This window comes from Tinamus guttatus, unplaced genomic scaffold, assembly GCF_059628265.1.
Source record: "Tinamus guttatus ecotype Peru unplaced genomic scaffold, ASM5962826v1 Tinamus_guttatus_pri_ptg000928l, whole genome shotgun sequence".
NCBI lineage: Eukaryota > Metazoa > Chordata > Aves > Tinamiformes > Tinamidae > Tinamus > Tinamus guttatus.
The window spans coordinates 1-71,488 of record NW_028289462.1 but is presented as its reverse complement, the minus strand read 5'-3'; the positions used below and the strand labels follow the sequence as shown (position 1 = coordinate 71,488).

Sequence of the window (71,488 nt, the reverse complement as noted above, 5' to 3'; positions counted from 1 at the left end):
CACCATTTTCCCTGTTTTTCCCATTTCTCCCCATTTTTCCTGGTGTTTCCGGATGTTTTCCCGGGTGTTTTCCCCGGTGTTTCCGGGTGTTTTCCCTGTTTTTTCCGGGTGTTTCCGGGTGTGTTTCTGGGTGTTTTCTGGGTGTTTTTCCTGGTTTTCCGGGTGTTTTTCCCACGTGTTTCCTGGTTGTTCTGGGTGTTTTCCCGGGTGTTTCCGGGTGTTTTCCCGGTGTGTTTTTGGGTGTTTCTGGTTTTGTTTCCTGCTGTTTCCGGGTGTGTTTCCGGGTGTTTCCCGGTGTTTTCCCGGGTGTTTTTCCCGGTGTTTCCGGCTGTGTTTCCCGGTGTGTTTCCGGGTGTGTTTCTGGGTGTTTTTCCGGGTGTTTTCCCTGGTGTTTTCCCCGGTGTTTCCGGCTGTGTTTCTGGGTGTTTCCGGGTGTTTTTCTGGGTGTTTTCCCCGGTGTTTCCCGGTGTTTTTCCGGCTGTTTCCGGCTGTGTTTCCGGCTGTGTTTCCGGGTGTTTTTCCCGGTGTTTCCGGGTGTTTTCCCGGGTGTTTTCCCCGGTGTTTCCCGGTGTTTCCCGGTGTTTTTCCGGGTGTGTTTCCGGGTGTTTTCCCCGGTGTTTCCGGGTGTTTTCCCGGGTGTTTTCCCCGGTGTTTTTCCGGCTGTATCTCCGGCTGTGTTTCCGGCTGTGTTTCCGGCTGTGTTTCCGGTTGTTTCCCCGGTGTTTCCGGCTGTATCTCCGGCCGTTTCCGGCCGCTCCTTTCCCATCATGCAGCGCTCCCCGGCTCCGCCTACGCTCTGGCCTCGTCCCAGCGGCTCCTCCTGGCGGCCGGAGACGGCGTCGTGCGGGGGTGGGCGTGGCCTGACCTGGGAAAGAGGGTGCGAAGGGGTGACCCGGGGTGACCCGGGATGACCTGGGATAACCCGGGATAACCCACGGGATGACCCACGGGATGACCTGGGATAATGGGGGTGGGCGTGGCCGGACCTGGGCAAGAGGGTGCGAAGGGGTGACCCGGGATGACCCGGGATGACCTGGGATGACCCGGGATAACCCGGGATAACCCGGGATAACCCACGGGATGACCCGGGATAACCCATGGGATAACAGGATAACCCAGGATAACCCCCAGGATGACCTGGGATAACCTGGGATAACCCGGGATAACCCCTGGGATGACCCCGGATAACCCATGGGATAATGGGATAACCTGGGATAACCCGGGATAACCTGGGATAACCCCTGGGATGACCTGCGATAACGGGGGTGGGCGTGGCCTGACCTGGGCAAGAGGGTGAGGGGTGACCCGGGATGACCCGGGATAACCCCTGGGATGACCCGGGATAACCTGGGATAACCCATGGGATAACCCCTGGGATGACCCGGGATGACCCGGGATAACCTGGGATAACCCACGGGATAACCCACGGGATGACCCGGGATAACGGAATAACGGGATAACCTGGGATAACCCATGGGATGACCCGGGATAACCCACGGGATAACCTGGGATAACCTGGGATAACAGGGGTGGGCGTGGCCGGACCTGGGCAAGAGGGTGAGGGGTGACCCGGGATAACCCATGGGATGACCCGGGATAACCCATGGGATGACCCGGGATAACGGGGGTGGGCGTGGCCGGACCTGGGCAAGAGAGTGAGGGGATGACCCGGGATGACCCGGGATAACCCACGGGATAACCTGGGATAACCCCTGGGATAACGGGATAACCCGGGATAACCCCTGGGATGACCCGGGATGACCCGGGATAACCCACGGAATGACCCGGGATAACCCGGGATAACCCACAGGATGACCCGGGATAACCTGGGATAACCCGGGATAACCCACAGGATGACCTGAGATAACCCATGGGATAACGGGATAACCCGGGATAACCCCTGGGATAACCCCTGGGATGACCCAGGATAACCCCTGGGATGACCCGGGATAACGGGATAACCCGGGATAACCCATGGGATAACCTGGGATAACAGGGGTGGGCGTGGCCTGACCTGGGCAAGAGGGTGCGGGGGGGGGGCACCCCCGGGGACCCCCCCCAACCGGGGACCCCCCCCAGAACCGGAACCAGGAGCTCCCCCCACCCCAGGACACCGGGACCCCCCCCCGGGGACTCCCCCCCCCCACAACCAGGACCCCCCCCAGGGACCCTCCCCAAAACCGCCCCCCCCCAGACACAGGGACCCCCCCCCCAACCGGGACCCCCCCCAACCGGGACCCCCCCCGGGGACATCAGGATCCCCCCCCCCCCCCCCCCCCACAACCAGGGACCCCCCCCAAACCCCGGGACCCCCCCCAGGACACCGGGACCCCCCCCCCCCACACCAAGACCCGCCCCCCCCCGGACCCCCCCCAAACACGGGGACCCCCCCCAGGGACCCCCCCACAACCAGGACCCCCCCCCCCCACCGGGACCCCCCCAGGGACCCTCCCCAAAACCGCCCCTCCCCCCCGAGACAGGGACCCCCCCCCCACAACCAGGGACCCCCCCCAAACCCCGGGACCCCCCCCAGGATACCGGGACCCCCCCCCGGGGACTCCCCCCCCCCCGCCACAACCAGGACCCCCCCCCCGGGACACCGGGAGCCCCCCCCCCCACCGGGACCCCCCCAGGACCCCCCCCCCGGACCCCCGCCCAAACACGGGGACCCCCCCCTGACACCGGGACCCCCCCCCAGGGACCCTCCCCAAAACCGCCCCCCCCCCCAGAGACAGGGACCCCCCCCCCCACAACCAGGGACCCCCCCCAACTGGGGACCCCCCCCCAGGACACCGGGACCCCCCCCCCCCACACCAAGACCCGCCCCCCCCGGACCCCCCCCCCAAACACGGGGACCCCCCCCAGGGACCCCCCCACAACCAGGACCCCCCCCCCGGGACACCGGGAGCCCCCCCCCACCGGGACCCCCCCCCAGGGACCCTCCCCAAAACCGCCCCCCCCCCCGAGACAGGGACCCCCCCCCACAACCCCGGGACCCCCCCCAACCGGGACCCCCCTAGAACCGGGACCCCCCCCCAGGACACCGGGACCCCCCCCCACACCAAGACCCGCCCCCCCGGGCCCCCCCCCAAACACGGGGACCCCCCCCAGGGACCCCCCCCCCCGGGATCTCCCCCCCCCACAGGGACCCCCCCAGGGACCCTCCCCAAAACCGCCCCCCCCCGAGACAGGGACCCCCCCCCAACCGGGACCCCCCCCCAGAACTGGGACCCCCCGGGACCCCCCCCCCACAACCAGGGATGCCCCCCAAACCCCGGGACCCCCCCCAGGACACCGGGACCCCCCCCGACACCAAGACCCGGCCCCCCCGGGCCCCCCCCCCAAACACGGGGACCCCCCCCGGGGACCCCCCCCCAACCAGGACCCCCCCCGGGACACCGGGAGCCCCCCCACACACCAAGACCCGCCCCCCCCGGACCCCTCCCAAACACGGGGACCCCCCCCGACACCGGGACCCCCCCCAGGGACCCTCCCCAAAACCGCCCCCCCCCAGAGACAGGGACCCCCCCCAACTGGGGACCCCCCCCCACCAAGACCCGCCCCCTGGGCCCCCCCCCCCAAACACGCCCCCCCCCCCCACCGGGACCCCCCCCCCCGGACACCCCCCCACTCACCCCCCCCTCCCCCCCCAGGGCTGCCGGGAGCTCTGGACCCGCCGCCCCCCCTGCACGTGAGTGTCCCCTCCCCCCCCGGTGTCACCCGGTGTCACCCGGTGACGTCACCCCCCCCCCCCCCCCGGTGTCACCCGGTGTCACCCAGTGTCACCCGGTGCCGGGGCTGACGTCACCCCCCCCCGGTGGCACCTTCCAGTGTCACCCGATGCCGGGGGTGACGTCACCCCTCCCAGTGGCACTTGTCACCCCCCCAGTGTCACCCAGTGTCACCCGGTGCTGGGGGTGATGTCAACCCCCCCCGGTGGCACCTGTCACCCCCTGGTGTCGGCCAGTGCTGGGGGTGACGTCACCTCTGTCCCCCTGATGTCACCCCCCGGTGTCACCCGGTGTCACCCAGTGTCACCCGGTGCTGGGGGTGACGTCACCATTAGCCCCCGGTGGTACCTGTCACCTCCCGGTGTCACCCGGTGCTGGGGGTGACGTCACTGCGCCCCCCCCGGTGGTACCTGTCACCCCCTAGTGTCACCCAGTGCCGGGGGTGACGTCACCGCTGTCCCCCCGATGTCACCCCCTGGTGTCACCCGGTGTCACCCGGTGCTGGGGTGACGTCACCGCTCCCCCCCGGTGTCACCCCCCGGTGTCACCCGATGCCAGTGGTGACGTCGCCCCCCGGTGGCACCTGTCACCTCCTGGTGTCACCCCCCTGGTGTCACCCGGTGTCACCCGGTGCCAGGGGTGATGTCACCGATCCTCCCTGGTGTCACCCCCCGGTGTCACCCGGTGTCACCCGGTGTCCCCCCCAGGAGCAGCCTGGAGGTCCCCGAGATCAACTGTCTGCAGCTGAACCCGCGGGTACAGGGACACCGCGTCACCGTGTCACCAATGTGTCACCGTGTCACCAATGTGTCACCAATGTGTCACCAACGTGTCCCCAATGTGTCACCGGTGTCACCGTGTCCCCAATGTGTCTTTAATGTCCCCAACGTGTCCCCAATGTCGCCATCGTGTCAGCAATGTGTCCCGCATGTCCCCAATGTGTCCCCAATGTGTCCCCAATGTGTCCCCAATGTCCCCAACTTGTCACCAGTGTAACCCCAATGTCACCAGTGTGTCCCCAATGTGTCCCCAAGGTGTCACCAGTGTCACCAACTTGTCCCCAACTTGTCACCAATGTGTCCCCAATGTCACCAGTGTGTCCCCAATGTGTCCCCAGTGTGCCCCAATGTGTCACCAATGTCCCCAACGTGGCCCCAATATCCCCAACTTGTCACCAATGTGTCCCCAATGTCACCAGTGTGTCACTAATGTGTCCCCAATGTCCCCAACGTGGCCCCAATGTCCCCAATGTGTCCCCAATGTGTCCCCATGTCCCCAGTTTGTCTCTATGTCCCCAATGTGTCGCCTATGTCACTGTGTCCCCAACGTGTCCCCAATGTCCCCAACGTGTCCCCAGTGTCCCCAACATGTCCCCAACGTGTCCCCAATGTCACCAATGTCTTCCCATGTCCCCAATGTGTCCCCAAAGTGTCCCCAATGTCCCTCCATGTCCCCCCATGTCCCCAACGTATCCCCAATGTCCTCATTTGTCCTCAATGTGTCCAGTGCCACCATGTCCCCAATGTGTCCCCATGTGCCCAAAATGTGTCCTTATCTGTCCCCAATGTTTCCGCAATGTGCTCATGTCCCCAATGTGTCCCCAATGTCACCAGGTCCACAGTGTCACTGTGTCCCCGTGTCCCCAATGTGTCCTCAATGTGTCCCCAACGTGTCCCCAACGTGTCCCCAATGTGTCCTCAATGTCTCCGTGTGTCCCCAATGTGTCCCCAATGTCAACGTGTCCGCACTGTCACTGTGTCCTCATGTCCCCAGCGTGTCCTGAATGTCCCCAATATGTCCCTTATGTGGCCCCATGTGTCCACAAGGTGTCCCCAATGTCCCCAAATTGTCCCGTGTGTCCACACGTGTCCCCCATGTGTCCCTATGTCCCCAATGTCCCCAATGTCCCCATGTGTCCCCATGTATGTTCATGTGTCCCTATGTGTCCCCATGTCCCCCTTGTTCCCATGTCCCGCCATGTCCCCCAATGTCCCCCATGTCCCCCCATGTCCCCAATGTCCCCGCATGTCCCCCATTGTCCCCAATGTCCCCCCATGTCCCCCCATGTCCCCAATGTCCCCAATGTCCCCAATGTCCCCCCAGGACAACTCGCTCATCATGGGGGGCGGTGACTGCGCCGTGAGGGTCATGGACCTGGAGACGGGGACGTTCACGGTGAGAGGGGACAATGGGGACAATGGGGACATTGGGGACAATGGGGACATGGGGGGACATGGGGACATTGGGGATAGGGGGACATTGGGGACGGGGGGGACATGGAGGGACATGGGGACATTGGGGGTCATTGGGGACATGGGGACATGGGGGGACTTGGAGACATTGGGGACATAGAGGGGCATGGGACATTGGGAGACAGGGGGACATGGAGGGACATTGGGGACATGAGAGGACATTGGGGACATTGGGGACATGGAGGGACATTGGGAACACAGGGACATGGGGAGATATTGGGGACATTGGGGATGTGGAGGGACATGGGGGACGTGACATGGGGGGACATGGGGACATAGAGGGACATTGGGGGACATGGAGGGACATGGGGGAATATTGGGGGACGGGGGGGACGTTGGGGACATGTGGGGACATTGGGGGACATTGGGGACATGGGGGGACACTGGGGACATGTGGGGACATTGGGAACATTGGGGACATGGGGGGACCTGGTGGATATGGAGGGACATGGGGACATTGGGGACATGGGGGGATTTTGGGGACAAGGGAGGACATGGGGGGACATGGAGGCACGGGGGGACAGGGACATATGGGGACACGAGGGGACATCGGGACATTGGGGGACATGGGGGGACATTGGGGACCATGGAGACATGGGGACATGGGGGGACATTAGGGACATGGGGGGACAATGGGGGACATGGAGGGACATGAGGGGACAATGGGGGACCTGGGGGACATGGGGGGACATGGAGACACCGGGGGACATTGGGGACATGGGGGGACATTGGGGGACATGGAGGGACATGAGGGGACAATGGGGGACCTGGGGGACATGGGGGGACATGGAGACACCGGGGGACATTGGGGACATGGGGGGACATGGGGACATTGGGGACATGGGGGGACATTGGGGACATGGGGGGACATGGGGGACCCCCCCCCGTGTCCCCGCGGTGTCACCCGTCCCCGTGTCCCCAGCTGGAGCTCCGGGGTCACCGCGACTACGTCCACTGCGTGTCCCTGCGCGAGGCGGCCGCGCACTGCCTGTCCGGGGGCGAGGACGGCACCGTGCGCCTGTGGGGTGCGTGTGACAACGGGTGACACCGGGTGACACCCGCGGGTGACAACGGGTGACACCGGGTGACACCCGCGGGTGACACCGGGTGACCCTGCGTGACACTGGGTGACACCGCCTGACAACGGGTGACACCTGCGGGTGACTCTGGGTGACACCGGGTGACAACAGGTGACACCTCCGGGTGACAACGGGTGACACTGGGTGACACCTGCATGTGACACTGGGTGACACTGGGTGACACCGCCTGACAACGGGTGACACCTGCGGGTGACTCTGGGTGACAGCGGGTGACACCGGGTGACACCCCCGGGTGACACCGGGTGACACTGGGTGACACCTGCATGTGACACCGGGGGACACTGGGTGACCTCATGGGGCACCGGGTGACACTGCGGGATGCCGGGTGACACTGGGTGACACCGGGTGACACCTCCGGGTGACACCGCGTGTCCCTGCGCGAGGCAATGGGTGACACTGGGTGACACTGGGTGACACTGTGTGATACTGGGTGACACCTGCATGTGACACTGCGGGATACTGGGTGACTCTGTGTGACACCGGGTGACACCCACGGGTGACACCGGGTGACACCTGCGTGTGACACCGCGGGACATTGGGTGACATCATGGGGCACCCGGTGACACTGCGGGATGCCGGGTGACAGCGGGTGACACCTACGGGTGACACCGGGTGACACCGAGTGACACCCACCCCGGTGTCACCCCCAGATCTGCGTGCGGGAACCCAGGTGCAGGTCATCGAGGTCCACAAGTACCAGGTGGGTTGGGGACACGGTGACAACGCGGGGACACGGTGACAACGTGACACTGTGATAGATACTGGGACAACGTGACACCGCAACAACGTGACAGTGCGATAATATGACAATGAGACAATCTGATAATATGACACTGCAGCAACGTGACAATGTGACAACGTGGCAACGTGACAACGTGACAATGTAACACTGAAACAATGTGATACTGTGATAATGTGATACAGCAAAAAGACAATAATGTAACAATATAACAACATGACAATGTGGCATTGACGCTATAACAATGTGACAGCGTGGCGCTAACAATGTGACAGTGGGACAATGTGACGCTGTGACAATGGGGTAGTGCGACACTGGGACAATGTAACAACATGATAACGTGACAAGGTGACACTGAGCCAATGTGACACAGTGGGATAAGGTGACACTGGCACTGTGATGGTGTGACAATGTGTCAATGTGACAGGGGGACAATGTGACACTGGGGTGATGGGATACCGGGACAATGTGACACGGGGACAATGTGACACAGAGACAGTGTGACACTGGGACAATGTGACATGGGGACAATGTGACACGGGGACAATGTGACACAGAGACAGTGTTACACTGGGACAATGTGACACTAACACTGTGACATTGGGACAATGTAACACTGACGTGACAATGGGACAACAGGACGATGTGACACTGTGACAATGTGACACTGAGACAATGTGACACAGAGACAGTGTGACACTGGGACAATGTGACACGGGGACAATGTGACACTGGGACAATGTGACACAGGGACAATGTGACACAGACAATGTGACACTGAGACAATGTGACACTAACACTGTGACACTGGGACAATGTAACACTAACACTGTGACATTGGGACAACGTAACACTGGCGTGACAATGGGACAACAGGACAATGTGACACGGGGACAATGTGACACTGAGACAATGTGACACTGAGACAATGTGACACTGTGACAATGTGACACCGAGACAATGTGACACTGGGACAATGTGACACTAACACTGTGACATTGGGACAACGTGAAACTGACGTGACAACGGGACAACGGGACAATGGGACAATGTGACACCGGGACAATGTGACACGGTGACAATGTGACACGGTGACAATGTGACGACGTCCCCCGCGCCGCGGGTGTCACCGTGTCCCCGCACAGGAGTGCAGCCGGCCCCAGATCGGGAAGTGGATCCGGTGCCTGGCGACGGATTCTGATTGGATGGTGACGAGGGGGGACACGGGGACACGAGGGGACATTGGGGACATCGGGGACATTGGGGACATCGGGGACATGGGGGATATTGGGGATATTGGGGACATGGGGGGGGACGTGGAGCCATGGGGGGACATTGGGGGACATGGGGGGACCTTGGGGGACATGGGGGACATTGGGGACATTGGGGACATGGGGGGTCACAGGGGGATATTGGGACCCATTGGGGGACATGGAGGGACACGGGGGGGACATGGGGACATTGGGGACATTGGGGGACATGGAGAGACTTGTGGGGTCGTGGAGGGACATGAGGGGACACAGGGGGACACATTGAGGGACATGGGGGGACATTGGGGGGACATTGGGGACACAGAGGGACATTGGGGGACATGGGGGGCATAGGGGACATAGATATGGGGGGGACATGGGGACATGGGGGGACAAGGGGGGACATTGGGGGGACATTGGGGACATGGGGGGACTTTTGGGACATTGGGGGACAGGGAGGGACATGGGGACATGGAGGGACAAGAGGGGACATTGGGGACATGGGGGGGACATTGGGAACATGGGGACAATGGAGGGACATTGGGGGACAATGGGGCGCCATGGGGGGACCTTGGGGACATGGGGGGACACGGGGTGACAATGGGGACAATGGGGGAACATGGGGGGACCTTGGGGACGTGGGGGGACATGGGTTGACATTGGGGACAATGGGGGGGCCGTGGAGGGACATTGGGGACATTGGGGGACATTGGGGCCATGGGGGGGACATTCAGGACACATTGGGGACATTGGGGGACATTGGGGACATGGGGGGACACGCGGTGACAATGAGGGGGACATTGGGGGATATTGGGGGACATTGGGGACATTGGGGACACATAGGGTGACAATGGTGACCCTGTTGTGGCGCTGTCCCCAGGTGTGCGGGGGTGGCCCCGCGCTGGCCCTGTGGCACCTGCGCTCGGTGACACCGGCGACGGTGTTTGCGGAGCCACCGTGTCCCCAGGACGTCCTGTTCCACCAGGAGCTGGTGAGGGTGGCACCGCGTCCCCAGTGTCCCCAATGTGTCCCCAATGTCCCCAATGTGTCCCCAGTGTCCCCAATGTCCCCAGTGTGTCCTCAATGTGTCCCCAATGTCCCCAATGTCCCCAAGACGTCCTGTTCCACCAGGAGCTGGTGAGGGTGGCACCGCGTCCCCAGTGTCCCCAATGTGTCCTCAATGTCCCCAATGTCTCCTCAATGTCCCCAATGTGTCCCAATGTCCCCAATGTGTCCCCAATGTGTCCCCAATGCCCCCCATATCCCCCCATGTCCCCAAAGTGTCCCTTACGTGTCCCCAACATGTCCCCATCCCCCCTTTGTCCCCATTGTCCCCATGGTCCCCAACGTCCCCAACCCCCCCATTGTCCCCAACCCCCCCAATGTCCCCAAAGTCCCCAACGTCCCCAATGTCCCCAACCCCCCCAACCCCCCCCATGTCCCCAATGTCCCCAATGTCCCCATTGTCCCCAATCCCCCCACTCCCCCCAACCCCCCCAACCCCCCCATCCCCCCATTGTCCCCAATGTCCCCAACTCCCCCATCGTCCCCAATGTCCCCTCATTGTCCCCATGTCCCCAGGTGCTGGCGGGGGGGGCGGGGGCGCTCCACCAGCTCCAGCTGGGGGGGGAGCTCCATGTCCCCAACCCCCCCATTGTCCCCATTGTCCCCAATGTCCCCAATGTCCCCAATCCCCCCACCCCCCCCAGCCCCCCCAACCCCCCATTGTCCCCAATGTCCCCATCCCCCCCAATGTCCCCAACCCCCCCATCCCCCCCATTGTCCCCAATGTCCCCCCGTTGTCCCCAGGTGCTGGCGGGGGGGGCGGGGGCGCTCCACCAGCTCCAGCTGGGGGGGGAGCTCCATGTCCCCAATGTCCCCAATGTCCCCAACCCCCCCATTGTCCCCAATGTCCCCAATGTCCCCATTATCCCCAACCCCCCCAACCCCCCCAACGTCCCCATCCCCCCCATTGTCCCCAATGTCCCCCCATGTCCCCAGGTGCTGGCGGGGGGGGCGGGGGCGCTCCACCAGCTCCAGTTGGGGGGGGAGCTCCATGTCCCCAACGTCCCCAACGTCCCCATTGTCCCCAATGTCCCCATTGTCCCCAACCCCCCCATTGTCCCCAATGTCCCCATCCCCCCCATTGTCCCCAACCCCCCCATTGTCCCCAATGTCCCCAACCCCCCCATTGTCCCCAATGTCCCCATTGTCCCCAATGTCCCCCCGTTGTCCCCAGGTGCTGGCGGGGGGGGCGGGGGCGCTCCACCAGCTCCAGCTGGGGGGGGAGCTCCGCGCCCGCATCCCCTGCTCCCCCCCCGCCCCCCTCAGCCTCTGCCTGCACCAGCGCTCGCCCGAGCACCAGGTGGGCGGGGCTTGGGAAAGGGGGCGGGGCCTGCAGAATGGGCGGGGCCTGGAGAGGGGGCGGGGCCTGGGAAAGGGGGTGGAGCGTGGAATGGGACGGGAGGTCCAATGGGGTGGGGGGGCTCTGGCTGCACCAGCGCTCGCCCGAGCACCAGGTGGGCGGGGCCTGGAAAAGGGGCGGGCCTGCAAAGGGGCGGGGTCTGGGAGAGGGGGCGGGGCCTGGAATGGGGGTGGGGGCTGCAGGGGGGGCCCTGCCTGCACCAGCGCTCGCCCGAGCACCAGGTGGGCGGGGCTTGGGAAGGGGGCGGGGCCTGGGAAAGGGGCGGGGGCTGGGAGAGGGGGCGGGGCTACAGGGGCTGTCCAGTTTGGGGGGGCTCTGGCTGCACCAGCGCTTGCCCGAGCACCAGGTGGGCGGGGCCGAAGGAAGGGGGTGGGGCCTGGGAGAGGGGGCGGGGCTTCAGGGGTGGGGCCTGCAAGGGGGTGGAGAGTGGGACGGGGGGGGCTCTGCCTGCAGCAGGGCTCGCCCGAGCACCAGGTGGGCGGGGCTTGGGAAGGGGGCGGGGCTTGGGAGAGGGGGCGGGCATGAGACGGGGCGGGACCTGAGAATGGGGGTGGGGGCTGCAGGGGGGGCTCTGGCTGCACCAGCGCTCGCCCGAGCACCAGGTGGGCGGGGCTTGGGAAGGGGGCGGGGCTTGGGAGAGGGGGCGGGGCATGAGACGGGGGCGGGACCTGAGAATGGGGGTGGGGGCTGCAGGGGGGGCTCTGGCTGCACCAGCGCTCGCCCGAGCACCAGGTGGGCGGGGCCTGCGACAGGGGGCGGGGCCTGGGAGAGGGGGCGGGGCCTGCAAAAGGGGCGGGGCCTGGGAGAGGGGGTGGAGCCTGGAATGGGACAGGAGGTCCAATGGGGGTGGGGGGGGCTCTGCCTGCAGCAGGGCTCGCCCGAGCACCAGGTGGGCGGGGCCTGCCACAAGGGGGCGGGGCCTGGGAGAGGGGGCGGGGCCTCCCATGGGGTGGGGGCTGCGGGGGGGGGGGACTGCCTGCACCAGCGCTCCCCTGAGCACCAGGTGGGCGGGGCCTGCCAAAGGGGGCGGGGCCTGCAAAAGGGGCGGGGCCTGGGAGAAGGGGCGGGGCCTGGGAAAGGGGGTGGAGCCTGGAATGGGACGGGAGGTCCAATGGGGGTGGGGGGCTCTGGCTGCACCAGCGCTCGCCCGAGCACCAGGTGGGCGGGGCCGAACGAAGGGGCGGGGCTTGGGAGAGGGGGCGGGGTCTGGGAGAGGGGGCGGGGCCTCCCATGGGGGTGGGGGCTGCAGGGGGGGCTCTGGCTGCACCAGCGCTCGCCCGAGCACCAGGTGGGCGGGGCCTGGGAAAGGGGCGGGGCCTGGGAGAGGGGGCGGGGCCTCCATGGGGGTGGGGGCTGCAGGGGGGTGGAGAGTGGGACGGGGGGGGCTCTGCCTGCAGCAGCGCTCGCCCGAGCACCAGGTGGGCGGGGCCGAACGAAGGGGCGGGGCTTGGGAGAGGGGGCGGGGTCTGGGAGAGGGGGCGGGGCCTGGGAATGGGGGTGGGGCTTCGGGAGACTGGGGCCCGCAATGGGGGGGGGAGGGTCTGCACCAGTGCCTGCCCGGGTACCAGGTGGGCGGGGCCTCCGAAAGGGGGCGGGGTCTCGGAAAGGGGCGGGGGCTGCAATGGGGGCGGGGCCTCCAATGATGGGGGGGGCTCTGCGCCAGCACCAGGTGGGGGCGGGGCCTCCAGAGGGGAGGGGCCTCCCGCAGGGCAGGGCCTCGGGGGGGGCGGGGTCTTGGGGGCGGGGCTTCCGATGGGGGTGGGGCCTATGCGGAGGAGGGGCCTTTTGCACCAGGGCTGGGCCAAGCAGCAGGTGGGCGGGGCTAGAGGCGGGGGGCGGGGGCTCACAATGGGGCGGGGCTAATGACGGGGGCGGGGCCAGTGGGCGGCCTTACAGCCAGGGGGCGGGGCTACAACATGGAGGGGGCAGAGGGCGGGGCTAAGCGCTAAGGGGCGGGGCTAAACCGGGGGAGGGGCCAAGGGGGAGGGGCCTGAGAAGTGGGAGGAGCCAAAGGGGGGAGGGCTGAGCAATGGGGGGGGGCATAAGGAGCAGGTGGGCGGGGCTTGGGGTGGGTGGGAGGGGCTTGCAGGGAGGGGGCGGGGCCTGATGGCTCCGCCCCCCTCCCCAGGTGCTGACGGTGGCCGGAAACAGCCCCAAAATCGACGTGTTCACGAACCTGGGGTACCGGGCGTTCAGCCTGGCCTTCGTGTGACCGGTACCACCGGAACCGGTACCATCGGAACCGGTACCACCGGAACCGGTACCGGTACCATCGGAACCACCGGGACCGGGACCGACCAACCTGGGGTACCGGGCGTTCAGCCTGGCCTTTGTGTGACCGGTACCGGTACCATCGGAACCACCGGAACCACCGGAACCACCGGAACCACCGGTACCGACCAACCTGGGGTACCGGGCGTTCAGCCTGGCCTTTGTGTGACCGGTACCACCGGAACTGGTACCACCGGAACCACCGGTACCACCGGAACCACCGGTACCACCGGTACCACCGGAACCACCGGGACCGGGACCAGCGGAACCATCGGAACCACCGGGACCGACCAACCTGGGGTACCGGGCGTTCAGCCTGGCCTTTGTGTGACCGGTACCGGTACCATCGGAACCGGTACCATCGGAACCACCGGGACCGGGACCGGAACCACCGGAACCACCGGGACCGGGACCGGTACCGGGACCGACCAACCTGGGGTACCGGGCGTTCAGCCTGGCCTTCGTGTGACCGGTACCACCGGACCCGGTACCACCGGAACCGGTACCATCGGAACCACCGGTACCATCGGAACCACCGGGACCGGGACCGGAACCGGGACCGACCAACCTGGGGTACCGGGCGTTCAGCCTGGCCTTTGTGTGACCGGTACCACCGGAACCACCGGTACCACCGGAACCGGTACCACCGGAACCACCGGGACCGGGACCGGAACCGGGACCGACCAACCTGGGGTACCGGGCGTTCAGCCTGGCCTTTGTGTGACCGGTACCACCGGAACCGGTACCACCGGAACCGGTACCACCGGAACCACCGGAACCACCGGAACCGGGAACGGAACTGGTACCGACCAACCTGGGGTACCGGGCGTTCAGCCTGGCCTTCGTGTGACCGGTACCACCGGAACCACCGGTACCATCGGAACCACCGGTACCACCGGAACCGGTACCACCGGAACCACCGGAACCGGTACCGGTACCGCAGGAACCGGTACCGGAACCGGGACCGACCAACCTGGGGTACCGGGCGTTCAGCCTGGCCTTTGTGTGACCGGTACCGCCGGAACCACCGGTACCACCGGAACCACCGGGACCGGGACCGGAACCGGGACCGACCAACCTGGGGTACCGGGCGTTCAGCCTGGCCTTTGTGTGACCGGTACCACCGGAACCGGTACCATCGGAACCACCGGTACCATCGGAACCGGTACCATCGGAACCATCGGGACCGGGACTGGAACCACCGGGACCGGGACCGGAACCGGGACCGACCAACCTGGGGTACCGGGCGTTCAGCCTGGCCTTTATGTGACCGGAACCGGTACCACCGGAACCGGAATTGGGACCGGTACCACCGGAACTGGTACCTACTGGAACCAACCGGAACCACCCCTGGTACCGACTGGATCCCCCTGGTACCGACCGGAACCAACCGGAACCACCCCCGGAACCAACCGGAACCATCCCCGGTACCGACCGGAACCACCCCCGGTACCGCCTGGATCCCCCCAGTACCAACCGGAACCAACCGGAACCAACCAGAACCAAACCCAGAACCACCCGGTACCGACTGGAACCACCCGCGGTACCAACCAGGTCCCCCCGGTACCAACCGGAACCAACCGGAACCAACCGGTACCGACTGGAACCGCCCCCGGTATCATGTGGATCCCCCCGGTACCAACCAGGTCCCCCTGGTACCGACCGGAACCAACCAGAACCAACCCCGGTACCAACCGGAACCAACCGGTACCGACTGGAACCGCCCCCGGTACCAACCAGGTCCCCCCCGGTACCGACCGGTACCAACCGGAACCAACCAGAACCAACCCCGGTACCAACCGGAACCAACCGGTACTGACCGGAACCGACCGGAACCGACCGGAACCAACCCCAGAACCAACCAGTACCAACCGGAACCACCCCCGGTACCACCTGGATCCCCCCGGTACCAACCAGGTCCAACCGGTACCAACCGGAACCAACCGGTACTGACCGGAACCACCCCCGGTACCAACCAGGTCCCCCCCGGTACCGACCGGTACCAACCGGAACCAACCGGAACCAACCGGAACCAACCCCGGAAACAACCGGAACCGCCCCCGGTACCAACCAGGTCCCCCCGCTACCGACCGGTACCAACCGGTACCGACCGGAACCAACCAGAACCAACCCCGGAACCAACCGGTACCGACCGGAACCACCCCCGGTACCAACCGGGTCCCCCCCGGTACCGACCGGTACCAACCGGTACCAACCGGAACCAACCGGAACCGCCCCCGGTCCATAAAGGCTGTTGTTTTTTCCCGGTGTCACCTGGTGTCACTGGGGGGGGTTGGGGACACCGGAGGGACCCAAAACGGGCAGAAACGGCCCCAAAAACGGCGGCGAGGGGGGGGGGGAGCGGCTGCGGGAGCCCCAAAATCCCCTGAAATGGCCCCAAAAAGGGGGACCCCCCCCCAAGGAGAGACCACATGGAGACGGGGGGGGTTTATTGGGGACATTGGGGACAATGAGGGGTCATTGGGGACAATGAGGGGACATTGGGGACAATGGGGGGATATTGGGGACAATGGGGACAATGGGGGACATTGGGGACACATTGGGACACATTGGGGACATTGGGGGGACATTGGGGACACAGGGGGACAATGGGGGGATATTGGGGACAATGAGGGGACATTAGGGACATTGGGGGGGACATTGGGGGGACATTGGGGTCATTGGGGACATTGGGGACACATTGGGGACAATGGGGACACATTGGGGACATTGGGGGGATATTGGGGACAATGGGGGACATTGGGGGGACATTGAGGGACATTGGGGACATTGGGGGGACATTGGGGACAATGGGGACACATTGGGGACATTGGGGACCATGGGGGTCATTGGGGACACATTGGGGACAATGGGGGACATGGGGACATTGGGGACATTGGGGACAATGGGGGGATATTGGGGACAATGGGGGACATTGGGGACAATGGGAGGACATGGGGGGACATTGGGGGGACATTGGGATCATTGGGGGACATTGGGGACAATGGGAGGACATGGGGGGACATTGGGGGACATCGGGGGGACATTGGGGACATTGGGGACAATGGGGGGACATTGAGGGGACATTGGGGACATTGAGGGGACATTGGGGACAATGGGGGACATTGGGGGACATTGGGGACATTGGAGGGGACATTAGGGATAATGGGGGGACATGGGGACACGTTGGGGACATTTTGGGGACACATTGGGGACATCGGGGGGGTCAGGTCGGTGTCTCGGTCCCCGTCGTCACCTCCATGTTCTCGTAGGAGGCGGCGTCTGGGGGGACAAGAGGAGGGTCCCCAAATGTCCCCAATGTCCCCCCATTGTCTCCATTGTCCCCAATGTCCCCCCCATTGTCCCCATTGTCCCCCATGTCCCCCCATGTCCCCATTGTCCCCAATGTCCCTCCAATGTCCCCCCTTGTCCCTACTGTCCCAATGTCCCCCCATTGTCCACCCAGATCCCCCCCATGTCCCCAATGTCCCCATGTCCCCATTCCCCCCATTGTCCCCCCATTGTCCCCATTGTCCCCAATGTCCCCATGTCCCCCCATTCCTCCTATTCCCCCCATGTCCCCTCATTGTCCCCATTGTCCCCATTGTCCCCATTCCCCCCCATGTCCCCCCGTTGTCCCCATTGTCCCCAATGACCCCCCCATTATCCCCAATGTCCCCCCAGGTCCCCCCATTGTCCCCATTGTCCCCCATTGTCCCCCCATTCCCCCCATTGTCCCCAATGTCCCCCATTGTCCCCATTGTCCCCAATGTCCCCCCATGTCCCCAATGTCCCCCCATGTCCCCCCATTGTCCCCCCATTGTCCCCATTGTCCCCCATTGTCCCCCCATTCCCCCCATTCTCCCCTCATTGTCCCCATTGTTCCCAATGTCCCCCCATTGTCCCCAATGTCCCCCCATTGTCCCCAACGTCCCCATTGTCCCCAATGTCCCCCCCATTATCTCCAATGTCCCCCCACGTCCCCACTGTCCCCATTCCCCCCATTCCCCCCAATGTCCCCAATGTCCCCCATGTCCCCATTGTCCCCATTATCCCCATTGTCCCCATTGTTCCTATTGTCCCCCCATTGTCCCCATTGTCCCCACCCCCCCTCACCGTCCTCCTTTGTCCCTTTGGCTCCTCCTCTCCGGGGGGTGGCGTAGAGCGCCCCTCCCCCGCCCATGTCCTCGTAGGGCTGCGACCCTGGGGGGGGAGGGGACGTTGGGGACACCGGGTGACACCGGGTGACACCGGGTGACAACCACGGGGGGGACCGGGTGACACCGGGTGACACCGGGTGACAATGGGTGACAATGGGTGACACCAGGTGACAACCGCGGGGGGGGAGAAACCGGGTGACACCGGGTGACAACGGGGGGGGGGACCGGGTGACACTGGGTGACACCGGGTGACAATGGGTGACAACCGCGGGGGGGACCGGGTGACACCGGCTGACAACGGGGGGGGGACCAGGTGACACCGGGTGACACCGGGTGACAATGGGTGACAATGGGGACAATGGGTGACACCGGGTGACAACCGGGGGGGGGGACCGGGTGACACCGGGTGACACCGGGTGACAATGGGTGACAATGGGTGACAACCGCGGGGGGGACCGGGTGACACCGGGTGGCACCGAGTGACATTGGGTGACATCGGGGGGGACACCGGGTGACACCGGGTGACAACGGGGGGGACGACAAGGTGACACCGGGGGACACTCGGGGACACCAGGGGGGTGTCCGGGTGTCCTCATTGTCCCCCATGTCCCCCCATTGTCCCCCCATTGTCCCCAATGTCCCCCAATGTCCCCAATGTCCCCCCATTGTCCCCATTGTCCCCCCATTGTCCCCCCATTGTCCCCAATGTCCCCCATTATCCCCAATGTCCCCCATTGTCCCCATTGTCCCCATTGTCCCCCCATTGTCCCCATTGTCCCCAATGTCCCCCCATTGTCCCCCATGTCTCCCCATTGTCCCCATTGTCCCCATTGTCCGCCCATTGTCCCCATTGTCCCCAATGTCCCCCAATGTCCCCAATGTCCCCCCATTGTCCCCATTGTCCCCAATGTCCCCCCCACCTGCGGAGCCTTCGCTGCGCCCGTCACCGCGTTGTCCCTGCAGGACCCGCTGCAGCCCTGGGGACAATGGGGACAATGGGGACAATGGGGACAATGGGGGGACATGGGGACATTGGGGACAATGAGGGGACAATGGGGGGACATGGGGGACATTGGGGACAATGGGGGATATTGGGGACATTGGGGACAATGGGGGGACAATGGGGACAATGGGGGGAATGGGGGACAATGGGGGCAATCGGGACAATGGGGACAATGGGGACAATGGGGGGAATGGGGGACAATGGGGACAATGGGGACATTGGGGGCAATGGGGGACATGGGGGACAAAGGGGGACAATGGGGACATTGGGGGGAATGGGGGGAATGGGGGACATTGGGGACAATGGGGACAATGGGGACAATGGGGGACATGGGGGGCAATGGGGGGACATTGGGGACATGGGGACAATGGGATATTGGGACAATGGGGACAAGGGACAATGGGGGGACAATGGGGACAATGGGGACAATGGGGGGACAATGGGGGACATGGGACATGGGGGGACAATGGGGACAATAGGGGACAATGGGGGGACATGGGGGACAATGGGGGCAATGGGGGGACATTGGGGACAATGGGGACAATGGGGACAATGGAGGGACAATGGGGGGACATTGGGGACATTGGGGACACGGGGGTGTCACCTGCCACCAGCAGGGCCATCGCGGGGGTCATGGGGGTCAGCTCCGGCGGGGGGGGGGCACCTGGAGGGGGCAACAGTCGGACGGGGGGAACAGTCGGACCCCGGGGTTGGGGGGTCTATGGGGCCCTATGGGCTCTATGGGGTCTATGGGGTCTATGGGGTCTATGGGGTCTATGGGCTCTATGGGGTCTATGGGGTCTCTATGGGGTCTATGGGGTCTATGGGGTCTATGGGGCCCTATGGGCTCTATGGGGTCTATGGGGCTCTATGGGGTCTATGGGGCCCTATGGGGTCTATGGGGTCTATGGGCTCTATGGGGTCTATGGGGTCTATGGGGTCTATGGGGTCTATGGGGCTCTATGGGGTCTATGGGGCCTATGGGGTCTATGGGGTCTATGGGGTCTATGGGGTCTATGGGGTCTATGGGGCTCTATGGGGTCTATGGGGTCTATGGGGCTCTATGGGGCCCTATGGGGTCTATGGGGTCTATGGGCTCTATGGGGTCTATGGGGCTCTATGGGGTCTATGGGGTCTATGGGGTCTATGGGGCCCTATGGGGTCTATGGGGTCTATGGGGTCTATGGGGTCTATGGGGCCCTATGGGGTCTATGGGGCCCTATGGGGTCTATGGGGTCTATGGGGCCCTATGGGGTCTATGGGGTCTATGGGATCTATGGGGCTCTATGGGGCTCTATGGGGTCTATGGGGTCTATGGGGTCTATGGGGCCCTATGGGGTCTATGGGTCCCTATGGGTTCTATGGGTCTCTATGGGCTCTATGGGGTCTATGGGGTCTATGGGTCCCCATGGGGTCTATGGGGTCTATGGGGCCCTATGGGGTCTATGGGGTCTATGGGGCCTATGGGGTCTATGGGGTCTATGGGTCCCCATGGGGTCTATGGGGTCTATGGGGTCTATGGGGTCTATGGGGCTCTATGGGGTCTATGGGGTCTATGGGGTCTATGGGGTCTATGGGGCCTATGGGGTCTATGGGCTCTATGGGGTCTATGGGGTCTCTATGGGGTCTATGGGGTCTATGGGGTCTATGGGGCCCTATGGGCTCTATGGGGTCTATGGGGCTCTATGGGGTCTATGGGGCCCTATGGGGTCTATGGGGTCTATGGGCTCTATGGGGTCTATGGGGTCTATGGGGTCTATGGGGTCTATGGGGCTCTATGGGGTCTATGGGGCCTATGGGGTCTATGGGGTCTATGGGGTCTATGGGGTCTATGGGGCTCTATGGGGTCTATGGGGTCTATGGGGCTCTATGGGGCCCTATGGGGTCTATGGGGTCTATGGGCTCTATGGGGTCTATGGGGCTCTATGGGGTCTATGGGGTCTATGGGGTCTATGGGGCCCTATGGGGTCTATGGGGTCTATGGGGTCTATGGGGTCTATGGGACCCTATGGGGTCTATGGGGCCCTATGGGGTCTATGGGGTCTATGGGGCCCTATGGGGTCTATGGGGTCTATGGGATCTATGGGGCTCTATGGGGCTCTATGGGGTCTATGGGGTCTATGGGGTCTATGGGGCCCTATGGGGTCTATGGGTCCCTATGGGTTCTATGGGTCTCTATGGGCTCTATGGGGTCTATGGGCTCTATGGGGTCTATGGGGTCTCTATGGGGTCTATGGGGCCCTATGGGGTCTATGGGGTCTATGGGGCCTATGGGGTCTATGGGGTCTATGGGTCCCCATGGGGTCTATGGGGTCTATGGGGTCTATGGGGTCTATGGGGCTCTATGGGGTCTATGGGGTCTATGGGGTCTATGGGGTCTATGGGGCCTATGGGGTCTATGGGGCCCTATGGGGTCTATGGGGTCTATGGGGTCTATGGGGTCTATGGGGCCCTATGGGGTCTATGGGGTCTATGGGGCTCTATGGGGTCTATGGGGCCCTATGGGGTCTATGGGGTCTATGGGGTCTATGGGGTCTATGGGGCCCTATGGGGTCTATGGGGTCTATGGGGCCCTATGGGGTCTATGGGGCCTATGGGGTCTATGGGGTCTATGGGATCTATGGGGTCTATGGGGTCTATGGGGTCTATGGGGCCCTATGGGGTCTATGGGGTCTATGGGGTCTATGGGGTCTATGGGGCCCTATGGGGTCTATGGGGTCTATGGGGCCCTATGGGGTCTATGGGGCCTATGGGGTCTATGGGGTCTATGGGATCTATGGGGTCTATGGGGTCTATGGGGTCTATGGGGCCCTATGGGGTCTATGGGGTCTATGGGGCTCTATGGGGTCTATGGGGTCTATGGGGCCCTATGGGGTCTATGGGGCTCTATGGGGTCTATGGGGCCTATGGGGTCTATGGGGTCTATGGGGTCTATGGGGTCTATGGGGGTCTATGGGCTCTATGGGGTCTATGGGGTCTATGGGGCTCTATGGGGTCTATGGGGTCTATGGGCTCTATGGGGTCTATGGGGTCTATGGGGTCTCTATGGGGTCTATGGGGTCTATGGGGTCTATGGGGCCCTATGGGCTCTATGGGGTCTATGGGGCTCTATGGGGTCTATGGGGCCCTATGGGGTCTATGGGGTCTATGGGCTCTATGGGGTCTATGGGGTCTATGGGGCTCTATGGGGTCTATGGGGCCCTATGGGGTCTATGGGGTCTATGGGGTCTATGGGGTCTATGGGGTCTATGGGGTCTATGGGGTCTATGGGGCTCTATGGGGTCTATGGGGCCTATGGGGTCTATGGGGTCTATGGGGTCTATGGGGTCTATGGGGTCTATGGGGCTCTATGGGGTCTATGGGGTCTATGGGGCTCTATGGGGCCCTATGGGGTCTATGGGGTCTATGGGCTCTATGGGGTCTATGGGGCTCTATGGGGTCTATGGGGTCTATGGGGTCTATGGGGCCCTATGGGGTCTATGGGGTCTATGGGGTCTATGGGGTCTATGGGGCCCTATGGGGTCTATGGGGCCCTATGGGGTCTATGGGGTCTATGGGGCCCTATGGGGTCTATGGGGTCTATGGGATCTATGGGGCTCTATGGGGCTCTATGGGGTCTATGGGGTCTATGGGGTCTATGGGGCCCTATGGGGTCTATGGGTCCCTATGGGTTCTATGGGTCTCTATGGGCTCTATGGGGTCTATGGGGTCTATGGGTCCCCATGGGGTCTATGGGGTCTATGGGGCCCTATGGGGTCTATGGGGTCTATGGGGCCTATGGGGTCTATGGGGTCTATGGGGTCTATGGGGTCTATGGGGCCTATGGGGTCTATGGGGCCCTATGGGGTCTATGGGGTCTATGGGGTCTATGGGGTCTATGGGGCCCTATGGGGTCTATGGGGTCTATGGGGCTCTATGGGGTCTATGGGGCCCTATGGGGTCTATGGGGTCTATGGGGTCTATGGGGTCTATGGGGCCCTATGGGGTCTATGGGGTCTATGGGGCCCTATGGGGTCTATGGGGCCTATGGGGTCTATGGGGTCTATGGGATCTATGGGGTCTATGGGGTCTATGGGGTCTATGGGGCCCTATGGGGTCTATGGGGTCTATGGGGTCTATGGGGTCTATGGGGCCCTATGGGGTCTATGGGGTCTATGGGGCCCTATGGGGTCTATGGGGCCTATGGGGTCTATGGGGTCTATGGGATCTATGGGGTCTATGGGGTCTATGGGGTCTATGGGGCCCTATGGGGTCTATGGGGTCTATGGGGTCTATGGGGTCTATGGGGTCTATGGGGCCCTATGGGGTCTATGGGTCCCTATGGGTTCTATGGGTCTCTATGGGCTCTATGGGGTCTATGGGGTCTATGGGTCCCCATGGGGTCTATGGGGTCTATGGGGCCCTATGGGGTCTATGGGGTCTATGGGGCCTATGGGGTCTATGGGGTCTATGGGGTCTATGGGGTCTATGGGGCCTATGGGGTCTATGGGGCCCTATGGGGTCTATGGGGTCTATGGGGTCTATGGGGTCTATGGGGCCCTATGGGGTCTATGGGGTCTATGGGGCTCTATGGGGTCTATGGGGCCCTATGGGGTCTATGGGGTCTATGGGGTCTATGGGGTCTATGGGGCCCTATGGGGTCTATGGGGTCTATGGGGCCCTATGGGGTCTATGGGGCCTATGGGGTCTATGGGGTCTATGGGATCTATGGGGTCTATGGGGTCTATGGGGTCTATGGGGCCCTATGGGGTCTATGGGGTCTATGGGGTCTATGGGGTCTATGGGGCCCTATGGGGTCTATGGGGTCTATGGGGCCCTATGGGGTCTATGGGGCCTATGGGGTCTATGGGGTCTATGGGATCTATGGGGTCTATGGGGTCTATGGGGTCTATGGGGCCCTATGGGGTCTATGGGGTCTATGGGGCTCTATGGGGTCTATGGGGTCTATGGGGCCCTATGGGGTCTATGGGGCTCTATGGGGTCTATGGGGCCTATGGGGTCTATGGGGTCTATGGGGTCTATGGGGTCTATGGGGGTCTATGGGCTCTATGGGGTCTATGGGGTCTATGGGGCTCTATGGGGTCTATGGGGTCTATGGGCTCTATGGGGTCTATGGGGTCTATGGGGCTCTATGGGGTCTATGGGGCTCTATGGGGTCTATGGGTCCCTATGGGCTCTATGGGCTCTATGGGGTCTATGGGTCCCTATGGGCTCTATGGGGCCGTCACCTCCGCAGGCTCCGCCCCCCAGCTCCGCCCCCTCGTTCTCGTAGCTGCCTGGGGGGGGGAAGGGAGGGTCAGCGCTGGCCCCGCCCCCCAAGTGCCCCCCAAGTGCCCCCATTGCCCCCCAACTGCCCCACATATCCCCCCAAGTGCCCCCCAAGTGCCCCCTTCACCCCCATTACCCCCAGCCCCCCAAGTGCCCTCATTGCCCCCCATCGCCCCCCAAGTGCCCCCAGCCCCCCAACTGCCCCCATTACCCTCCAAGTGCCCCCCAAGTGCCCCCTTTGACCCCCAAGTGCCCCCCAAGTTGCCCCCCAACTGCCCCACATCTCCCCCCAAGTTGCCCCCCAAGTCGCCCCCGCCCTCCAAGTTGCCCCCATTACCCTCCAAGTGCCCCCCCAGGCCCCCAAGTGCCCCCATTACCCCCCACGTTGCCCCCCAAGTTGCCCCGTGCCCCCCAAGTGCCCCCTGAGCCCCCCATTGCCCCCCAAGTGCCCCCATTACCCTCCAAGTACCCCCCAAGTGCCCCCTTTGACCCCCCAAGTGGCCCCCCAAGTTGCCCCCCAAGTGCCCCACATCTCCCCCCATCTCCCCCCACGTTGCTCCCCAAGTTGCCCCCAGCCCCCCAAGTGCCCCCATCAACCCCCAAGTGCCCCCCAAGTGCCCCCCAAGTTGCCCCCCAAGTTGCCCCCCGCCCCCCTAAGTTGCCCCCGCCCCCCCAAGTGCCCCCATCGCCCCCCAAGTGCCCCCAGCCCCCCAACTGCCCCCATTGCCCCCCATTACCCCCAAAGTGCCCCCATTGCCCCCTTTGAACCCCCAACTGCCCCCCAAGTGCCCCCCAAGTTGCCCCCCCAACTGCCCCACATCTCCCCGCAAGTTGCCCCCCAAGTCACCCCCGCCCCTCAAGTGCCCCCCAAGTGTCCCCCAAGTGTCCCCATTACCCCCCCATCTCCCCCCATCTCCCCCCAAGCGCCCCCCAAGTCGCCCCCCCCGCCCCCCAAGTGCCCCCCCCACCTCCGGGGCCGTCGCTGTCGGGGCTCTCGTAGCCCCCCCCCTCCTCCTCCTCCTCCGGGGGGGGGGCGAGCGGCGCGGGGGGGCCTGGGGAGAGAGCGACTTGGGGGGCGCTATGGGGCGGGGGGGGGGTCGCTATGGGGCGGGATGGGGGAATTGGGGGGGCGCTATGGGGCACAGCAGGGTCACTATGGGGCAGGATGGGGGGCGCTATGGGGCAGGATGGGGGGGCTATGGGGCAGGATGGGGGTGTTGGGGGTCGCTATGGGGCAGGACAGGGGTCGCAGTGGGGCAGGATGGGGATGTTGGGGGGGTCGCAGTGGGGCAGGATGGGGGTCGCTATGGGGCAGGGTTTCGCTATGGGGCAGGATGGGGCATTGGGGGAGTTGCGATGGGGGTGCTGTGGGGCAGGATGGGGGTCGCTATGGGGCAGGATGGGGGTGTTGGGGGGGTCGCTATGGGGCAGGGTTTCGCTATGGGGCAGGATGGGGGTCGCTGTGGGGCAGGATGGGGGTCGCTATGGGGCAGGACGGGGGTGTTGGGGGGGTCGCTATGGGGCAGGACGGGGGTCGCTATGGGGCAGGGTGGGGTCGCTATGGGGCTCACGGGCGGTCGCCGTGGGGCAGAGCACGTTCCCATAGGGGCTCTGGGGATCGGGCGCCGCCACCCGGAAAAACCTGGGGGGGGACATGGGGGGAGGGGGGTGGGGCTCTGCCCCATAGAGACCCATAGAGACCCCCCCCCCGCCCCATAGAGACCTCCCCAGCCCCATAGAGACCCATGGAGACCTCCCTGCCCCATAGAACAACCTGCCCCATAGAGACCCCCCTGCCCCATAGAGACCCATAGAGACCCATAGAGATCCCCCAGCCCCATAGAGAGCCATAGAGACCCCCCTGCCCCATAGAGACCTCCCCAGCCCCATAGAGACCCTCCCCTGCCCCATAGAGACCTCCCTGCCCCATAGAACAACCTGCCCCATAGAGACCTCCCCAGCCCCATAGAGACCCATAGAGACCCCCCCCTGCCCCATAGAGACCTCCCCAGCCCCATAGAGACCCATAGAGACCCCCCCTGCCCCATAGAGACCCCCCTGCCCCATAGAGACCCCCCCGCCCCATAGAGACCCATAGAGACCCCCCTGCCCCATAGAACAACCTGCCCCATAGAGACCCCCCCTGCCCCATAGAGACCTCCCCCGCCCCATAGAGACCTCCCTCACCCATAGAGACCCATAGAGACCTCTCTGCCCCATAGAGACCCTCCCCTGCCCCATAGAGACCCCCCTAACCCCATATAGACCCCCCCAGCCCCATAGAACAAGCTGCCCCATAGAGACCCCCCCTGCCCCATAGAGACCTCCCCAGCCCCATAGAGACCCATAGAGACCCCCCTGCCCCATAGAACAACCTGCCCCATAGAGACCCCCCCTGCCCCATAGAGACCCCTGCTGCCCCATAGAAAACCAGGCCCCATGGGGACCTCCCCCGAGCCCCATAGAGCCCCTCAGGGAGCCTCTGCCCCACAGACCCTCCCGTATCCCCTGCCCCATAGCGCCCCACAGCCCCCCCTGCCCCATAGCGCCCCATAGCCCCCCTGCCCCATAGCGGCCCCGACCCCTGCCCCATAGCACCCCCCGCCCCATAGCGCCCCCATAGCCCCCCCCGCCCCATAGCGCTCCATAGCGGCCCCGACCCCTGCCCCATAGCGCCCCATAGCGCCCTCCCCGCCCCATAGCCCCTCCTGCCCCATAGCCCCCCCCCACCCCATAGCCCCCCCGACCCATAGCACCCCATAGCGCCCCATAGTGCTCCCCGCCCCATAGCGCCCCGTAGCGGCCCCTGACCCCTGCCCCATAGCGCCCCATAGCGCCCCTGCCCCATAGCGCCCCATAGCGCCCCCCCCCACCTCCGCGCCGGGTCCTGCAGCCGCCGCCGGCGCCTCCGGCTCTGCAGGGCTGGGGGGGGGGAGGGACGTGGGACCCCCCGAGCGCTATGGGGCGCCCCACATCTCCCCATAGAGCCCTATGGGGCACCCCACATCCCACCCCATAGCGCTATGGGGCACCCCACATCCCCCCATAGACCCTTATGGGGCGCCCCACATCTCCCCATAGCCCTATGGGGCGCCCCACATCTCCCCATAGACCCCTATGGGGCGCCCCACATCTCCCCATAGACCCCTATGGGGCGCCCCACATCTCCCCATAGCCCTATGGGGCGCCCCACATCTCCCCATAGACCCCTATGGGGCACCCCACACCCCCCCAATGCAGCCCTATGGGGCGCCCCACATCTCCCCATAGAGCCCTATGGGGCACCCCACATCCCACCCCATAGCCCTATGGGGCGCCCCACATCTCCCCATAGAGCCCTATGGGGCACCCCACATCCCACCCCATAGCGCTATGGGGCACCCCACATCTCCCCATAGAGCCCTATGGGGCGCCCCCCCCCCCCCCGGATTCCACAGGGCGGCCCCGCCCCCCGCCTCGCCCCCTCCCCACGTGACCCCCAGGCCCCGCCCCCGGCTCCCCCCGCCACACGTGACCCCCCCCCAGGCTCCGCCCCCGGCTCCCCCCGCCCCACGTGACCCTCCCCAGGCCCCGCCCCCCCCGCTCACCGCGGTGACGTCGCCAGAGCCCCCCCAGCACCAGAGCCCCGAGGGTGACGTAAGCGGCGGAGGCGGCGACGACCGGAAGGGGGCGGGGCCAGGAGGCTGCGGGAGGGGGCGGGGCCAAACGAGTCCCCCCCCCGAGCCCCGCCCCCCGTGTCCCCATTGTCCCCATTGACCCCAATATCCCCCATTGTCCCCCCATGTCCCCCATTGTCCCCAATGTCCCCAATGTCCCCCCATTGTCCCCATTGTCCCCATTGTCCCCATTGTCCCTCCATTGTCCCCAATGTCCCCATTGTCTCCCCATGTCCCCAATGTCCCCCCATGTCCCCCTATTGTCCCCATTGTCCCCTATTGTCCCCATGGTCCCCAATGTCCCCCATTGTCCCCATTGTCCCCATTGTCCCCCCATTGTCCCCATTGTCCCCATTGTCCCCAATGTCCCCCTATTGTCCCCATTGTCCCCTATTGTCCCCATGGTCCCCAATGTCCCCCATTGTCCCCATTGTCCCCATTGTCCCCCCATTGTCCCCATTGTCCCCAATGTCCCCCCATTGTCCCCAATGTCCCCCCAATGTCCCCATTGTCCCCCCATGTCCCCATTGTCCCCATGTCCCCCCATTGTCCCCAATGTCCCCCCAATGTCCCCCATTGTCCCCATTGTCCCCATTGTCCCAATTGTCCCCAATGTCCCCATTGTCCCCATTGTCTCCCATTGTCCCCATTGTCCCCAATATCCCCCCATTGTCCCCATTGTCCCCCCATGTCCCCCCATTGTCCCCAATATCCCCCATTGTCCCCCCATGTCCCCAATGTCCCCATTGTCCCCATTGTCCCCATTCCCCCCATTGTCCCCCATGTCCCCCTATTGTCCCCATTGTCCCCAATGTCCCCCATTGTCCCCATTGTCCCCATTGTCCCCAATATCCCCCCATTCCCCCCATTGTCCCCATTGTCTCCATTGTCCCCATTGTCCCCATTGTCCCCATTGTCCCCTCCTACCGGTCACGTTGCTCCTGGGGGGGCTCCCGGTGGCCGCCGTCCCCCCCCCCCCCGGTGGCCGCCAGCGCCAGCAGCAACAACAGGGGGGGGACAATGGGGACAATGGGGACAATGGGGACAATGGGGACAATGGGGACGATGGGGACGGGCCCCGGCGCCGCCATCTTCCCGTTGGGGACAGGAAGTTGTCACCAAAGGGGGGGGCCCTGGAGCGTGACGGGGTCCCCAGGGGACACAGGTGGCCCTGGGGGGGGCGGGGGGGGACACCGGGACCGCCCCTTTGGGGACAATGGGGACAATGGGGACAATGGGGGACAATGGGGGGACATGGGGGGACATTGGGGGACAATGGGGGGACATGGGGACATTGGGGACATTGGGACATTGGGGACAATGGGGACAATGGGGGACATTGGGGACAATGGGGGGGACATTGGGGGACATGGGGGGACATTGGGGACAATGGGGATAATGGGGACAATGGGGGACATTGGGGACAATGGGGGGATAATGGGGACATTGGGGACAATGGGGGGACATGGGGGGACATTGGGGGACATTGGGGGACATTGGGACATTGGGGACAATGGGGACAATAGGGGGATATTGGGGACAATAGGGGGACATGGGGACATGGGGGGACAATGGGGACAATAGGGGCAATGGGGACAATGGGAACATTGGGGACAATGGGGACATTGGGGACAATAGGGGGACATGGGGGACATGGGGGGACATTGGGGACAATGGGGGGACATTGGGGGACATTGGGGACAATGGGGACAATAGGGGGACATGGGGGACAATGGGGACAATGGGGGACATGGAGGGACATGGGGGGACATTGGGGGGACATTGGGGACAATGGGGGGACATGGGGGGACATGGGGGGACATTGGGGGACATGGGGGGACATTGGGGACAATGGGGACAATGGGGACAATGGGGGACAATGGGGGGACATTGGGGACAATGGGGGGACATTGGGGACAATGGGGACAATAGGGGGACATGGGGGACTTGGGGGGGACATTGGGGACATTGGGGACATTGGGGGGACAATGGGGACAATGGGGACAATGGGGGACATGGAGGGACATTGGGGACAATGGGGACAATGGGGGGACATTGGGGACAATAGGGGGACATTGGGGACATGGGGGGACACGGGGACATTGGGGACATGGGGGTTTTGGGGGGGATTTGCCCTCTTTTGGGGCCCATTTTGGGCTCTTTTGGGGCTGGAGGAGGTTTGGGGCTTTTTCAGGGTCTTTTTTGGTGCCGAACAGTTTTTTTTTTTTAGTGTTTTTCTCGGTCCTTTTTGGGTGGAAACGAAGCGGTTTTGGGGCCGCTGGGGACACGATGCGGGGGGGGAGGCGGTTCGGGTCCCTTCGGGTCCTTCCGGAGCCACTTCGGGTATTTCCGCCCCCTCCGGTCCCTTCGGGCACTTCCGGAGCCTCTTCGGGAATTTCCGCCCTCTCCGGCCCCTTCGGGCACTTCCGGAGCCGCTTCGGGAATTTCCGCCTCCCTTCGGGCCCCTTCGGGCACTTCCGCCCTTCCCCTCGGCTTCGGGCCCTTCCGGTGCCGCCTCGCTCATTTCCGGCTCCTCCCCCCTCCCGCGCTCGGCTCTTCCCGCGCGGCCCCTTCGGCTCTTCCCGCCTCTCCCTCGGCCGCCGGAAAGCGACGTCACTTCCGGCCCGTGGGAGGCGTGGCCAGCACGGCAAGATGGCGCCGCCCGGGGTGCTGCTGCGCGCGGCGCGCGCCGGAAGTGCCGGTGCGGGCGGGGGGGGCCGGGGGGGGCGCGGGGGGGGGCAGGGGGCGGGGCTTGGGGTCACGTGGCTCCTGGGGGGGCGGGGTCTTCCTGTGACCCCCCCGTGACCTCCCTCCCCCCCCCCCGCAGGGCTCCGGAGCCGCCTCGTGACCGCCCTGGGCGGGGTGAGAGCGGGGGCGGGGCCAAGAGGGGGCGGGGCCAAGAGGGGGCGGGGCTTGTATGGAGGGGGAGGGGCTATTGGGGCGGGGCTTGTGGCGGGGGGATAGAGGGGGCGGGGCTTTTGCCGAGGGGGCGGGGCTATGGGCAGAAAGGGGTATAGGGGCGGGGCTTGCACGGGGGCGGGGCTTGTGCAGGGGCGGGGCTAAAGGTGCTGGGGTTTATATGGGGAGGGGGTTGGGTTTCATGCTGGGGGCGGGGCTTCCCTGGGGGCGGGGCTTATTGGGCGTTATGGGGGGTGGGGCTATCGGGGGGGTGGAGTTACCGGGGCCTGGGGTTGACCGGGGGCGGGGTTTACTGGGGGCGGGGCTACAAGGGGCGGGGCTTCTCATGGGCGGAGCTTATCAGGGCAGGGGGTTATTGTTGGGGTTCCCTGGGGGCGGGGCTTATCGGGGGTGGGGTCTATGGGGGGCGGAGTTATCGGGGGCGGAGCTACTCGGGGGCGGGGCTACCAGGGGGCGGGGTTACTACAGGAGGGGTTGTCAAGGGGAGGGGTTACCAAGGGGGCAGGGCTAATAGGGTGGGACTACCAAGGGGGCGGGGCCACTAAGGGGCGGGGCCAATGGGGGCGGGGTTACCAAGGGGGCGGGGCTAATAGGGGTGGGTTGCAAAGGGGCGGGGTCACCAAGGGGCGGGGCTAATGGGGGCGGAGCTAATGGGGTGGGTTACCGGGGGCGGGGCTAATGGGGTGGATTCCAAAGGGGGCGGGGCTACCAAGGGGCGGGGCTAATAGGGGTGGGTTACCAAGGGGGCGGGGCCACCAAGGGGCGGGGCTAACAGGGGGCAGGGCTAATGGGGTGGGTTGCAAAGGGGGCGGGGCCATTGGGGACGGGGCTACCAAGGGGGCGGGGCCACCGAGGGGGCGGGGCTAACGGGTGGGTTACAAAGGGGTGGGGCCACCAAGGGGGCGGGGCTAATGGGGGGCGGGGCTACCAAGGAGGCGGGGCAATGGGTGGATTCCAAAGGGGGCGGGGCTAATGGGGGCGGGGCTACCGAGGGGGCGGGGCTACCGAGGGGGCGGGGCCAATGGGTGGAGTCCAAAGGGGGCGGGGCTAATGGGTGGATTCCAAAGGGGGTGGGGCTACCAAGGGGCGGGGCTAATAGGGGGTGGGGTTACCAAGGGGGGCGGGGCTAATAGGGGTGGGTTACAAAGAGGCGGGGTCACCAAGGGGCAGGGCTAATGGGGGCGGGGCTAATGGGGGTGGGTTACCGGGGGCGGGGCTAATGGGGTGGATTCCAAAGGGGGCGGGGCTGATGGGGGCGGGGCTACCAAGGGGGCGGGGCTAATAGGGGGTGGGGCTACCAGGGGGCGGGGCTAATGGGTGGTTTCCAAAGGGGGCGGGGCTAATGGGGCGGGGCTACTAAGAGGGCGGGGCTAATAGGGGTGGGGCTACCAATGGGGCGGGGCTACCAAGGGGGCGGGGCTACCAAGGGGGCAGGACTAATAGGGGGTAGGGTTACCAAGGGGGGCGGGGCTAACGGGGGAGGGGTTCCAGGGGGCGGGGCCTCACAAGCCCCGCCCTCCCCTCAGGCCCCGCCCCGCCGCGCCCTGGGGGCGGAGCCCAAAGGCGCCTTCGTGCGGGACCGGCCCCACGTCAACGTGGGGACCATCGGCCACGTGGACCACGGGAAGACCACGCTGACGGCGGCCATCACCAAGAGTGGGCGGGGCCTCTGGAGGGGCGGGGCTAAAGGGGGCGGGGCTTCTGTGGGGCGGGGCCTCTGTGGGACGCTATGGGGTCTATGGGGCTCTATGGGGTCTATGGGGTCTATGGGGTCTATGGGGCTCTATGGGACCATGGGATGACGACGCTGACAGCGGCCATCACCAAGAGTGGGCGGGGCTACAGGGGGCGGGGCTAAAGGGGGCGGGGCCTCGGTGGGGCGGGGCCTCTGTGGGGCGCTATGGGGTCTATGGGGCTCTATGGGGTCTATGGGACCATGGGAAGACCACGCTGACGGCGGCCATCACCAAGAGTGGGCGGGGCTACAGGGGGCGGGGCTTCCGGGGGCGGGGCCTCGATGGGGCGGGGCCTCTGTGGGGCGCTATGGGGTCTATGGGGTCTATGGGGTCTATGGGACCATGGGAAAACGACGCTGACGGCGGCCATCACCAAGAGTGGGCGGGGCTACAGGGGGCGGGGCTTCTGTGGGGCGGGGCCTCTGTGGGGCGGGGCCTCTGTGGGGCACTATGGGGTCTATGGGGTCTATGGGGCGCTATGGGGTCTATGGGGTCTATGGGGTCTATGGGACCACGGGAAGACCACGCTGACGGCGGCCATCACCAAGAGTGGGCGGGGCCAAAGGGGGCGGGGCCTCGATGGGCGGGGCTAAAGGGGGCGGGGCCTCTGTGGGGCGCTATGGGGTTTTATGGGTCTATGGGGCTCTATGGGGTCTATGGGACCACGGGAAGACCACGCTGACGGCGGCCATCACCAAGAGTGGGCGGGGCTACAGGGGGCGGGGCCTCTGTGGGGCGGGGCCTCTGTGGGGCCCTATGGGGTCTATGGGACCACGGGAAGACCACGCTGACGGCGGCCATCACCAAGAGTGGGCGGGGCTACAGGGGGCGGGGCCTCGATGGGGCGGGGCCTCGATGGGGCGGGGCCTCTATGGGCGCTATGGGGGTTTATGGGGTCTATAGGGTCTATGGGGCTCTATGGGGTCTATGGGACCATGGGAAGACGACGCTGACGGCGGCCATCACCAAGAGTGGGCGGGGCTACAGGGGGCGGGGCTTCTGTGGGGCGGGGCTAAAGGGGGCGGGGCCTCTGTGGGGCGCTATGGGGGTTTATGGGGTCTATGGGGCTCTATGGGGTCTATGGGACCATGGGAAGACGACGCTGACGGCGGCCATCACCAAGAGTGGGCGGGGCTAAAGGGGCGGGGCTTCTGTGGGGCGGGGCCTCGATGGGGCGGGGCCTCTGTGGGGCCCTATGGGGTCTGTGGGGCCCTATGGGGCTCTATGGGGTCTATGGGGTCTATGGGGTCTATGGGGCTCTATGGGGTCTATGGGACCACGGGAAGACGACGCTGATGGCGGCCATCACCAAGAGTGGGCGGGGCTAAAGGGGGCGGGGCTAAAGGGGGCGGGGCCTCTATGGGCGCTATGGGGGTTTATGGGGTCTATGGGGCTCTATGGGGTCTATGGGGTCTATGGGACCATGGGAAGACGACGCTGACGGCGGCCATCACCAAGAGTGGGCGGGGCTACAGGGGGCGGGGCCTCTGTGGGGCGGGGCCTCTGTGGGGCGCTATGGGGTCTATGGGGCTCTATGGGGTCTATGGGACCACGGGAAGACCACGCTGACGGCGGCCATCACCAAGAGTGGGCGGGGCTAAAGGGGGCGGGGCTAAAGGGGGCGGGGCTTCTGTGGGGTTCTGTGGGGTCTATGGGTTCCTATGGGTTTCTATGGGGCTCTATGGGGCTCTATGGGTCCCTATGGGTCCCTATGGGTCTCTATGGGTCGCTATGGTCTCTATGGGTCCCTATGGGTCTCTATGGGTCCCTATGGATCCCTATGGATCCCTATGGGTCCCTATGGGTCCCTATGGGTCTCTATGGGTCTCTATGGGTCGCTATGGTCTCTATGGGTTCCTATGGGTCCCTATGGGTCCCTATGGATCCCTATAGGTCCCTATGGGTCCCTATGGGGTCTATGGGTCTCTATGGGTCCCTATGGGTCTCTATGGGTCTCTATGGGTCTCTATGAGTCTCTATGGGGTCTCTGGGTCTGTATGGGTCGATATGGGGTCCTTATGGGTCTCTATGGGTCTCTATGGGTCTCTATGGGTCCCTATGGGGTTTCTATGGGTCTCTATGGTCTCTATGGGTCCCCATGGGTCCCTATTGGTCCCTATGGGTCCCTATGGGTCTCTAGGGGTCCCTATGGGTCTCTATGGGTCCCTATGGGTCCCTATGGGTCTCTATGGGGTCCGTATGGTTCTCTATGGGGTTTCTATGGGGTCTATGGGTCCCTATGGGTCGCTGTGGGTCCCAGCCCGTCCCCTCCCCGCAGTCCTGTCGGCGTCAGGCGGCGCCCGGTACCGCCGCTACGAGGACATCGACAACGCGCCGGAGGAGCGGGCGCGCGGGATCACCATCAACGCGGCCCACGTGGAGTACGCAACAGCCGCGCGGCACTACGCGCACACCGACTGTCCCGGCCACGCCGACTACGTCAAGGTGACGGCGCCGGCTGTGCGGCACCGGGGGGACCGGAACAGTCTATAGGGAGCGCAACAGCCGCTAGGGATCACAACAGCCCATAGGAATTGGGTGTGCATGCAACAGCCCCTAGGAACCGCAACACCCCATAGGGACCACAACAGCCCATAGGGACCGATTGTGTCCATGACACCCCCTACAGGAATCAGTTGTGCTCACAACAGCCCTCTAGGAAGCACAACAGCCCATAGGGAGCACAACAGCCGCGCGCCACTACGCGCACACCGACTGTCCCGGCCACGCCGACTACGTCAAGGTGACGGCGCCGGGTGTGCGCACCGGGGGGACCGGAACAGCCCATGGGGAGCGCAACAACCCATAGGGAACCACAACACCCCATAGGGAGCACAACAACCCATAGGGAGCGCAACAGCCCATAGGGAGCGCAACAGCCCATAGGGAGCGCAACAACCCATAGGGAGCGCAACAGCCGCTAGGGAGCACAACACCCCATAGGGAGCACAACACCCTGTAGGGAGCACAACACCCTGTAGGGAGCGCAACAGCCGCTAGGAATCACAACAACCCATAGGGAGCGCAACAGCCGCTAGGGAGCACAACGCCCTATAGGGAGCGCAACACCCTGTAGGGATCACAACACTCTGTAGGGATCACAACACCCCATAGGGATCACAACACCCCGTAGGGAGCGCAACAACCCATAGGGAGCGCAACAGCCGCTAGGAATCACAACACCCCATAGGGAGCACAACAGCCTGTAGGGATCACAACAACCCATAGGGAGCACAACACCCTGTAGGGATCACAACAGCCGCGCGGCACTACGCGCACACCGACTGTCCCGGCCACGCCGACTACGTCAAGGTGACGGCGACGGGTGTGCGGCACCGGGGGGACCGGAACAGCCCGTGGGGAGCGCAACAACCCATAGGGAGCACAACAACCCATAGGGATCACAACCGCCTGTAGGGATCACCACACCGCATAGGGAGCACAACACCCTATAGGGAGCACAACAGTCTATAGGGATCACAACAGCCCATAGAGAGCGCAACAGCCCATAGGGACCACAACACCCCATAGGGAGCGCAACACCCTGTAGGGAGCACAACAACCCATAGGGAGCGCAACAGCCCATAGGGAGCACAACACCCTGTAGGGATCACAACAGCCCATAGGGAGCACAACAACCCATAGGGAGCACAACAACCCATAGGGAGCACAACAACCCATAGGGAGCGCAACAGCCCATAGGGAGCACAACAGCCGCGCACCACTACGCGCACACCGACTGTCCCGGCCACGCCGACTACGTCAAGGTGACGGCGCCGGCTGTGCGGCGCCGGGGGGACCGCAACAGCCCGTGGGGAGCGCAACAACCCATAGGGAGCGCAACAACCCATAGGGATCACAACCGCCTGTAGGGAGCACAACACCCTGTAGGGAGCACAACACCCCATAGGGAGCACAACCGCCTGTAGGGATCACAACACCCTGTAGGGAGCACAACACCCTATAGGGAGCACAACCGCCTGTAGGGATCACAACACCCTGTAGGGAGCACAACACCCCATAGGGAGCACAATCGTCTGTAGGGATCACAACACCCTGTAGGGAGCGCAACAGCCGCTAGGGATCACAACACCGCATACGGAGCACAACACCCTATAGGGAGAACAACAGTCTATAGGGATCACAACAGTCTATAGGGATCACAACAGCCCATAGGGAGCGCAACAGCCCATAGGGACCACAACACCCTATAGGGAGCGCAACACCCTATAGGGAGCCAAACACCCTGTAGGGATCACAACAACCCATAGGGATCACAACAGCCCATAGGGAGCGCAACAGCCGCTAGGGACCACAACACCGCATAGGGAGCACAACACCCTATAGGGAGCGCAACACCCTGTAGGGATCACAACACCCCGTAGGGAGCACAACAACCCATAGGGACCACAACAGCCTATAGGGACCACAACAGCCTATAGGGACCACAACAGCCTATAGGGAGCGCAACACCCCATAGGGACTGCAACACCGCATAGGGACTGCAACAGCCCATAGGGACCACAACAGTCTGTAGGGACCGCAACAGCCGCTAGGGAGCGCAACAGCCCATAGGGAGCACAACACCCCATAGGAACCGCAACACCCATTAGGAACTGCAACAGCCGCTGGGAACTGGTTGTGTCTGTAATACCCCCATAGGCACCGCAACAGCCCCTAGGAACTACAACAGCCCATAGGGAGCGATTGTGCCCATAATACCTCCTGTAGGGAGCACAACACCCTATAGGGAGCACAACACCCCGTAGGGAGCGCAACACCCCATAGGGCCCAATTGTGTCCATGATACCCCCATAGGAACCACAACACCCAGTAGGAACCGTTGTTCCCGTGATACCTTGTAGAAAGCACAACACCCTATAGGAAGCGCAACACCCCATAGGAACCACAACACCCTATGGGAACAGGTTCTGCCCCTAACACCCCATAGCGGCCGGTTGTGCCCCCAACACCCCATAGAAACCGGTTGTGCCCCCCAACACCCCATAGGAACTACAACACCCCATAGGAACCACAACACCCCATAGGAACCGGTTGTGCCCACAACACCCCATAGGAACCGGTTGTGCCCGCAACACCCCATAGGAACCACAACACCCCATAGAAACCGGTTGTGCCCCCAACACCCCATAGGAACCGGTTGTGCCCCCAACACCCCATAGGAACCACAACACCCTATGGGAACCGGTTGTGCCCCTAACGCCCCATAGGAACCACAACACCCCATAGAAACCGGTTGTGTCCCCAACACCCCATAGGAACCACAACACCCCATAGGAACCGGTTGTGCCCCCAACACCCCATGGGAACCGGTTGTGCCCCAACACCCCATAGGAACCACAACACCCCATAGGAACCAGTTGTGCCCGTAACACCCCATAGGATCCGGTTGTGCCCCCCCAACACCCCATAGGAACCGGTTGTGCCCCCAACACCCCATAGGAACCGGTTGTGCCCGTAACACCCCATAGGAACTGGTTGTGCCCCCAACACCCCATAGGAACCACAACACCCCATAGGAACCGGTTGTGCTCCTAACACCCCATAGGAACCGGTTGTGCCCCCAACACCCCATAGGAACCACAACACCCCATAGGAACCGGTTGTGCCCCCAACACCCCATAGGAACTGGTTGTGCCCCCAACACCCCATAGGAACCACAACACCCCATAGGAACTGGTTGTGCCCACAACACCCCATAGGAACCGGTTGTGCCTCCAACACCCCATAGGAACCACAACACCCCATAGGAACCGGTTGTGCCCCCAACACCCCATAGTGGCCGGTTGTGCCCCCAACACCCCATAGGAACCACAACACCCTATGGGAACCGGTTGTGCCCCTAACGCCCCATAGGAACCACAACACCCCATAGAAACCGGTTGTGTCCCCAACACCCCATAGGAACCACAACACCCCATAGGAACCGGTTGTGCCCCCAACACCCCATGGGAACCGGTTGTGCCCCCAACACCCCATAGGAACCACAACACCCCATAGGAACCAGTTGTGCCCGTAACACCCCATAGGATCCGGTTGTGCCCCCCCAACACCCCATAGGAACCGGTTGTGCCCCCAACACCCCATAGGAACCGGTTGTGCCCGTAACACCCCATAGGAACTGGTTGTGCCCCCAACACCCCATAGGAACCACAACACCCCATAGGAACCGGTTGTGCTCCTAACACCCCATAGGAACCGGTTGTGCCCCCAACACCCCATAGGAACTGGTTGTGCCCCCAACACCCCATAGGAACCACAACACCCCATAGGAACCGGTTGTGCCCCCAACACCCCATGGGAACCGGTTGTGCCCCCAACACCCCATAGGAACCGGTTGTGCCCCCAACACCCCATAGCAACCACAACACCCCATAGGAACCGGTTGTGCCCCCAACACCCCATAGGAACCGGTTGTGCCCCTAACACCCCATAGGAGCCACAACACCCCATAGGAACCGGTTGTGCCCCCAACACCCCATAGCGGCCGGTTGTGCCCCCAACACCCCATGGGAACCGGTTGTGCCCCCAACACCCCATAGGAACCACAACACCCCATAGGAACCGGTTGTGCCCCCAACACCCCATAGGAACCAGTTGTGCCCGCAACACCCCATAGGAACCACAACACCCCATAGGAACCAGTTGTGCCTCCAACACCCCATAGGAACCGGTTGTGCCCACAACACCCCATAGGAACCACAACACCCCATAGGAACCGGTTGTGCCCCCAACACCCCATAGGAACCGGTTGTGCCCACAACACCCCATAGGAACTGGTTGTGCCCACAACACCCCATGGGAACCGGTTGTGCCCCCAACACCCCATAGCGGCCGGTTGTCCCCGTAACACCCCATAGGAACTGGTTGTGCCCCCAACACCCCATAGAAACCGGTTGTGCCCCCAACACCCCATAGGAACTGGTTGTGCCCCCCAACACCCTATAGGAACCATAACACCCCATAGAAACCGGTTGTGCCCCCAACACCCCATAGGAACTGGTTGTGCCCCCCAACACCCTATAGGAACCGGTTGTGTCCCCAACACCCCATAGGAACCACAACACCCCATAGGAACCAGTTGTGCCCCCAACACCCCATAGGAACCGGTTGTGCCCATAACACCCCATAGGAACCACAACACCCCATAGGAACCACAACACCCCATAGGAACCAGTTGTGCCCCCAACACCCCATAGGAACTGGTTGTGCCCCCAACACCCCATAGGAACCACAACACCCCATAGGAACCGGTTGTGCCCCCAACACCCCATAGGAACCACAACACCCCATAGGAACCGGTTGTGCCCCCCACCGAGTCCCGCCCCGCCCCCCGGCGCTCCCCATTGGCCCCGCCCGTGGCCCCGCCCCCGGTCACGCCCCCTCCTCTGGCCCCGCCCCCAGAACATGATCACCGGCACCGCCCCCCTCGACGGCTGCATCCTGGTGGTGGCGGCGACCGACGGGCAGATGCCCCAGACCCGCGAGCACCTCCTGCTGGCCAAGCAGGTGTGGGGAGATGTGGGGCGGGGTGTGGGGAGATGTGGGGCGGCTATAGGGCAATGTGGGGCAGCTATGGGGCGGCTATGGGGCAAGTGTGGGATGGCTATGGGGCAGCTATGGGGGGGCTATGGGGTGGCTATGGGGCGGGTGTGGGGCGCTATGGGGGCTATGGGGCGGCTATGGGGGGCTATGGCGTGGGTATGGGGCGCTATGGGGCACTATGGGGCGGCTATGGGGCAGGTGTGGGGCAGCTATGGGGCAGCTATGGGGGGCTATGGGGCACCATGGGGTGGCTATGGGGCGGCTATGGGGGGGCTATGGGGTGGCTATGGGGCGGCTATGGGGCGCTATGGGGTGGCTATGGGGCGGGTGTGGGGTAGCTATGGGGCGCTATGGGGCAGCTATGGGGGGCTATAGGGCATGGGGCGCTATGGGGCAGCTATGGGGTGGCTATGGGGCGCTATGGGGTGGCTATGGGGCAGCTATGGGGCAGCTATGGGGCAGGGTGTGGGGCAGCTATGGGGCGGCTATGGGGCGCTATGGGGTGGCTATGGGGCGGCTGTGGGGTGGCTATGGGGGGCTATGGGGCGGCTATGCGGTGGCTATGGGGCTGCTGTGGGGTGGCTATGGGGCAGCTATGGGGCGCTATGGGGCGGCTATGGGGTGGCTATGGGGCAGGGTGTGGGGCAGGTGTGGGGTGGCTATGGGGTAGCTACGGGGCAGCTATAGGGCGGCTATGGGGTGGTGTGGGGCACTATGGGTCGCTATGGGGCAGGGTCTGTATCTATGGGTCCCTATGGGTCTCTATGGGTCTCTATGGGTCTTTATGGTCTCTATGGGTCTTTATGGGTCCCTATGGGTCTCTATGGGTCCCTATGGGGTCTCTATGGGTCTCTATGGGTCCCTATGGGTCCCTGTGGGTCTCTATGGGTCCCTATGGGTCTCTATGGTCTCTATGGGTCCCTATGGGTCTCTATGGATCCCTATGGGTCCCTATGGGTCCCTATGGGTCTCTATGGGTCAGGGTTGGTCTCTATGGTCTCCATGGTCTCTATGGTGTCTTGGCCCCGCCCCCAGGTGGGGGTCCGCCACGTGGTGGTCTTCGTGAACAAGGCGGACGCCGTGGGGTCTCTATGGGTCCCTATGGGTCTCTATGGTTCTCTACGGGTCGCTATGGGTCAGGGTTGGTCTCTATGGGTCAGGGTTGGTCTCTATGGGTCTCTATGGTCTCTATGGTTCCCCACGGGTCTCTATGGTGTCTCTGGCCCCGCCCCCAGGTGGGGGTCCGCCACGTGGTGGTCTTCGTGAACAAGGCGGACGCCGTGGGGGACCCCGAGCTCCTCCCCCTGGTGGAGCTGGAGCTCCGGGAGCTCCTGGCCGAGTTCGGCTTCGACGCCGACTCCACCCCCGTGGTCGTCGGCTCCGCCCTCTGCGCCCTGGAGGTCACGTGGCTCCGCCCCCAGCACCCCCGGCCCCGCCCCTGCCGCATGGGACCCGCCCCCGACACGCGGGCCCTGCCCCCGGCTCCCCGGCCCCGCCCCCAGCACCCCCGGCCCCGCCCCCGACGCCTGGGACCCGCCCCCAGCTCCCCCCGCCCCCACTGCGTGGGCCCCGCCCATCACATAAGCCCCGCCCCTGAGATCTGCCCCCCCCGCCCCCAACGCTTGGCCCCGCCCCCAGCTCCCCCCGGCCCCGCCCCCCACCACGTGGGACGCCGACTCCACCCCCGTGGTCGTCGGCTCCGCCCTCTGCGCCCTGGAGGTCACGTGGCTCCGCCCCCCGGGCCCGCCCCCCGCCGCCTGGCCCCGCCCCCGGCTCCCCCGGCCCCGCCCCCACCGTGTGGGACCCGCCCCCGGACCCGCCCCCAACGCCTGGCCCCGCCCCCGCCGCGTGGGACCCGCCCCCGCCCCCAAAGCCTGCCCCGCCCATCACGTGGGCCCCGCCCCCAACGCCTGGCCCCGCCCCCAGCACCCCCGGCCCCGCCCCTGCCGCGTGGGACCCGCCCCTGATGCCTAGCCCCGCCCCCAGCCCCCTCAGCCCCGCCCCCGCCGCGTGGGCCCCGCCCATCACATAAGCCCCGCCCCTGAGATCTGCCCCCCCGCCCCCAACGCTTGGCCCCGCCCCCAGCTCCCCAGCCCCCGCCCCCACCGCGTTGGACCCACTCCCAACGCTTGGCCCCGCCCCCAGCTCCCCTGGCCCCGCCCCCCACCACGTGGGACCCGGCCCCGCCCCCAACGCCTGCCCCACCCATCACGTGGGCCCCGCCCCCAACACGCGGGACCCGCCCCTGGCTCCCCCGGCCCCACCCCCACCGTGTGGGACCCGCCCCCGGGCCCGCCCCCAACGTCTGGCCCCGGCCCCGCCCCCAACACGTGGGCCCCGCCCATCACATAAGCCCCGCCCCTGAGATCTGCCCCCCGCCCCCAACGCTTGGCCCCGCCCCCAGCTCCCCTGGCCCCGCCTCCAGCCCCCAGGCCCCGCCCCCACCACGTTGGACCCACTCCCAACGCTGGGCCCCGCCCCCGGCTCCCCCCGGCCCCACCCCCCACCACGTGGGACCCGGCCCCGCCCCCAACGCCTGGCCCCGCCCCCAGCTCCCCGGCCCCACCCCTACCGTGTGGGACCCGCCCCCGGACCCGCCCCCAGCTCCCACGGACCCACCCCCACTGCGTGGGACCTGCCTCTGGCCCCGCCCCCAATGCCTGGCCCCGCCCCCAACGCCTGCCCTGCCCCCGCCCATCACGTGGGCCCCGCCCCCATCTGACCCCGCCCCCACTACATGGGACCTGCCCCGGCCCGGCCCCCAGCTCCCCCCGCCCCCACTGCATGGGCCCCGCCCATCACATAAGCCCCGCCCCTGAGATCTGCCCCCCCCCCGCCCCCAGGATGTGGGCCTGGCCCCTCCCCCTCCACTTGGGACCCGCCCACCACATAGGCCCCGCCCCGGGCCCAAGACGGACCCGCCCATCACGCGGGCCCCGCCCCCGAGATCCGGCCCCGCCCCCAACACGTGGGCCCCGCCCCCAGCCCCGCCCCCAGCCGCCTGGCCCCGCCCCCGGCTCCCTCCCCCACCACGGCTCCATCTGCCATGTGGGCCCCGCCCCCAGGATGTGGCTCCGCCCCCTCGGGCCCCGCCCACTGCATTAGCCCCGCCCACAATCCCCAGCCCATGGGGGGGGTTCTCGGCACATTAGAGCTCATAGAGGCCCCGCCCCCCCGCCCCGGCCCCGCCCCCTTAGACTCGGCCCCGCCCCCACACCGCCTGTTGCACCCAAGCCCCTCCCACTGCTCCAGGCTCCGCCCCCCTCCCCAATCCCCACCCCCCCCCAGGCCGTTCAATTGGCCCCACTGAGGCCCCGCCCCCCCTGACCCCGCCCCCCCGTGGCCCCGCCCCCCGACAGGACCGGGAGCCGGAGCTGGGGCTACAGTCGGTGCTGAAGCTGTTGGAGGCCGTTGACACCCACATCCCGGTACCGCCGCGGGACCTGGACAAGCCCTTCCTGCTGCCCGTGGAGGCCGTGCACTCCATCCCGGGTACAGCCGCGCGCCAACAACACCCCTACAGCAACACCCGTACAGCAACACCCCTACAACACCACCCCCCCCGCGGCAACACCCACTGCAGCAACCCCCCCCCCCCCCCCCATACAGCAACATCCCGCGGCAACAACCCCCCGCGGCAACAACCCCCGCGGCAACAACACCCCTACAGCAACATCCTGCGGGAACAACACCCCTACAGCAACACCCACTGCAGCAACAACACCCCTATAGCAACACCCTGCAGGAACAACCCCCCCTACAGTAACACCCGCTGCGGCAACAACCCCCCTACAGCAACACCCGCTGCGGCAACAACCCCTCGCGCAGCAACAACACCCACACAGCAACACCCTGCAGCAACAACACCCACACAGCAACACCCTGCGGGAAAAACCCCCCTACAGCAACCCCCCCGCCCCCCGCGCGGCAACAACACCCCTACAGCAACACCCTGTGGCAACAACCCCCCTACACCAGCACCCCGCAGCAACAACCCCCCATGGCAACAACACCCATACAGCAACAACACCCCTACAGCAACACCCTGCGGGAACAACACCCCTACCGCAACCCCCCCCCCCGCACGGCAACAACCTCCCTACAGCAACACCCCGCAGCCACAACCCCCCGCGCGGCAACAACACTCCTACAGCAACACCCCACGGCAACAACCCTCATGCAGCAACACCCTGCGGCAACAACCCCCCTTTACCCGCCTACAGGCCGCGGCACCGTGGTGACGGGGACGCTGGAACGCGGTACCATGCGCAAGGGCGACGAGTGCGAGATCCTGGGCTACAACCGCCACGTGCGCAGCGTCATCACCGGTAGGGACAACCGCACGCGGTGCCCCCGCCGACTGTTCGGCAGGCGCCCGTGCATCCGCCTACACCCGTGTCGCGCTGTTGCCCCAGCACCATTTACCCCCATACAACCTGCCCATGCGGGTGACACCCATGTCACGCTGTTGCCCAGGCACCGCTTCCCCCTATACAACTTGCTTGTGTAGGTGACACCCATGTCACGCTGTAGTCCTGACACCGCTTACTTCTAATACAACCCACCCATGGGGGTGACACCCAGGTCACGCTGTTGCCCTGACACCACTTACCCCTGTACAACCTGCCCACATGGGTGACACCCATGTCATGCTGTAGCCCTGACAGCGCTTATTCCTAATACAACCTACCTGTGCGATTGACACCCGTGTCACGCTGTAGCGCCGACACCACTTAGTCCTAATACAACCCACCATGGGGGTAACACCCATGTCACACTGTAGCCCTGACACCACTTACCCCTATACAACCTGTCCATGCGGGTGACACCCATGTCACGCTGTTGCCCTGACACCACTTACTCCTAACACAACCTGCCCGTGTAGGTGACACCCATGTCACGGTGTAGCCCTGACACCACTTCCCCGCATACAACCCATCCATGCGGGTGACACCCATGTCACGGTGTAGCCCCGACACCACTTACTCCTAACACAACCTGCCCGTGTAGGTGACACCCATGTCACGGTGTAGCCGCGACACCACTTCCTCCAGATACAACCCCCCCGCGCGGCTGACGCCCCCGTCGCGCTGTTCCCCGCCAGGCATCGAGATGTTCCACAAGAGCCTGGACCGCGCCGAGGCGGGTGACAACCTGGGCGCGCTGTTGCGGGGGCTGAAGCGCGAGGACGTCAGGCGCGGGATGGTCCTGGCGCGCCCGGGCTCGCTACAGCCGCACCAGAAAGTGGAGGCGCAGGTGGGTGTCGCCGTCAGGCGGCCGCTGGGGGGTGACAACCCCCCGCCGCCGGGAGCTACAGCCGCCGCCGCCTGTTGTCCAGGTGTACGTGCTGAGCCCGCAGGAGGGCGGGCGCCACAAGCCCTTCGTGTCGCACTACATGCCCGTCATGTTCTCGCACACCTGGGACATCGCCTGTCGCGTGTTGTTGCCGCCTGACAAGGTACAGCCGCCCCCCGGGAACCCCCGCACCCCCCTTCAGCCCCCACGGGCCGTCACGGTGTTGTTGTTGTTGTTGTCACCCGGCAGGACATGGTGATGCCGGGGGAGGACACCCAGCTGGGCCTCCTGTTGCGGCAGCCGATGGTGCTGGAGCAGGGGCAGCGCTTCACCCTGCGCGACGGTTCCCGCACCATCGGCACCGGCGTCGTCACCCGCACGCTGCCCCTCAGCGCCGAGGACAAGGAGATCAAGTGGGGGTAGCGCCCGCCGCCTGACGCCGACAACAGCCCGCACCGCCGGACGCCGCACAGGCGGCGGCTCACGCGCTACAGCCGCCCGTCGACGGTCAATACAGCCGCGCGACGGCGGCTCCGGGTGTCTCCGCGCGGTACCTGACGCCGCTTTGAGGTTGTAGCCGTTCGGCTGGGTGTTTTCCGGTTGTTTTTTTTTTTTTTTTTAATTTTTAAATATTTTTTTTTCTCCTTAACGTAATAAAAAGTCCGAGCGGCCCCCGCGGCGGCTCCGATTGTTCGAGTTAACGGGGACATGGGGGGGGGGGACACCGGGATTTTGGGGGGGGGGGGGGACACCGGGATTCTGGGAAGGGACCGGGACAAAGCGGAGACCGAATCGCGACCCTCTGCTCCCCCCCCCAACCGCGGCCGCCTGTTGTTTCTCCTTCCGGCTGTTGCCGCTTTTCCGCCTGTTGCGTCGCTCTCGTTTCTCCCCTCAGTTATAAATAACAGGGAATTAAAACTGGGGGGGGGGGGGTTGGATGGGGGTTGGGGGGGGGGGCAAAGCGGGTGTTGCCCCCCCCACCCCCCCCCGGCCGCCTGTTGGAGCCGGCGGGCGCCGCGTCAGGCGGCCGCTGCGTCAGGCGGCCGCGGGCGTCAGTTCCCCGGCGGGTGGAACGGGAGCTGCTGGGACGGGTGTGACTGGACTGGGGGGGAGGGGGAGCGATGGTTGTTGGGGGGGGGGTGTTGGTTGTGGGGGGTTGTTTCCCCCTACAACCGCCACCCGTTGTAACCTGCAGCTACAGCCACCAGGTACAACCAACCCCTGCGACAGCTCGCCACAACCACCCCTACAACCACCTACAACAACCTACAACCACCCCTACAACTACCCCCTACAACCACCCCCTACAACCACCTACAACCGCCACCTACAACCGCCATCTACAACCACTACCTACAATTGCGCCCTTCATCCACCCCCAACCACCCCTTACAATCAGCACCTACAACCGCCCCCTACAACCACCACCTACAACCGCCCCCTACAACCACCCACAACAACCGCCTACAACCACCCACAACAACCGCCTACAACCGCCCCCTACAACCACCACCCACAACTGCCCCCTCCAACCACCCACAACAACCTCCCGCTATAACCACCCACCACAACCGCTCCCAGAACCGCCCCCCCGCCGCTACACCCGGAGCCCGCAGCCACCCCCTACAACCGCCCCCTACAACCACCCACCCCAACCACCACCTTCAACCTCCCTCTACAACCACCTGCCACAACCACCCCCTACAACCGCCCCCTACAACCACCTGCCACAACCACCCCCTACAACCACCCCCTACAACCACCCACCACAACCACCACCTTCAACCTCCCTCTACAACCGCCCCCTACAACCACCCACCACAACCACTCCCTACAACCGCCCCCTACAACCACCTGCCACAACCGCCCCCTACAACCACCTGCCACAACCACCCCCTACAACCACCCACCCCAACCACCACCTTCAACCTCCCTCTACAACCGCCCCCTACAACCACCCACCACAACCGCCCCCTACAACCACCCGCTACAACCGCCCCCTACAGCCGCCCCGGTCGCTACAGGCGGCGCCCCGGCTCACCTTGGTGGTGCCCGATGTAGGTGTAGGGGGCGGGGCCGTTGCCCCCCAGCCCCCCCACCCCGCTCTGGGGCACCCCGGCCTGGGGGGGCCCCCCGTGGCCCTGGGGGGGCGGGGGGGGCGGGTGGAGCAGCATCACCTGGGGGGGGGGGTGGGGGGCGCCGGGGTGGGGGGGCGGAGCCGCCGGGAGCCCCGTCTGCACGTGGGCCTGGGGGGGGCGGGGACAACAGCCCGTCAACACCCGGAGCGACAGGCGGACGCACAGGCGGCCCCGCAGCTGTTGGCGCTACCCGTTTCCTGTATCGCATCCACCCCCCGCCCCGACACTTGCTGTCACCCGTTGCGTTTGTCACCCGCTACTGCCTGACGCCCGGTTGTCCCGTAGCGTCGCGGCCCTGTCACCCGCTGCGTCCGTCGCCCCTTTGCCCCTTAGCGCTGTCACCCGTCGCCCCGCACACCCGTCGCCCCGCACACCCGCCGCCTATTGTACCTGTCACCCGTTGTGCTCGTCCCACCTGTCACCCCATTGCATCCGTCACCCCATTACACCCATCATGCCCATCACACTGACGCCATCACACTGTCACCCATCACATTGTCACCCCATCACACCCGTCACCCCATTATACCCATCACCCAGACACCATCACACCTGTCACTCCTCTCACCTGTCACCCCATCCCACCTGTCACCCCATTATACCCATTGCCCATTGTAGCTATCACACCGTCACCCCTCACACCCACCACCTATTCCACCTGTCACCCATTGTGCTTATGCCACCTGTCACCCCATCCCACCCGTCACCCCATCCCACCCGTCACCCATCGCATTTGTCACCCCATCCTGTCACCCTATCCTGTCACCCATCCCATGTGTCATCCCATCCTGTCGCCCCATCCCACCCGTCACCCATCGCATCCGTCACCCGTCACATTTGTCACCCATTCCACCCGTCACCCCATTGCATGTGTCACCCCATCCTGTCACCCCATCATATCCGTCACCCCATCCCACCCGTCACCCATCCCAACTGTCACCCCATCCTACCTGTCACCCCATCTCACCCGTCACCCATAACATTTGTCACCCATCCCACCCGTCACCCCATTGCATGTGTCACCCCATCCTGTCACCCCATAATATCCGTCACCCCATCGTATATGTCACCCATCCCAACTGTCACTCCATCCTACCTGTCACCCCATCTCACCCGTCACCCATCACATTTGTCACCCATCACATTTGTCACCCATCCCACCCTTCACCCCACTGCATGTGTCACCCCATCCTACCTGTCACCCCATCCTACCCGTCACCCATCCCACCCGTCACCCATCGCATCCGTCACCCATCACGTTTGTCACCCATCCCACCCGTCACCCCATCGCGCCCCCCTCCGTCACCCCGTCGCACCGCCGCACCTGGGTGACGTGGGCCATGCCGCTGTAGCCGTGCTGCAGCTGTTGGTGCGCGTGGATGGCGTAGACGGCGGCGGCGGCGGCCGCCGGTTGTGCGAAGCCGCCCTGCGGCGACTGTGCGCCGGCGCCGCCGGTGATGGCGGGGGGTGTCGCCGTCAGCGCCGCCGCCGCGTGGTACAACCCCTGCTGCTGTTGCGCCCCGCCCAGGTGCGGCGGTTGCCCGGCCTGGTGCTACAGGCGGCGGTTGTCAGCCGCGCGGCCTCGTCACCCGGTCCCCCGCGCACACCCGCGTGCGGCTGTACCTGCACGGGGCTGGGGGCGGCGTGCTGCGCCGGCTGTTGGCTCCCCGTCGGCGTGGTGGCGGGTTGTGGCTGGTGCGGGTGTAGCGGGGCGGCGTGGTGGGGGTACGACTGGTGCACGGTGGCTGCGGGGCGCCGGCGTCAGCGCCGCCGCGGGTGACAACCGCGCGCGACAGGCGGCGCCGCGGGTGACAACCGCGCGCGACAGGCGGCGGCGGGGGTACTCACCATAGAGCGTCTGGGGCGCGGGCTGCTCCGTCGGGGGGTACTGGGGGGCGGAGGACGAGACGATGGTTGGGGGGTGGCTGCCTGACGCCATCATCCGGGGGTTGCTCTGGAGCATCGGGGCGAAGACCGGCTGTAGCGGAGAGGGGTCGCTGGGAACGGGGGGGGCGCGCGCGGCTGTAGCGCGGCCGCCGCCGCTCGGCCTGTTGCCGCTCAGCTTGTGCCGTGTCACCCCACTCCACCGCCCCTTCCGGCTGTAGCACAACCGCTGCCGACTGAACTGCCCCTCGGGCGACTGTTCTGCAACCACTGACTCGGCTGGAAGCCCCTTTCCTCGCCAGACAGCCTGGGAGCGCCTGTAGCGCCTCCCCACGTTGTTGCACCACCACCTCTTCTACCTGTAGCCTCGTCCGACTGTAGCAGCGGAATCCATGTACAGCAGTGACCCCCCCACCCGCATCACAACCATTTGCACGTCCAACTGTACCCCCTCCTGTCTGACTGTAGCGCATCACACGCTCTAACGATGCCTCCGACTGTACCACCCCCTACCCGTCGCGTCACCCGGCCGCGCGTCTCTCGTCCGCCTGTTCAGCCCAGGGAACCGGCCCCCGCTCGCCCTCCCCGCCGGCGGCTGTAGCCCCCCGCCCCGTCCGCCTGTACCTGCGAGGGGTAGTGCGCCATGGGCTGCATCATGGCGGGCTGCCCGGCGAACTGTTGCGGGTTGTAGGAGATGTAGGACGAGTAGGGGGTAGCGGCCACGAGGGGGGGTCCGGCCGCCGCCGCCGCCTGCATGATGGGGGGCGCCGAGGCCGCCTGATGCTGCTCCGAGCGCGGGGGGGGCAGCGAGCCTGGGGGCAACAGGCGGCAGCGGGTGACAAGGCGCACGGGGGTGTTAATGGGGGAACAGGTAGCGGGGGGTGACAAGGTGCAGGGGGGTGTCAATAGGAGGAAAAGCGACGGGGAGTGACAAGTTGCGTGGGGGTGTCAATAGAGGGACAAGCGGCAGGGGGTGACAAGGTATGTGGGGGTGTTAATGGGGGGACAGGCGGCAGGGGGTGACAAGGTGCAGGGGGTGACAAGGTGCAGGGGGGTGTCCATGGGGGAACAGGCGGCAGCGGGTGACAAGGTGCACGGGGGCGTCAATAGGAGGACAAGCAAGAGAGGGTGACAAGTTGTATGGGGTTGTGAGTAGAGGGACAGGCGGCAGGAGGTGGCAAAGTATGTGGGGGTGTTAATGGGGGGACAGGCAGCGGGGGGTGACAAGGTGCACGGGGGTGTTAACAGGGGGACAGGCAGCAGCGGGTGACAAGGTGCATGGGGGTGTCAACGGGGGAACAGGCGGTGGGGGTGACATAGTGCATGAGAGTGTCAATAGGGGGACAGGCGGCAGGGGGTGACAAGGTGCAGGGGGTGACAAGGTGCACAGGGGTGTTAATGTAGGGACAGGCGGCAGCGGGTGACAAGGTGCACGGGGGCGTCAATAGGAGGAAAAGCGACGGGGGGTGACAAGTTGCATGAGGGTGTTAACGGGGGAACAGGCAGCAGGGGGTGACAAGGTATGTGGGAGTGTTAACAGGGGGACAGGCAGCAGCGGGTGACAAGGTGCATGGGGGTATCAATGAGGCAACAGGTGGCAGCGGGTGACAAGGCGCAGGGGGTGTCCATAGGGGGACAGGCAGTGGCAGGTGACAAGGTATGTGGGGGTGTTAACAAGGGAACAGGCGGCAGCAGGTGACAAGGTGCAGGGGGTGACAAGCTGCAGCGGGGTGTCCATGGGGGAACAGGTGGCAGCGGGTGACAAGGCGCACGGGGGTGTCAACAGGGGGACAGGCAGCAGGGAGTGACAAGTTGCATGGGGGTGTCAACAGGGGGACAGGTGGCAGCGGGTGACAAGGTGCATGGGGGCGTCAATAGGGGTACAGGCGACAGGGGGTGACAAGGTATGTGGGGGTGTTTGTGACAAAACAGGTATCAGGGAACAGGCGACAGTCGTGGAGGGGGTAGTTTGGGAAGCTACAGGCATCAGAGGGGTGACAAGTCACACAGAGCTGTTCAGAGGCTACAGGCATCAGGAGGGCTACAGGCATCAGGAGGGCGACAGGCTGGGTGCGCTTGTAGCTGGAGCCCGCTAAGGCAGGTACAGGCACCAGGCGGGTGACAGGCGGTTGTAGTGGGGGGGGCAACAACCGGCGCTCACCTTTAGCCCCCCGGTACTTGCCCTGCTGCCCGGGCACCGAGTTGGACACGGGGTAGGGGTACATCTGCGGCGCCTGTTGGAGGAATACAAGCGGACGGAGGGTCACCCGCCGCCGGCGCGGCTGTGACGCCGCCGGGTGTGCGCGACCCCCCTCACCTGCACAGCCGGACTCATGTGGATCTGAGGTATGTACGAGATGTACGGGGGGCCGTAGACGCCCGCCTGTCCCGGCGCCGCCAACACCGGTACAGCCGGCGCCGAGTGTGTGCGCGGGCCGGGTGACGTGGGGGTGCTCGCGGCCTTGTTCTGCGCGGGGAAAAGGGGGGAAATGGGGTGAATGGGGAGGACAACAGCGCGCCGGCGTCACCCGGGCAGCGCGGACAGGCGGCCGCTCACCACCGCCAACAGCGTCTTGGAGGGGTTGAACTCCTTGGCGTTGGGGTTGAGCGTCGACTTCTTCACCTGCCTGCGGGGTGACAAAGCGGGGCCGGGTGACAAATGGGGCCGGGTGACAAATGGGGCCGGTTGACAAATGGGGCAGGGTGACACAATGGGTGAGGGATGATGCAATGGGGAATGGGTGACAAATGGGGTGGGGTGACACAATGGGGTGGGGTGACAAGGTGGGGTGACACAATGAGGGAGGGGTGACAAATGTGGCAGGGTGACAGGATGAGATGGGGGTGACACAATGGGGTGGGGGTGACACAATGGGAGAGGGGTGACAAATGTGGCAGGGTGACAAACAGGGCAGGGTGACACAATAGGGGAGGGGTGTCACATGGGGTGGAGTGACCAGATGGGGTGACAAATGGGGTGGGGTGACAAGATGCAGTGGGGTGACAAATGGGGGAGGGTGACAAAGGGGGTGACAAATGGGGTGGGGTGACAAGATGCAGTGGGGTGACAAATGGGGGAGGGTGACACAATGGGGTGACAAATGGGGTGGGGTGACAAGATGCAGTGGGGTGACAAATGGGGGAGGGTGACAAAGGGGGTGGGGTGACAAAATGAGAGATGGGTGACAAACAGGGTGGGGGTGACACCATGGGGGGGTGACAAACGGGGTGGGGCGACAAAAAGGGCAGGGTGACAAAATGAGGGGTGACAAACGGGGTGGGGTGACACAACGGGGTGCGGGTGACACCGAGGGTACCCCCCGCCCATTGTCACCCCCCCGGCGCCGCCTGTCACTCACTCCGAGACGGGACCCTCCTCCTTGTCGTCGCCGTCGCCTTTGGCCCCGCCCCCGGCGGGGGGGGAGGGGCTCCCGGCGGGAGCGGGGGGGGCGGGGCCGCCCTCCAGCTCCTCCCCCGCGGGGGGGAGGGGCGGCGGCTCCGCCCCCGCGGGGGGGTCGTCGGGGGCGGGGGGGAGGGGCGGCTTGGGCGCCCCGCCCCCTTCCCCGCCCCCTTTCCCATCGGCCTCCCCGGGGGGGGGGGCGGCCTCGGGGGGGCCGCTGGGCTGGAGCTGTCGGGGGGCGGGGCCACAAGTTGGAGGGGGGCGGGGCCAGCGACCCCGCCCCCTCCCATAGTGACCCCGCCCCCCTTTGCACACCTTAAACTGGGCCCCGAATTTCCGCAGCTCCTCCAGCTGGTTCCGCTGTTGCTCCGACTGTAGCGCGGCTGTAGCGGGGCGGACAACACCCGAAGTGAGGGGGGGAACACCCCAAATCCCCCCCCATTCCCCCCCGTTGTCACCCACCTTTTCCGGGTGTTTTCGGCGCTTCCGGCGGCTCCTTGGGCGGGTCCTTCGGGGAGGCCCCGCCCCCTTTGCCCCCCTCCCCTCCCCCCCCCGGCGCGGGGGGGGCGGCCTTGGCGGGGGGGGGGGAGGAGGGGGCGGGGCCCGGGGGCTCCGGGGGGGGGGGCGGCTCCGGCGGGGGGGCCCCTTTGGGGGAGCGGGGGGGGAACAGGCGGCCACCTGGGGGGGGGGACACGGAACGGTGACAAACGGGGACAAATTGGGGAGAAACGGGGAGAAAATGGGGATAAATTGGGGAGAAATGGGGAGAAATTGGGGAGAAATGGGGAGAAACGGGGAGAAATTGGGGAGAAACGGGGAGAAATTGGGGAAAAACGGGGAGAAACGGGGATAAATTGGGGAGAAACGGGGAGAAATTGGGGAAAAACGGGGAGAAACGGGGACAAATCGGGGGGAAATGGGGAGAAAGGGGGAGAAATGGGGAGAAACGGGGAGAAATTGGGGAGAAATTGGGGAGAAAGGGGGAGAAATTGGGGAAAAACGGGGAGAAACGGGGATAAACAGGGACAAATTGGGGAGAAAGGGGGAGAAATGGGGACAAACAGGGACAAATTGGGGAGAAATTGGGGAAAAACGGGGAGAAATGGGGAGAAATTGGGGAGAAATTGGGGAAAAACGGGGAGAAATGGGGACAAATTGGGGAGAAATGGGGACAAATTGGGGAGAAAGGGGGAGAAATGGGAACAAATGGGGAGAAACGGTGACAAACGGGGGGAAATTGGGGGGAAATTGGGGGAAATGGGGACAAATCGGGGAAAAACGGGGAGAAACGGGGACAAATTGGGGGAAAATTGGGGGAAACGGGGAGAAATTAGGGAAAATGGGGAGAAATGGGGATAAATTGGGGAGAAATGGGGACAAACGAGGACAAATTGGGAAAAATTGGGGAGAAATTGGGGGAAACGGGGACAAATCGGGACAAATTGGGGACAAATGGGGAGAAATGGGGATAAACAGGGACAAATTGGGAAGAAATAGGGAGAAATGAGGATAAATTAGGGAAAAACAGGGAGAAACGGGGACAAATTGGGGAAAAATGGGGAGAAACGGTGAGAAATGGGGACAAATTGGGGAAAAACGAGGACAAATTGGGGAGAAATGGGGACAAATTGGGGGAAATGGGGACAAATTGGGGGAAATGGGGACAAATTGGGGACAAACGGGGAGAAATTGGGGGGAAACAGGGACAAAGGGGGAGAAACAGGGAGAAATTGGGGGAAATGGGGACAAATTGGGAAGAAATGGGGAGAAACAGGGATAAATTAGGGAGAAATGGGGAAAATAGGGAGAAATTGGGAAAAACGGGGAGAAATTGGGAAGAAATGGGGAGAAACGGGGAGAAATGGAGACAAATTAGGGAGAAATGGGGACAAACGGGGAGAAATTGGGAAAACCAGGGAGAAATTGGGGACAAATTGGGGAGAAACGGGGCAAACAGGGATAAATAGGGACAAACAGGGACAAACGGTGACAAACGGTGACAAATTGTGTCGTGTCACCCCCACCCACCACCCCGACCTGTCCTCACCTTGGGGGGGGGGGGACACGGAACAGTGACAAACAGTGACAAAGGGTGACAAAAGGGTGACAACGGGGACAAACGGTGACAAATAGAGACAAAGGGTGACAAATAGTGACAAATAGGGACAAATGGTGACAAAACAGTGACAACAGGGAGAAATGGTGACAGAGACAAACGGCGACAAATAGAGACAAAGAGTGAGAAATAGTGACAAATAGGGACAAATGGTGACAAAACAGTGACAACAGGGACAAATGGTGACAAATAGAGACAAACGGTGACAAATAGGGACAAATAGTGACAAATAGGGACAAATGGTGACAAAGAGGGAGAAACGGTGACAAAGAGACAAATGGTGACAAATAGAGACAAATGGGGACAAATAGGGACAAATGGTGACAAATGGGGACAAATTGAAACAAACAGTGACAAACGGAGACAAATGGTGACAAATAGAGACAAATGGGGACAAACAGGGACAAACGGTGACAAATGGGGACAAATTGAAACAAACGGTGACAAACGGAGACAAACGGTGACAAATAGAGACAAAGAGGGAGAAACGGCGACAAAGAGGGAGAAACGGTGACAAACGGTGACAAATAGAGACAAATGGTGACAAATACGGACAAAGAGGGAGAAACGGTGACAAAGAGGGAGAAACGGTGACAAATAGAGACAAATGGGGACAAATAGGGACAAATGGGGACAAACAGGGACAAACGGTGACAAATGGGGACAAATTGAAACAAACGGTGACAAACGGAGACAAACGGTGACAAATGGGGACAAACGGTGACAAATGGGGACAAACGGTGACAAATTCCATCGCGTCCCCCCCCCCCCCCCCCACTCCTCACCTGGGGGCGGGGCCACGGCGCCGTCGGGGGGGCGCCCCCCCCCCGGGGCTGCCACCGCCTTCCCCCCCCGCAGGGGGCGCTGGGACTTGGGGGACATCCGGGAGGGGCCTGGGGGGGGGGACAAGGACGCGGTGTCACCTCCCCCTCCATTGTCACCCCCCCATTGTGTCACCCCCCCCGGGTGTCACCTCCCCCCCCCGGGTGTCACCCCCACCCCATTGTGTCACCCCCCCGGGTGTCACCCCCACCCCATTGTGTCACCCCCCCGGGTGTCACCCCCGCCCCATTGCGTCACCCCAACCGGGTGTCACCCCCTCCGTGTCACCTTCTGCCCCATTGTGCCACCCCCCCGTGTCACCCCCATTGCGTCACCCCCCGCCCCACTGTGTCACCCCCACCCCGTGTCACCCTGTTGTGTCACCCCAGTGTCACCCCCCCGTCATTGTCCCCCCCGTTGTCACCCCCCCATCACCTCCCCAGTGTCACCCCATTATGTCACCCCAACCTGTGTCACCCCGTTGTGTCACCCTCCCCGCTGTTGTGTCACCACCCCCGTTGTGTCACTCCCCCCCTGGTGTCACCCCCCCATTGTCACCCCCAACCAGTGTCACCCCATTGTGTCACCCCCTCTGGGTGTCACCCCCCCATTGTCACCCCCCCAGTGTCACTCCCCCTGTTGTCAACTCATTGCGTTACCCCCACCCATTATCAGCCCCCCAGTGTCACCCCATCATATCACCCCCACCCATTGTCACCCCACCGTGTCACCCCCACCCGGTGTCACCCCACTGTGTCACCCCCCCATTGTCACCCCCCTAGTGTCACCGCCCCCCCCAGTGTCACCCCATCGTGTCACCCCCCCAGTGTCACTCCCCCTGTTGTCAACTCATTGTGTCACCCCCACCCATTGTCACCCCATTGTCACGCCCCCGGTGTCACCCCTTCATTGTCACCCCATCGTGTCACCCCCCCCATTGTCACCCCATTGTGTCACCCCCACCCATTGTCACCCCATTGTCACCCCCCTGGTGTCACCCCTCCATTGTCATCCCATTGTGTCACCCCCATCCCGTTGTCACCCCCCCATTGTCACCCCCCCCCGGTGCCACCCCCCGTTGTCGCCCCATCGTGTCACCCCCCCCCCCGTTGTCACCCTCCCCATTGTCACCCTCCATTGTCACCCCCCCCGTTGTCACCCCTATCCCGTTGTCACCCCCCCCGGTGTCACCCCCCCATTGTCACCCCATCGTGTCACCCCCCCCGTTGTCACCCTCCCCGTTGTCACCCCCACCTGTTGTCACCCCCCCCGTTGTCACCCTCCCCGTTGTCACCCCATTGTGTCACCCCCGCCCGTTGTCACCCCCCCATTGTCACCCCATTGTCACCCCCCATTGTCACCCCCCCCATTGTCACCCCCCATTGTCACTCACCGCCGTTGACGCTGTCCCCGTGGTGGGGGGGGGCGGCGGCCCCGCGGGGGGGGGGCAGCGACGAGGCCCCGCCCCCCCGCCCCCCCCCCCGCGCGGGGGGGGCCGCAGCGGCCGCCCCCCCCCGCGGCCCCTCCCCCCCGCGGGGCCCCCCCCTCCCGGAGCCGCTGGGGGAGGGGCGGGAACTTGGGGTCCCTGCGGAGAGAAACGGGGGGGGGGTTAAAATGGGGGGAAACGGGGGGAAAACGGGCAAAAAGGGGGGAAATGGGGGGAAACGGGCAAAAATGGGGGGGAAATGGGGGGAAAATGGGCAAAAAGGGGGGGGAAACGGGGGGAAAATGGGCAAAAAGGGGAAAAATGGGGGGAAAACGGGCAAAGAGGGGGGAAACGGGGAAAATGGTCAAAAATGGGGGAAATAGGGTGAAAACGTGGAAAAATGGGGGAAATGGGGGGAAAATGGGCAAAAAGGGGGGAGAAATGGGGGGAAATGGGCAAAAAGGGGAAAAATGGGGGGAAAACGGGCAAAGAGGGGGGAAACGGGGAAAATGGTCAAAAATGGGGGAAATAGCGTGAAAACGTGGAAAAATGGGGGAAATGGGGGGAAAATGGGCAAAAACGGGGGAGAAATGGGGAGAAATGGGGGGAAACGGGGAAAAGGGGGGAATGGGGGGAAACGGGGGGAAAACGGGCAAAGAGGGGGGAAATGGGGGGAAACGGGCAAAAACGGGGGGGAAATGGGGGGAAAATGGGCAAAAAGGGGGGGGAAATGGGGGGAAAATGGGGGGAATGGGCAAAAAGGGGGGAAATAGGGGGAAACGGGGGGAAAACGGGCAAAAAGGGGGGAGATAGGGTGAAAATGTGGAAAAATGGGGGAAATGGGGGGAAAATGGGCAAAAAGGGGGGGGAAATGGGGGGAAAATGGGCAAAAAGAGGAAAAATGGGGGGAAAACGGGCAAAGAGGGGGGAAATAGGGTGAAAACATGGAAAAATGGGGGAAATGGGGGGAAAATGGGCAAAAAGGGGGGGAAATGGGGGGAAAATGGGCAAAGGGGGGAAATGGGGAAAATGGTCAAAAATGGGGGAAATAGGGTGAAAACGTGGAAAAATGGGGGAAATGGGGGAAAATGGGGAAAAACGGGGGAGAAATGGGGAGAAATGGGGGGAAACGGGGAAAAGGGGGGAATGGGGGGAAATGGGGGGAAAACGGGCAAAAAGGGGGGAAATGGGGGGAAAATGGGCAAAAAGGAGGGGAAATGGGGGGAAAATGGGCAAAAACAGGGGGGAAATGGGGGAAAAATGGGCAAAAACAGGGGGGAAATGGGGGGAAAATAGGCAAAAAGGAGGGGAAATGGGGGGAAAATGGGCAAAAACAGGGGGGAAAATGGGAGGAATGGAGGAAACGGGGGGGAAACGGGGAAAATGGGCAAAAGTGGGGGGAAAATGGGGAGAAATGGGCAAAAATAGGGGGAAATAGACAAAAATGGGGGGAAATGGGGGAAGTGGGGGGAAAATATGGAGAAAGGTGGCAAAAATGGGGGAAATGGGGGGATATGGGGGGAAAGGGGGAAAAATAGGGAGAAATGGGGAGAAACGGGGGGAAAATGGGCAAAAATGGAGCAGGTGTGCAACACAGGGAATAGCGGGTGTGACACCGAGTGGGTGTGCGACACACGGACTGGGTGTGCGACATTGAGCGGGTGTGTAACACAGGGAGCGGGTGTATGATGTGGAATGGATGTGCGACACACGGAACAGGGTGACGCGAGGACCGGGTGTGCGACGCAGGGACTGGGTGACACAGGGACTGGGTGACACAGGGAGTGGGTGACATGGGGAGCGGGTGTGAGACACAGAGACGGGGTGACACAGGGACCAGGTGACACAGGGACCGGGTGACATGGGGAGCGGGTGACACGGGGAGCGGGTGTGCAACACACGGAACAGGGTAATGCAAGGACCGGGTGTGTGACACAGGGACCGGGTGACACAAGGAGTGGGTGACACAGGCACCGGGTGACACAGGGACCGGGTGACACAGGGACCGGATGACACAGGGACAGGGTGACATGGGGACCGGGTGACACAGGGACTGGGTGACACGGGGAGCGGGTGTGCGACACAGGGTAATGCGAGGACCGGGTGTGTGACACGGAGCGGGTGACGCAGGAACCGGATGACACAGAGACCGGGTGACACAGGGTCTGGGTGACACGGGGAGCGGGTGTGCGACACAGGGTAATGCGAGGACCGGGTGTGCGACACGGAGCGGGTGACACAGGAACCGGATGACACGGGGACTGGGTGACACAGGGAGCGGGTGACATGGGGAGCGAGTGACACGGGGAGCGAGTGACACATGGAGTGGGTGACATGGGGACTGGGTGACATGGGGAGCGGGTGACACATGGAGCGGGTGACACGGGGAGCGGGTGACACGGGGAGCGGGTGTGCGATACAGGGAGCGGGTGACACAGGGACCGGGTGACATGGGGACCGGGTGACAACAGGGAGCGGGTGACACGGGGAGCGAGTGACACATGGAGTGGGTGACATGGGGACTGGGTGACAACAGGGAGCAGGTGACACGGGGAGCGGGTGTGCGATACAGGGAGCGGGTGACACAGGGAGCGGGTGACACGGGGAGCGGGTGACACATGGAGCGGGTGACACGGGGAGCGAGTGACACATGGAGGGGGTGACACGGGGAGCGGGTGACACAGGGACCGGGTGACACGGGGAGCGGGTGTGCGATACAGGGAGCGGGTGACACAGGGATCGGGTGACACAGGGACCGGGTGACAACAGGGAGCGGGTGTGCGACACATGGAGGGGGTGACACGGGGAGCAGGTGACACGGGGAGCGGGTGACAGAGGGACTGGGTGACACGGGGAGCGGGTGACACCCGGCACAGGGCGCGCGTCAGGCGGCGCACCGCGGGGCCGGCTGTCGGGTGACGCCGCTGTGCCGCTCCTCCTCGCTGCGCCCGTCGTCGTTCTCCATGGCGACGCGCTGCCTGTACTGGGGACTGGCCTCGATCTCCCGGGCCAGCTGGGCCGCGCGGGCCTCGCGCTGCCGGAACGCCTCCGAGTTGTCCTTCTCCAGGGGTACCCTGCAACAGGCGGACAACAGTGTGACCCGGGTGTCACCCAACACCCGGGGGTGTCACCGCGCGCAGCCGGAACGCCTCCGAGTTGTCCTTCTCCAGGGGGACCCTGCGACAGGCGGACAACAGTGTGACCCGGGTGTCACCCAACACCCGGGGGTGTCACCGCGCGCGGCCGGAACGCCTCCGAGTTGTCCTTCTCCAGGGGGACCCTGCGACAGGCGGACAACAATGTGACCCGGGTGTCACCCAACACCCGGGGGTGTCACCGCGCGCGGCCGGAACGCCTCCGAGTTGTCCTTCTCCAGGGGGACCCTGCGACAGGCGGACAACAGCGTGAGCAACAGGCGGACAACAGGGTGAGGTGGGTGTCACCCAACACCCGGGGGTGTCACCGCGCGCGGCCAGAACGCCTCCGAGTTGTCCTTCTCCAGGGGGACCCTGCGACAGGCGGACAACAGCGTGAGCAACAGGCGGACAACAACGTGAGCAACAGGCGGACAACAGCGTCAGCCGCGCGCACCTCGCGCTGCCGGAACGCCTCCGAGTTGTCCTTCTCCAAAGGGACCCTACGACAGGCGGACAACAGCGTGAGCAACAGGTGGACAACAGGGTGAGGTGGGTGTCACCCAACACCCGGGGGTGTCACCGTGCGCGGCCGGAACGCCTCCGAGTTGTCCTTCTCCAGGGGGACCCTGCGACAGGCGGACAACAGCGTGAGCAACAGGCGACAACAGGGTGAGGTGGGTGTCACCCAACACCCGGGGGTGTCACCGCGCGCTGCCGGAACGCCTCCGAGTTGTCCTTCTCCAGGGGGACCCTGCGACAGGCGAACAACAGCGTGACCAACAGGCGGACAACAGTGTCAGCCGCGCGCGCCTCGCGCTGCCGGAACGCCTCCGAGTTGTCCTTCTCCAGGGGGACCCTGCGACAGGCGGACAACAGGGTGAGCGACAGGCGGACAACAGTGTCAGCCGCGCGGGCCTCGCGCTGCCGGAACGCCTCCGAGTTGTCCTTCTCCAGGGGGACCCTGCGACAGGTGGACAACAGCGTGAGCAACAGGCGGACAACAGGGTGAGCGACAGGCGGACAACAGTGTCAGCCGCGCGGGCCTCGCGCTGCCGGAACGCCTCCGAGTTGTCCTTCTCCAGGGGGACCCTGCGACAGGCGGACAACAATGTGACCCGGGTGTCACCCGACACCCGGGGGTGTCACCGCGCGCGGCCGGAATGCCTCCGAGTTGTCTTTCTCCAGGGGGACCCTGCGACAGGCGGACAACAGCGTGGGCAACAGGCGGACAACAGTGTCAGCCGCGCGCGCCTCGCGCTGCCGGAACGCCTCCGAGTTGTCCTTCTCCAGGGGGACCCTAAGACAGGCGGACAACAGTGTGAGCAACAGGCGGACAACAGCATGAGACGGGTGTCACCCGGCACCCAGGGGTGTTACCACGCGGGCCTTGAATTCCCGAACACCTCCAAGTTGTCCGTCTCTAAAAGGACCTTGCGACAGGCGGACAACAGCGTGAGTGACATGCGGACAACAGTGTGACCTGGTTGTCACCCAGCACCCAGGGGTGTCGCCACATGCATCTCTGAGCTATCCTTCTCCAGGGGGACCCTGCGACAGGCGGACAACAGTGCGAGCGACAGGCGGACAACAGCGTGACCTGGTTGTCACCCAGCACCCAGGGGTGTCGCCGCGCGCATCTCCAAGTCATTCTTCTCCAAAGGGACCCTACAACAGGTGGACAACAGCATGAGCGACAGGCGGACAACAGTGTCAGCCGGGTGTCACCCGACACGCAGGGGTATTGCCATGTGAGTCTCTGAGTTATCGTTCTCCAAGGGGAGCCTACGACAGGCGGACAACAGCGCGAGCAACAAGCGGACAACAGCGTGAGCTGGGTGTCACCCGGCACCTGGCGGTGTCACCACGTGTGGCCGGAACGCCTCCGAGTTGTCCTTCTCCAAAGGGACCCTGCGACAGGCGGACAACAGCACGAGAGACAAGCGGAAAACAGCGCGAGCCGGGTGTCACCCGGCACCTGGGGGTGTCACCGCGCGAGCCTTGCGTACAACAACATGAGAGAGGTGTCACCAGGCACCCAGGGGTGTCACCGCGCACAACTGGGGGACAACAGCGTGAGCCGGGTGTCACCGGGCACCCGGGGGTGTCACCTGTCCGCCAGGTGTTCAGCGTGGGGACAGCGTGACCGAGGGTGTCACTGTGCACCCATGTACACCCTGTTGGGACAGCGCAACTTCAGTGTGTCACCATGGGAACAGTATGATCCGAGGGACACCGTGGGGACAGCGTGACCCCAGTGTGTCACCATGTACCCCCGTGTGTCACCGCAGGGACAGCGCGACCCAGGGGACAGCACAACCCGGGGGTCACCACATGCCCGGGTGTCACCACAGCGTCACCGTGTCCCCGTGTCACTGTACACTCATGTGTGTCACCGTGGGGACAGCGTGACCTGGCTGTCACCATGGCGACACGATGGCCCCGGGTGTCCCCAAACGTGTCACCGCGTCCCTAAAGCGTGTCACCGGATGTGTCACCGCATCTCCGCCTGTTTCACCGTATCTCGGGGGGCCGCTGTACCCCCGGACGGGTCAACCTACCCCCACGCGTGTCAACACATTCCCGGATGCGTCACCGCGTCACCGCGCCTGTGTGTGTCACTGTGTCCCCAAATGCGTCACCACGCGTCCGGGTGTGCCAACGCGCTCCCAAAAGGTGTCACCGCGTCTCCGGTTGTGTCACCGGGTCTCCGGTTGTGTCACAGTCACCCGTAGACGTGTCCCCATGTCCCCATGTCCCCCTCGTGCGGCTCCCAGATGTGTCCCCATGTGTCCCCCTATGTGTTCCTGACGTGTCCCTCACTTGTCCCCACATGTCCCTCGTGTCCTTATGTGTCCCCTGTGTCCCTAATGTGTCCCCATGTGCTCCTGACGCATCCCACATGTCCCGTGTCCCACGTGTCCCCACGTCCCCATGTGTCCCTCATGTCTCGTGTCCCCTGTGTCCCTACGTGTCCCTCACATGTCCCCTGTGTCCCATGTCCCTCCTGTGTCCCCATGTGTCCCTTACATGTCCCCACATGTCCCTTACATGTCCCCATGTCCCGTGTCCCCATGTGCTCCTGACGTGTCCCTCACATGTCCCTGTATGTCCCGAGTCCCCACATGTCCCTCACGTGTCCCCACGTGTCCCTTGCATGTCCCCATGTGTCCCCATGTGCCCCTGAAGCGTCCCTCATGTCCCCACATGTCCCCTGTGTCCCCATGTGTCCCTCACGTGTCCCCACGTGTCCCTTGCATGTCCCCATGTGTCCCTACGTGTCCCTCACATGTCCCCTCTGTGTCCCATGTCCCTTATGTGTCCCCATGTGTCCCTTACATGTCCCTGTGTCCTCAAATGTCCCCATGTGTCCCCATGTGCTCCTGACGTGTCCCTCACATGTCCCCACGTGTCCCTTGCATGTCCCCATGTGTCCCTACGTGTCCCTCACATGTCCCCTCTGTGTCCCATGTCCCTCATGTGTCCCTGTGCATCCCTCACATGTCCCCATCTGTCCCTTACGTGTCCCCGTGTCCCCACATGTCCCCATGTGTCCCCATGTGTCCCTCACATGTCCCCACATGTTCCTTGCATGTCCCCATGTGTCCCTTGGGTCCCTCACGTGTCCCCTCTGTGTCCCATGTCCCTTATGTGTCCCTGTGCATCCCTCACATGTCCCCACGCGTCCCTTACATGTCCCTGTGTCCCCACATGTCCCCATGTGTCCCCATGTGCTCCTGACACGTCCCTCATGTCCCCTGTGTCCCCACGTGTCCCCACGTGTCCCTTGCATGTCCCTGTGTCCTCAAATGTCCCCATGTGTCCCCATGCGCCCCTGACGCGTCCCTCATGTCCCCACATGTCCCCTGTGTCCTCACGTGTCCCCATGTGTCCCTTACATGTCCCTGTGTCCTCACATGTCCCCACGTGTCCCCATGTGCTCCTGACACGTCCCTCATGTCCCCTCATGTCCCCTCATGTCCCCACGTGTCCCCATGTGTCCCTTGCGTGTCCCATGTCCCTCCCATCCGCCACATGTTCCTTGCATGTCCCCATGTGTCCCTTGTGTCCCTCACGTGTCCCCTCTGTGTCCCATGTCCCTTATGTGTCCCCATGTGTCCCTCACATGTCCCCATGTGTCCCTCACATGTCCCCATGTGTCCCCATGTGCTCCTGACGTGTCCCTCACATGTCCTCGTATGTCCCAAGTCCCCACATGTCCCTCACATGTCCCCACGTGTCCCTTGCATGTCCCCATGTGTCCCTTGGGTCCCTCACATGTCCCCTCTGTGTCCCATGTCCCTCATGTGTCCCCATGTGTCCTTCACATGTCCCCATGTGTCCCTTACATGTCCCTGTGTCCTCAAATGTCCCCATGTGTCCCCATGTGCTCCTGACACGTCCCTCATGTCCCCTCATGTCCCCACGTGTCCCCACGTGTCCCTTGCGTGTCCCATGTCCCTCCCATCCGCCACATGTTCCTTGCATGTCCCCATGTGTCCCTTGTGTCCCTCAAGTGTCCCCTCTGTGTCCCATGTCCCTCATGTGTCCCCATGTGTCCTTCACATGTCCCCATGTGTCCCTCACATGTCCCCGTGTCCCCACATGTCCCCACATGTCCCCATGTGTCCCCATGTGCTCCTGACGTGTCCCTCACATGTCCCCACGTGTCCCTTGCATGTCCCCATGTGTCCCTTGGGTCCCTCACATGTCCCCTCTGTGTCCCATGTCCCTCATGTGTCCCCATGTGTCCTTCACATGTCTCCATGTGTCCCTTACATGTCCCTGTGTCCTCAAATGTCCCCATGTGTCCCCATGTGCTCCTGACACGTCCCTCATGTCCCCTCATGTCCCCACGTGTCCCTTGCATGTCCCATCTCCCTCCCATCCGCCACATGTTCCTTGCATGTCCCCATGTGTCCCTTGTGTCCCTCACGTGTCCCCTCTGTGTCCCATGTCCCTCATGTGTCCCCATGTGTCCTTCACATGTCCCCATGTGTCCCTTACATGTCCCTGTGTCCTCAAATGTCCCCACGTGTCCCCATGTGCTCCTGACATGTCCCTCATGTCCCCTCATGTCCCCTGTGTCACCACGTGTCCCCATGTGTCCCTTGCATGTCCCATGTCCCTCCCATCTGCCACATGTCCCCATGTGTCCCCATGTGCCCCTGACGCGTCCCTCATGTCCCCACATGTCCCCTGTGTCCCCACGTGTCCCCATGTGTCCCCAGGTACCCCCGACGTGTCCCTCGTGTGTCCCCACGTGTCCCTACAAATCCCTCACATGTCCCCACGTGTCCCCACGTGTCCCTGTGTCCCCCCGTGTCCCCACGTCCCCTACGTGTCCCTCTGTCCCTTATGTTCTCTTATGTCCCTGCGTGTCCCCTCATGCCCCTGCATGTCCCTTACGTGTCCTCGTGTCCCCACGTGTCACTCCTGTCCCTGCATGTCCCTCACGTGTCTTCATGGCCCCACGTGTCCCCATATGTCCCCGTGTCCCCATATGTCCCCATGTCCCTCACGTGTCCCCATACGTCCCCATGGCCCCGTGTGTCCCTACATGTCCTTTACGTGTCCCCATGTGTCCCCATAGCCCCCATGTCCCCCACATGTCCTTTATGTGTCCCTATATGTCCTTCATGTGTCCTTACGTGTCCCTCATGTGTCCCCAAGTGTCCTTCTACCCTCACGTGTCCCCACGTGTCCGTGGCCTTGTGTCCCCATGTGTCACTTGTGTCCCCACATGTCCCTCACATGTCCCCACATGTCCCTCACATGTCCCTGCATGTCCCCGTGTCCCTCACATGTCCCCATGTCCCCACGTGTCCCCAAGTCCCTCATGTGTCCCTGCAGGTCCCTGTGTCCCCCCCGTGTCACCCACGTGTCCCTGTGTCCCCATCCCATGTCCCCCTGTGTCACCCCTGTGTCTCCCTGTCCCCATGTCCTATGTCCCCTCATGTCCCCCACATGTCCCTGCGTGTCCCTCGTGTCCCCATGTCCCCCCATGACCCTCACATGTCCCCACATGTCCCCATGTGTCACTCACATGTCCCCCACGTGTCCCTATGTCCTCACATGTCCCCCCATGTCCCCACGTGTCCCTCACATATCCCTGCATGTCCCCGTGTCCCTCACATGTCCCCATGTCCCTGCGTGTCCCCATGTGTCCCCATGTGTCCCTGCAGGTCCCTGTGTCCCCCCATGTCACCCACGTGTCCCTGTGTCCCCGTCCCATGTCCCCCTGTGTCACCCCTGTGTCTCCATGTCCCCATGTCCTATGTCCCCTCATGTCCCCCACATGTCCCTGCGTGTCCCCATGTCCCCCCATGTCCCTCACATGTCCCCACATGTCCCCATGTGTCACTCACGTCCCCCACGTGTCCCTATGTCCTCACATGTCCCCACGTGTCCCTCCTGTGTCCTCATGTCCCCTCGTGTCCCCTGTGTCCCTCACATGTCCCTGCGTGTCCCTCGTGTCCCCATGTCCCCCCATGTCCCTCACATGTCCCCACATGTCCCCATGTGTCACTCACGTCCCCCACGTGTCCCTATGTCCTCACATGTCCCCACATGTCCCTCCTGTGTCCTCATGTCCCCTCGTGTCCCCCTGTGTCCCTCACATGTCCCTGCGTGTCCCTCGTGTCCCCATGTCCCCCCATGACCCTCACATGTCCCCACATGTCCCCATGTGTCACTCACATGTCCCCACGTGTCCCTATGTCCTCACATGTCCCCACGTGTCCCTCCTGTGTCCTCATGTCCCCCCATGTCCCCACGTGTCCCTCACATGTCCCTGCGTGTCCCTCGTGTCCCCCCATCTCTCTCACATGTCCCCATATGTCCCCCCATGTCCCTCACGTGTCCCCATGTGTCACTCACGTATCCCCCCCGTGTCCCTGTGTCCTCACATGTCCCCACATGTCCCTCACATGTCCCTGCGTGTCCCCACGTGTCCCCAAGTCCCTCATGTGTCCCTGCAGGTCCCTGTGTCCCCCCCGTGTCACCCACGTGTCCTGTGTCCCCGTCCCATGTCCCCCTGTGTCACCCCTGTGTCTCCATGTCCCCATGTCCTATGTCCCCTCATGTCCCCCACATGTCCCTGCGTGTCCCTCGTGTCCCCATGTCCCCCCATGTCCCTCACATGTCCCCACATGTCCCCATGTGTCACTCACATGTCCCCCCCGTGTCCCTATGTCCTCACATGTCCCCACGTGTCCCTCCTGTGTCCTCATGTCCCCTCGTGTGCCCATGTGTCCCCACATGTCCCTGTGTGTCCCTCGTGTCCCCATGTCCCCCCATCTCGCTCACATGTCCCCATATGTCCCCCCATGTCCCTCACGTGTCCCCATGTGTCACTCACGTATCCCCGTGTCCTCACATGTCCCCCCATGTCCCCACGTGTCCCTCACATTTCCCTGCATGTCCCCGTGTCCCTCACATGTCCCCATGTCCCCGCGTGTCCCCAAGTCCCTCATGTGTCCCTGCAGGTCCCTGTGTCCCCCCGTGTCACCCACGTGTCCCTGTGTCCCCGTCCCATATCCCCCTGTGTCACCCCCGTGTCTCTGTGTCCCCCCACGTCCCCGTGTCCTATGTCCCCCCGTGTCCCCATGTCCCCTGTCCCCCCATGTCCCCCACGTGTCCCTTGCGTCCCCGTGTCCCCCCATGTCTCTCACATGTCCCCACGTGTCACTCATGTCCCCCACGTGTCCCTGTGTCCTCACATGTCCCCACGTGTCCCCGTGTCACCCACGTGTCCCCTCGTGTCCCCGGGTGTCACCCACGTATCCCATGTCTCCCTGTGTCCCTGTGCCACCCATGTGTCCCTGTGTCTCCGTGTGCCCCGTGTCCCCTGTCCCCATGTCCCCCCGTGTCCCCATGTCCCCCCATGTCCTCCAGTGTCTCCGTGTCCCCCCCTCCATGTCCTTGTGCCTCCGTGTCCCCTCATGTCACCTATGTGTCCTCAAGTGTCCCCATGTCCCACTGTGCCCCCACGTGTCCCATGTCCCCCTGGTGTCCCCCATGTCCCCCAGTGTCACCCACGTGTCCCTGTGTCTCCGTGTCCCCATGTCCCCCGGGGTCTCCGTGTCTCCTCCATTAACTTGTGTCCCTCATGTCCCCCCATGTCACCCTATATCCCCATGTGTCTCCGTGTCCCCAGGTGTCACCCACGTGTCCCCATGTCACCCATGTGTCCTCAAGTGTCCCCGTGTCCCCCCGTCCCCGGTGTCACTCACGTGTCCCCGTGTCCCTCTGTGTCACCGTGTCCCGTCCCCCCGTGTCCCCATACTGTCCCCATGTCCCCTGGTGTCACCCACGTGTCCCCATGTCCCCCCACGTCCCCAGTGTCATCCACGTCCCCCCATGTCACCCGGTGCCACCCCCGTGTCCCCGGTGTCACCCACGTCCCCCCATGTCCCCATGTCACCCGCTGTCACCCCGTGTCCCCAGTGTCACCCACGTGTCACCCGTGTCCCCGGTGTCACCCCCGTGTCCCCCTGTGTCACCCACGTGTCCCCCGGTGTCCCCCACGTGTCCCCATGTCCCCATGTCACCCGGTGTCACCCCCGTGTCCCCCGGTGTCACCCACGTCCCCCTATGTCCCCATGTCCCCATGTCACCCGGTGTCACCCCCGTGTCCCCGGTGTCCCCCAGTGTCACCCCCGGTGTCCCCCGGTGTCACCCACGTGTCCCCATATCCCCATGTCACCCGGTGTCACCCACGTGTCCCCCGGTGTCACCCACGTTCCCCCCATGTCCCCATGTCACCCGGTGTCACCCCCATGTCCCCATGTCCCCATGTCACCCGGTGTCACCCCCGTGTCCCCGGTGTCACCCACATGTCCCCTGTGTCACCCACGTGTCCCCCGGTGTCACCCGGTGTCACCCACGCGTCCCCATGTCCCCACGTCACCCGGTGTCACCCCCGTGTCCCCGGTGTCACCCATGTGTCCCCCACATGTCCCCATGTCCCCAGGTGTCACCCGGTGTCACCCCCGTGTCCCCTGATGTCACCCCCATCCCCCCATGTCCCCATGTCACCCAGTGTCACCCCCGTGTCCCCCGGTGTCACCCACGTCCCCCCATGTCCCCATGTCACCTGGTGTCACCCCCGTGTCCCCCGGTGTCACCCCCGGTGTCCCCCGGTGTCACCCACGTCCCCCCATGTCCCCATGTCACCCGGTGTCACCCCTGTGTCCCCCGGTGTCCCCGTGTCCCTGGTGTCCCCCACGTCCCCCCATGTCCCCATGTCACCCGATGTCACCCACGTGTCCCCGGTGTCACCCAGTGCCACCCACGTCCCCCCATGTCACCCGCTGTCACCCCCGTGTCCCCATGTCACCCGGTGTCCCCCGGTGTCACCCACGTGTCCCCCCCCATGTCCCCGTGTCACCCGGTGTCACCCACATCCCCCCGTGTCCCCATGTCACCCGGTGTCACCCACGTGTCCCTGGTGTCCCCCACGTCCCCCCATGTCCCCATGATGTCACCCACGTGTCCCCCCCATGTCCCCGTGTCCCCCGGTGTCCCCCGGTGTCACCCACGTGTAGGCCGCCAGGCTGCTGTCGTAGGTCGTCTTCACCCCGTAGGTCTCCTCGTTGAACTTGAACATCTCGTTGGGGTCCCAACCGTTCGACTGACAACAACCGACAACAACCCCCCATTAACCAACACCCATTAACCAACCCCCTAATCAACAAAAAACACCCATTAATCAACAAAAAGCCTCATAAATCCCCAAACCGGTGTCGTTATCCAACACCCCCTTCGTTACCACGTCACCATTTCCCCCCCTGGTGTTTTCACCCCTCCATTTTCACCCTCTCCGGGTGTTTTTCCACCCCCTCCCCGGTTTACTTCCCCTCTCCGGGTGTATTTCACCCCCCACTGACTGTTGCTTCTCCGATTGTATCATCCCCCTCCTTAATGTTTCCTCCTCCGTCCGGCAGTAGTTTTTTCTCACCTGGGTCTACAACCCCCTATCCCAGTATACAACCCCCCTTACCAGGTGTATTTTCTCTCTCCAGGTGTATATTTCCCCCTGCCGGGTGTATATTCCTCCTACCACCGGGTGTATTTCCCCCCTCCGGGTGTACAACCCCCCTGCTGCTGGGTGTATTTCTCCCCGCCGGGTGTACATCCCTCCCCCTTGGACACACAACCCTCTCTCCGGGTGTACACCCCCTCCGGCTGTATATCTGCACCTGACGGGTGTACACCACCCCCTCGCGGGGGGGGCATCTCCCCCTCCAGGTGTACAGCCCCCCGCCGGGTGTACAACCCTGCGCGGGGGTGCCTGTCCCCTTGTCCTCCCACGTTGCCGCCTGTACCCCTGCATGGCTGCCTGTTCCCCATATTGCCGCCTGTCCTCACATCCCCCCATGTCCCCGCCTGTCCCCCCGCGCCGCCGCCTGTTCCCCTGTCCCACCTGTCCCCCACGCGCCGCCTGTCTCCCCGCACCGCCTGTCCCCTTGTCCCTCCCACTCCCCGCTTGTCCCCCTGCACCGCCGCCTGTTCCCCCGTCCCACCCGTCCCCCATTCCCCCCCATGTCTCCGCCTGTCCCCCCCTCACGTGTCCGCCTGTTCCCCGCCCCACGTCCGCCTGTTCCCGCACCATGTCACTGTCCAGCTCGTAGTCGTCGCTGGCGCCGTCACCGCCGTCCCAGCGCTGTAGCACCTTCTCGCGGTGTTCCCCGTTCAGGCGCCAGCCCAGCGCGATGGCCGAGTCCGTGAACTTGTCTGCGCGACAGGCGGCGCCGTCACCCTCCCAACACCCGCACAGGTTGTACCCCCCACCCCGGACCACCGCCGCCGCCTGACGCACCCTTGGTGGCGTAGTTGAAGTCCACGTTGCGGAAGCGGACGAGGGTGACGTCGGCCGCCTTGAACACCATCGTGTCCACGATGTCCTCGCGCCGCGGCGGCGCCGCCGCCTGTTCCGCGCTCCGCCTGTGCACGGCGTCCACCGCCAGCTCGAACTGTTGGGGGGCGCGCGGGGGGGGTCAGCGGGTGTGCGTCACCCCTTGTGTGTCACCCCTCCACATTGTCACCCCTTGTCACCCGGGAGGCTGACGGGTGTGCGTCACCCCTCCATGTTGTCACCAGCGGGGCGGCCGGGTGTGTGTCACCCGTATTGTCACCCGCTGTCACCGGAGAAGGTGGCTGGGTGTGCGTCACCCCTCCGCACTGTCACCCATTG

At 64.2% G+C, this 71,488-nt stretch overlaps 2 protein-coding genes and 1 long non-coding RNA gene across 3 annotated transcripts; 1 reads left to right on the top strand and 2 right to left on the bottom strand.

The window, feature by feature from the left end:
* The first annotated feature begins 31,964 nt into the window (after positions 1–31,964).
* Positions 31,965–45,797, top strand: TUFM (Tu translation elongation factor, mitochondrial). The gene is made up of 10 exons (XM_088538138.1): positions 31,965–31,970; positions 32,301–32,430; positions 34,789–34,955; positions 39,936–40,040; positions 41,312–41,476; positions 43,436–43,568; positions 44,300–44,404; positions 45,181–45,332; positions 45,415–45,534; positions 45,621–45,797. Exons 1-10 carry the CDS (start codon positions 31,965–31,967, stop codon positions 45,792–45,794), a joined length of 1,257 nt encoding a protein of 418 aa, XP_088394264.1. The 3' UTR covers positions 45,795–45,797.
* A 586-nt stretch (positions 45,798–46,383) lies between these two features.
* ATXN2L (ataxin 2 like) lies at positions 46,384–71,267 on the bottom strand (the record flags this gene model as incomplete). The annotated part of the gene is made up of 14 exons (XM_088538137.1): positions 46,384–46,473; positions 47,413–47,617; positions 48,834–49,061; positions 49,133–49,254; positions 49,358–49,487; positions 50,018–50,205; positions 51,555–51,627; positions 51,711–51,860; positions 51,951–52,020; positions 52,753–52,789; positions 60,053–60,231; positions 69,834–69,925; positions 70,904–71,028; positions 71,114–71,267. Coding segments are annotated over 14 exons (1,803 nt in total), but the record flags the coding sequence as incomplete, so codon positions are not given.
* Positions 52,972–53,276, bottom strand: LOC148591075 (uncharacterized). Its single transcript, XR_015914199.1, has 3 exons — positions 53,256–53,276; positions 53,109–53,176; positions 52,972–53,021 (listed from the first exon to the last, which is right to left on the bottom strand). It is a non-coding gene; the product is annotated as an uncharacterized LOC148591075 (long non-coding RNA).
* Positions 71,268–71,488: the final 221 nt, after the last annotated feature.

Excerpts from the sequence above, each read along its gene's own strand:
- TUFM (XM_088538138.1), top strand. Across the intron at positions 40,041-41,311 it reads ACCTCCTGCTGGCCAAGCAG|GTGGGGGTCCGCCACGTGGT; the intron begins GTGTGGGGAGAT and ends CCCCGCCCCCAG. Across the intron at positions 41,477-43,435 it reads CCGCCCTCTGCGCCCTGGAG|GACCGGGAGCCGGAGCTGGG; the intron begins GTCACGTGGCTC and ends GCCCCCCGACAG.